At 39.0% G+C, this 72089-nt stretch overlaps 2 pseudogenes; one reads left to right on the top strand and one right to left on the bottom strand.

Moving 5' to 3' along the window:
• The first annotated feature begins 34625 nt into the window (after positions 1–34625).
• On the top strand, positions 34626–36527 carry LOC107543041 (E3 ubiquitin-protein ligase CHFR pseudogene; annotated as a pseudogene).
• A 25655-nt stretch (positions 36528–62182) lies between these two features.
• LOC107540066 (RNA polymerase II subunit A C-terminal domain phosphatase SSU72 pseudogene) lies at positions 62183–62767 on the bottom strand (annotated as a pseudogene).
• Positions 62768–72089: the final 9322 nt, after the last annotated feature.

Here is a 72089-nt window from a genome sequence, read left to right as displayed (position 1 = left end):
CTCTTTGCAATAATCCTTTTGATTAAAGCATTTCATTACTGAGTCTGCCTTTGCTGTTTATTGGACAAATTTAAGGTCAAATTGTCCCTTTTACACACATGCAACCAATTCTCTGACTTTAAATTCACCCTGTAAGCAAAGTTTGCAGGTGAGACTTTGTCTGCTTCTGTTGAGGCTTTCCAGAGTTTTGCTGTTCCAGTCATTTTGTTTCATATGAGCTTCCTTTTTGCAGTATTCGTTTTCTCTTGTCAGTTACTTCCATGTGTGAAGTATATGTCATATATTTATGCTTGTTCATTATTTTAATTAGTAATAGTTTTACTTTATTTGGAAAAATTCCTGCATTGTAAAGCTTACATGTCTCATAAACATAAAAACCAGAATGTCATATTCCAAACTTCCCTTTCAGCTAAGAACACGCATGTGACCTTGACTTTATGGTCCAGGAACGTGATGGGTGAATTGGATTCAAAACTGAGAAGTGTGAGAAAATGGGACCAGTAGGGAGCTTCCATTCTATTTGTCTTTGTTGGAAGAGGAGGCCTCTAGTTTTCAGAAGAAAGGATGATTTGCTGTCACAGAAATGGCATTGGTGCCGAAAAGTGTAGTAGTGGCTGTAAAGTCAAGTTCCCAGTCCTTACTGCTGCTGGCCATTGCTCTCAAAGCTGCAACAGCACTTTCCAAATAAAGACAATTATGTCTCTCTGTTCAGAGTACTAGCCTCTAGACTTTCTCTAAGCCTCACAAGACTCTGTGAGCTAGTGAACATTCTTTAATAACCACTTTCACTTAAGTTAGCCAAAGTGAATGTATTGTGCAGAGGTGATTATTTCTGGTACATCCTCATGATCATATCTTGTTTTGACTAAGTATAATTTAAACATTTTGTGGAGAATAATAGTGAATTATGGTAAATCTAATGACGGCTGTAAACATGCTTTCTTTGCTTGAGCAAATCAATACAGGCTTGGTGTGCACCTTGTAATCTAGCAACAATTTTTTCTTCTCTTTGTTAAAGGGGCGAGAACAGAGGAAAAACATGCTTTTTCTATAGATTAGCAATACTCCATCAATTCACTTCAGATCTAAGTCAACTCTTTTATTCACTAACAGTCCACAGGGACCTTAATTGTCTCAAAAATGTCATAAGACTTTCAATGAATACACTATATTAATAATCAATTATGATACGTCCTGGTGAAAAGAATGCAGTAGGTGTCAAAGATGAAAAGACACATAACTTGGGTTTTCAAGGTAGGGGGCTAAGAGAATATGATACGTTGCCTTATTGTCAAATATATTCACCATGTTTCTCTGTACTTTGTCTCCCTCTCTCAATGGAAAAGTACATTTCTCTGTACCATGGGTTTAAGCTTAGCCATATTATTTGTTTTGGCCGTATGATTTGTAAGTAGAAGTCAGCTGGGTGACTTTTGAGGAGAAGCATTCATGGCCAGAATATGCCTTGCTATTCTTATCTTTTTTGCCTGCCATGAGACCAGGAATATCTTAGGCAAGGCTCCTGGAACAAAGTCGCATCTGGCCCATAATAGATACATAAACTGAATGAAAAATAAGTCTTTGTTATAGGTAAGCTACTGAGATGATTCTGTTGAAAGTTATTATAACAAAATGTAGCCCAAGCTGACTTATAAAAACTATTTTATAACTTTACATTTATAATCAAGCAATTCATTTTCATATTTTAGTAGTCTGTAGGTTTTTAAAATGACATATCCATAGAAACTACAATATAGATAAAATTAATCTTTTGTTAGATTTTTGCCTTGTTTTCTAGACAAGATTATTAGAAAAAATCTGAATAAGAATTCATTTGGTCCAAACAGCTTTCTTCAGCTTAGCTTAATAGACACATTTATGATTCTCATCTTCTTCATAGTACGTTTCTGGGTCTTCTTGAGTACACAAGATCTCACATAACCAGTACAGTATAGACAGTTTCCAAAGCAAATATAAAATTACCTTATCCCAATAACTTTAAAATACAGAAAAATAATTTTCTGAGAATTTAAGCATGAAACCAGTGAATAAAAAATTATTTGAAGAGATAGAAAACAAATTTAAGGAGAGGAGAATATCTCCATGTGGGGAAGACTTTAATGTAGCTGAGTAAATGCATCTGAAAAATGGTGTCCATAAGAATGGAGTTTACTGAGCTGAGAAAGTACAGGAAAAGGGGGATTGTTTTAAGCCATTGGTAGTGCTCATCCAAGTATTTTGCATGGAGAAGATGGCTCTGATGCCAAGCATGTTCCACTTCAAGCATGAAAGTTGTTAGCAATCTAAACCTGACACTAAAATTTACTTGTGTTTTCTGATTTCATGCCAAGCGAGCAGCCAGCCTGCTGATTATAATTTTGCTTCCTGTGTACAGGAAGATGATACCCTAGTCATTTTAATTGCAAGTGTTCTAGTGCATCTGAAAAGTATTTCTGATTGTGAAATACTTTTCAGAAATTGCAATTCGGAAATTGGCATCTGGTTTACACATCAGTTTCTATAAAAATGGTGAACTAGATATTCCCTACCTGTTCCCCTAGATATATTCCATTCATTTCTTGTTGTTCCAGAAGGCTGACTTTGTGGACTGCATTACCTGGAGCCCTTGCTATTTGTCTTTTGTTTGCATATTTGACCAACTTGTGGTACCATCAGAAGATGAAAAAGCAAGAGGAGGGGTGGGAGTTCTGGAATAATGGAGCAAGGCTGAGTAAAAAGTCATTAAAACCAAAAGAACATGGCCAAAATTGTCAAGATCAACTTGTTCGGAACCTTGAAAATTAAGCTAAGTCCTATAATAACCAGGTCAATATTCAACTGGTCAATAAAAGCAGTTGAATCTAGGAAAGAACAGTGAATTTCGTGGTGATGAAACTTTCCTTATCCCCAGCCCTGTCTCTACACCTCCAAAGTGACACTGACAACCAGCAGCTTCAACAACCTTGATAGCTGCGAAAATGAGAAGACTAGCAGGCACTTGAAGTAGAAAAGGTTTGCAGCACCTCAGAAAGCTCCTTCCTCAGAGAATTGCCATTATTTTATCTCTCTGGAAGATCCCTGGGAAAGCCCCATTTATATACGTGGCTTTTTGCAATTTGTCTCACTTCAGAACTCATTCAGTGGAAAGAGTCTTATCTAATGGCATGTGTCAAAAAAATAAGAATCATCAGCAATTGTTTTAACACTGCTGCTGCCGAAAGGCAACACTATTTGGGGAAAACAAGAAACTGGCGAAAGCCTTAAAAGGGAAATCTGGGAAATGAGATATCCATAGTGGGTTTTGCAAAGCTAACATAAGAGTGGAGATCTAAGGAAAGAAATGCATGTGCAGGGCTGTGCACAGGCCCAGGGAAGATCCGAGAAGGCCCTAACCTCTCACCTTGACAACTTTATTGAGCCTGATTCAACAAGTACATTCACGGTTTTCATCTCTTTAATAGCAGATATTTGGATCTCCTTGAGCAGCCACGGTAAAGTTCTTAAGGTGGTATTATTGAAAGTTTATACCATTCCCTAACCACTATATTGTTTATGGAAAGTAAACTATTTTCCCACATTTCTTTGTGAGGACCATGCTCACCAGGCTGAGGTATGGGAAGAATAATGTGGTGGCCTGAGGGGGGAGAAAAAGTGGCCTGGGAGGAGCTGGTTTTTACAGGAGTAGCAGGGGCAAAGTGGCAAGGGAAGGAGCTTGACACCCAGAAGAAAGGAGAAGTTCAAGAAAGAGCTAAGATTTCTCTAAGTGCTCCTAAGATGAACCTGGTTTCCAACTACATGTAGCTTGGGGTCCCTAATGTTAAAAGTTTACGAGAAAAAAATGCTGCCTTGGAGAGAGGCAGAGAATGGGGAAATGGCTTTTTCACTCTCTGTAAGAAGGATGAGAAAAATAGTTTCTTCTGACAGGATAGAGCCCAGCTATGGTGGATTTTATTTACTCTTGGGGACAGTCTTTATAACAGATTCACTTTCTTCATTTTTATCATAGGAGAGCGAAAACCAGAATTCTTAAGGTTAGAAAAAAAGTAAGATAGCAGCAGGGAAAATCCTAGCCAACCTGGGGTTCTAGAAACGTGAACTGAATCTGCTGATTTCATTCAGTTTTGATCAGTATGGCTTGTTGCTCTCATGTTGAGAACCACTGTTAAGTGAGGCCTTAGAACTTCTTTCGAATGACCAAGCATCTGTGTCACTACTGGGTGCTGAGAGAAAAGAAACAGTCGAGAATCCCTCCTCCAATTACATCTAGCAGAATAAAAAAAGATAAATAGCCTGATTGTGGAAGAATTCCAGAGGTACTAACAGCAGCTCAGAGACACATTTCAGAGATGTTTGAACACAAAATGAATCTGAAAACTGGGGCAATAATAGTAACAGCAATCACTAAACATTTTTATTATTACCAGGAACTAGTCTAAGTGTTGCGTCCTGTATGTCTTAGCTCTGTAAATTCCTACCACAATCCTAAAGATATATAAAATTCCATTTTATAAATAAGCTATCTGAGGCAATGAGAACTTAAATGTCTTTTCCAAATTACTTAGCATGGGAACATGTATCCAGGATCCATATTTCCAGCTTCAGATCATAATTACACAGAAGATATTACATTTAATCTAATTCAGTTATAAATCCTTAGTTTCATCAATATCTGAGTATAAGCTCCTAGTTAAATTAAGTGATGATTAATACCAAGTAAAATATTTTTAAAAGTTATGTGACTAAATATAAAAATATTCTCCATAAGATAAGTGAGTAATATTGTTACCATCATAACCAGCTGGCTAATATTAATAATAGAAAAGGAATCCTTGCTATTTGTCAAGAAAAGAAGCAAAGGGGAGGCCAGACATTATAAGCATGGTCATCTGGGCAGCTTCACCAGGAACCTGCAGTTTCACACTCCCCACAGGGAAGCATCGGTCCGTTCCCTGAAGATCACTTGGGAAAGAGGGAAGATAGGCTCATGCTAAGTGAAGTCTGGGTCATGTAAGGAAGGTGCTTGCCTGCCAGTTTAATCTGGAAACAAATATAATTGGCTAGGAAAGCAGAGCCTCTGCAAACACACAAAATCCTGAAGGTTTATGCTTCCAGTTAAAACCCCCAGAGACAAAGGAATTCTCTCTTTCCTTTTACTTTGTCCCTGCTCACTTGCAGTCGCTTGTTCCATGACCTGCACTAGCCTCCAAATGACCCTAGAAGTTGCATGGTCCATGGATCTGCCAACCTTACATGCAGTGGCCTGCAGCTGGGAACACAAGCTAAGCCAGACAGATGCTGAACTGGCCTGTGCTTTGCTGTGGAGCAGAAACTCTGGGCATTGGCTTTAATTTTCGCCCTGTTGAAGACAAAATGGGACCTTTTCCATGACAGGACAGAGGGAGATGGGACCTTGGAGGGAAACCCCCTGAATATTACTTCATCAATAAAGCTTTGCATAATACTTCATCTTTCAGTGGGGGCCTCAGGAAATTCTTGTTCCCACAGCACCTCATGGAGCACAGTTCCACCAGCAACAGGTGGGGACACAGAGAGCACCCCACCGATAACAATAAAAATAACAATATTATTTAATTACATCACATGATATAAACAAGGTTTGGGAAAGCCATTGACAAATATGGACTGTGGGTAACTTGTACTATATAAACAAAACTGTCTGAGCATAATATCCTCCATTTGGATAAATGATATCAGAGAGAGCAACATGACCCTAAAATCCTCTAAGTGTTGAAAGTTCAGTTATAAGCAAATGATGAGTGTCTCATACACAGATATACTGATGAACATGACAAAGATTAATCAAAATCATTTTCTTGATGCAGAATAAGGCAAATAAATTGAGACACTCAACTCTAGTGTACCACAAAAAGTAAAGCTATAACATTGAATGCATTTCCTTCCTCTCTCTGTAGAGATCTGGGGTTTTACATAAATGTTGTTATACAGCATAAATACAATTTTGTATCCTGGTCTTACTTTTAACTTAGTCTTATAAACAGAAGTCTTTTTCGTGTTTAAACATTCTTTAGAAATATCATTAAATGACTTCGTAATACTTAATCAATCAAGGTATGCCATTCTCATTCACCAATACTCTTCATTTTTAAGTTTTTAGTTTTTTTCTTATTTTTCACTGTTACAAACCAGATTTCAATTAACTACGTGCATATGTAGTTTTCAATATTTAATTACATTTTATACAAAAACATTCCTAGAAATATTCAAGTTTAATAACAACTTAAGATACTTGGTATACATTGTTAAGTTGCTTTCCAAACGGATTGTGCTACATTGCATTACCATTTTCATTCTGTTAAAACTACTAAATCAACTAAAACATATAACATCTTTATTTATGAAAGCTATTGTATTTCTCTTTTTCTCTGTCTTTCTCTCATTCACTGACTGGAAAAACTGGATAATTCAATAATATTAACATATACCTGAGAATCAAATACACTTGAATTGGTGTCTTTATTTTGCCACCAAGAAGCCATGTGACTTTAGGCAAATTATTTATCTCCCAGAGCCTCAGATTTCTGATGTATAAAACAAGGATAATAATATATATCTCATAGGACTGTGGGAAGAAATATACCAAGGTTCAATAGGTTTGAGTAAGTTATAGTAATAGTAGTAGTAGAAGCACCATTTAGAGGGAAAAAAATCAAAAATTGAATCAGCCCTGTCAGGCTTGGCTCAGCTGTTGAGTGTCAACCTATGATCCAGGAGATCGAGGTTCAATTCCCTGTCAGGACCCATGCCCAGGTTGCGGCTGGATCCTCGATAGGGGCCATGCAGGAAGCAGCTGATCAATGACTCTCTCATCATTGATGTTTCTGTCTCTCTCTCTCCCTCTTCCTTCCTCTCTCTGCAGTCAATTAAAACAAATTGAATCATTTGAGTAAATATCTTTGGGTGATTAAATTCTCACAACAGAACTATTCAAAATATTTAACAACTCTTATGTCTTTAACTTTGACCAATCAGAATGAATGCCTGAACCAAAAAAAAAAAAAAAAAAAGTTAAAGAAGGGAGCATAAAAAGTATGCTAAGAAAGGAGAGAAAATAGAATAATATAAAATGTTCAATTAAAATCACTAAAGACAGAAAGAGAGTGTAAGACTAAAATAGGAACAAAGAACAGGGCAACAAATAGATACGGTAGGTATTAATCCAACTGTATCAATAATCACTTTGAATGTCAATAGTCTAAATGCACTAATTAAAAGACAGATGTCAGAAAAGATCACAAAACAAGACTCAACCATATGCTGTCTACAAGAAAGTCACTTTAAATATAAAATCACATATAACTTAAATATAAATGGCTGGAGAAAAATATATCAGGCTAAAACTAATCAAGAGAAAGCAGAAGTAGCTATGTTAATTTCAGAGTAGACTTCAAGGCAAGGAAAGTTATAAGGAAGAGCATTACATAATGATAAAAGGAGTCAATTCTCCAGGAAAACATAACCCTTAATGTGTATGTGCCTAATAACACTGTGCCAAACTATAGGAAGCAAAGACAAATACAACTGCAAAGAGAAGTAGATTAATCCAAATTTTACTTGGAGACTTCAATACCTCTCTCAGAAATAGAGAGATTCAGCAGGCAGAAAATCAGTAAGGACATAGCTGAACTCAAAAACACCATCAATCAACTGGATATAATGACATCTATAGACTACTTCATCCCAGACCAGCAGAACTCACATTCTTCTCAAGCTCACATTGATTATTCACCATTATAGCTCACATTCTGGGCAGTAAAACACAATTAAAATTTTTAAAAGAATAGAAAGAATACAATGTCTGCTCTCAGATCACAATGAAATTAAACTAGAAATTGGTAACAGAAAAATAATTTGAAAATTACCAGATAGGTGGAGATTAAATCACACTTGCCATAGCACATGGGTGAAACAAGAAATCTGAAAGAGAAATTTAAAAATATTTTGAACTAAATGAAACAAAAACACAAATTATCAAAATTTGTAGGATGCAGCAAAAATAGTGCTCAGAGGGAAATTTATAGCATTGAATGTATATATTGGATAAAAAGAAAAATTTAAATTCAATAATCTCAGTTTCTACCTTAGGTTTTTCACTGCAGTATGGATGTGAGAGAGCTTTCCTTATAGGTCTATCACTCCTGAACTCAATGCTCTTGATAGTCAGTCATATTTTATTCAGTGATTTTTAAAAAGTGAACTTCTGTAATGACATTTCATTTTAGAAAAGTTAGCTATTTTTAAAAGAAATCAAGATTCAGTTTTAAAGAATAAAAGTGACATTCTTCATGATGTCATTGTAGTTTCATGAATATTTTACAAAATTCAGTCATGACCACAGCAATTTTCTCCAGAGATTAACATACTGGAAGTTATGATATAGAATTTAAAATATATTCATGTTTGAAGGTGATCTAAAAGTTTAAATTTCCAAATTCAAACCAAGTAATTAAATATTCATCAAAATCAGATACAAGTTATGAGTATCAACTTTTCAAATGATATTGTCTCTTGTAATACTGAGAAAAACTAAGTGTAAAAGGAATAATTCTTGGCTCTTCATTTCACTTCATAATCATTGCAATTATATCATGTATGTGTTATTCTATATAGAAAGTACTATTACTTATACTTTAGACAATCCAGTTTTCAGAAGATAAAAATTAAGATGCTTTCTGCTTTAGTAATTTCCTTTTTTATTATATTAATACAATAGTTCAATGAGATAATGGTTAGAATTTTTAAAGTTAGTGAATATGCTAGCCCCATTTGATTTGAAGTAGCATATTTCATCCTGAAAATGCAAGGATGCCTCTCTATTTATTTGGTACAGTTAGCAAATGTGTAGTCTTAGAACTTTGAATAATTCATCATTTACAAGTCCAGGAACCAATTATTTCAATTAAACCAAGTATTTTTCAATTTTGTCAAGAACTTGATATCTAGAAATATAGTTCAACTCTGTGTACGTGCTATTTTCCAGTTAGAAAGAGACTAGTGGGACCAAATTTTTAAGTGAAAAAAGATACCAGCACAGTTTAAAGAGTTTTATTTGTTAATGCTAAAGGATCTTGTTAAAAGAGAACTTATTAATCCTTTTACAGAACTTTCCCACCCAAGATAGATAAACGACAACAAGGGCCAGTATCAAGGGCAAGAAATGCCAGTGTAAGAATATAAATCAAGCAAGATTTAAGAAAATATCTTTGTTAGAACCAAAGTAGTCAGTGCAGCATCTGGGAATTTTACTAGATAGAATTCCATAGCCAGTGAGCATAAGGAAAATTCCTGAATTGTTATCATTAAGAAGGATAAAAGTGTTTAAATATCAGATACTGGAAAAACTGAAATAAGGTGTAAGGAAAAAGGAAAAATCGGGTTTAATTTCTCCCATTAAACAAGCCAAATGGGAAGCCATGCACAATGGGGTTTGCCTGGGCAGTCCCAATTTTCACCCCAGTCCAGTTTAGTGTCCCTCAGGTAAGAGTGAATTATTTCTGGTGCCATAAGCAAAAGTCACTCTTTAAAATGATAGCTCTGTTAGGCAGAATTACTCAAAATTGATCATTGAGATTTGGAGGGAGAAAATAAGAACACCTGAGAGATAATTGTCTTAAAAGTGAAACTTTTCCTCAGAGTTAGAATTGTCAACTATGAGGAAACTATCTGGAGATTAGTTCTCTGCCCACAGTTTTTATGGGCAACTAAGAGTAATAAAATGATATCAAATCTGGAAATTGTGGCCTTCAGCAATCCATTTAATACCTTTGGGTCTCAATTTCCTCAGATGGAAGAACAAAGGGGGGGGGGCAAGAACACAATGATCTTTAAAATCTGTTGACGATAAAGAAGCTCTGTAATAAAACTGACAAATCTAGTGACAGAAAGTAACTTCATAGGGAAATCTGATCATAAATTCCTAACTGGACAGGTCATGGTGGGCAGCCACACCCCAGGCACACAACTTTTTAGTAAAAGGTTTATCTTTGCCTTAAGCAAGCCTGTCCATTATTTTTAAGATCTAGAGGAATCCTCTTTTTCAGACCCTTCAGAGGAGAAACCACTCTCAAGGGAGCACATTATCTTGTTAACTGTCTTGGAATCCTATTCCCACCTTGCTTTCTCCCACCTTTATGTAATCTTCTTTATGTTCCCTCCTTCATCCCAAATGTATAAAAGAAACTGCAAAACCATCATTCTTGAGAGCATTTGAGATTTTGCTACCCAGCATCTGATGTCATTTTGGCTCAAATAAAAATTGTCTATAGGTTTGGAGGTTTCTTATGTCAAAAAATCCATCAAGCATTAGTATTGAGAGCCCCTTTTCCTGTTTGGTGCTCAAACTCACCTTTTGTAGTCCCTTCACTCCATCCTGAGAAGTCTCCCTGCTGTTTCCTGCCATTTCTGCCAAGGAGACTTACCTAGAGACTGTTAGTCAGAGATATTACAGACTGTAGTTATCATCCATACCAGACAGCTGGTCTCCATCAGGGAGAGGAGGGCTGAACAAGCATGAAAGCCATAGTCATTGGACTGAAATGAATAAACATAAAATATTACCAAGGCAAAAATGCATATCACTCTAAATTATTAGTGTTTTTCTTTCCTTTACTGATTTTTTTTTCTTTATCTAAGAACATTCCAGCAATGTTTTGCCCAAACTATATAGGAATGGCAAGTCATAATGTCTTCATGATCCTCCTCACTTCCTAACGTGGGAGACACTAATTAATTCTCAACAAACTAATTAGCTGGCTACGCAGTGGGCAGTTACTTCCAAACTCCGTGCTACCAATAGTGCCTACTGCTTGTGTGTTCAAATATGTGTGTGGATGTACACACAAATACACATTTTTTAAATTTCAGTTTTAAGAAGAAGTCAAACCTTTTCTGCCTGTGCTAAAAAAATATCAAAAGGCTGATTATTTTGACATTTAATGGGATTTAAAGACAAAAATTACCTATACTACAGAGAACTAAATGTAGATAATTGTAAATTTAGAGTGGATATTGTTATTCTTCCATTAGAAAGCAAACAAACAAATAAAACAACAACAAACACTTCAGTGTGCTCTGTTATCATTACACTTAGTTTAAACACTAGCTGTTATTTGTAGAGGCATCAGGTCATTTATTTCATTTAACACCAGGTGTTCAGTGCAGATTATAGAAAGAAGGAAAAACAATGTAGCCTGTCATTTAATGAAAAGGCATTTAAATTTGTGAAGGGCAGCAAAAATAGGCACAACAATAGAAGATGGTGGTATGAATTGTTAGTTCCATGCCCTAAAACCCTGGCAGTGCATGAGGATATTGGGTAGGTTATATTGATATTTAGAAAAATAAGTTTCTAAAAGGGGCAAGAGTAAAATAAGTGGAAATTTATTAAGATAAGTTAATGTACTGAGCAACTCAGTAGAACACATATTTGAGATCTCAGTGGTGCTAGATATACTTTTATCCAATGATACTCTGTCAAACATGAGGATCCAGGGATCATTTGTCTTGTTGAAGGATTTCCAGTGAAATAAAATTTACACATGAAATAAGGGAAACTTAAGAAAAATATCACTTAAACCCAGCATATTGTCTGCAACTTGTATCTATACAAAGTAATGTATATTTTCAAATTACTGCTTTCCGAAGCCTTGCAGTGCTTTACCATTTGGAAGTTGTTTGTGACAAAAGCTAGAGCTAATTTACCCAGACTGTGCCACTATCCATATAACTGCTATTTTTATGGAGAGAAAGCAAAGAAAATGAAAATACTAGCAAAAAATACCAGTAAAAATACTGGAAAATATATGTTCATTTATTCACTGAGCAAACATTTATGAGGTATTTCCATGTTCTATGAAATATCCTAGGAACCAGACAGAAAAGACAGTACACAGCATCCCTCTTGCAAAGGAAGTTACGTTTAAGTTAAGAGGAGACGGATTTATCAATAGAGAATTCAAATGAAATGTGCTCAATGTAGCAATATCCATAGGGTTTGTAAGAGCATGACAGGGGAAAGACAGAATACCTGGTTGCCTGTCATCAGCATTTTTTCATCAGCACAATTTTTTCCTGAAGTATCACTAGTAATTCGCGATAAAACAAAAAAACCACCAAAAACAAAAAACCACCAACATTTTTTAATAATTTCCTCTTGTTATAGTTTGGAATTTATTCAGGTTTATTTTTATATCTTTACTTGGACTTGCTTGCCTTCTGATGTTTTCTTGGATGGACCAAATGAGGAGGTGGAAATGATATCGAGATGAAGTGGGGAGTCTTCTTCCCCACTGGGTGCTGCTGGGGGTAGAGTTCTTGCAATATCCCTGGAAAAGGAATTTGGAGACTCTCACAGGAGAATGAGTGATTTTTACTTGCATGGAATTAAACCCCTGTGTTTCCAAAGTCCCATTTCCCTTAGTCCAGTCACAGAAGGAGTATAGCTGGGGTTTCAGTAAAGCTAGAAGCAAAACCAGTATCCAGAGTTTCCTTTCCATGCCAAGAGTGTCAATAGGAACCAAGAGGGCAAACTTCTTTGTTCAGGGGATTAAATATCCCAAATTTCCACGTGCTTGCAGTGGCCATGCCCATTCTGGACAATGACCTCTGTTTCCAGGTGTGACTGACAGCAAGCCCCTTACCCAGCCTTCCCAACTTTACTGGGCACGTGTCTATCTTCCCTTTGTCCAGTCCCCTTCCCCCAGTGTTTTGCAAGGCACATACCTATAATGCCTGGCCTTCGCTTTGCTCCTTTCCTATTATTCATAATTGGCTAATTATAATAGTATCAGAAAAGATTGCACAGAACCTTTTTATGCTCCTTTATCTCTGTCACTGTCAGAACAAAGTACTAGCTGAGAGGAAGAAGAAAAACCCTAGTATTCCAAAGTTGAGGTTTAACTTATTTTTCTTTTCCTTTTAATTTTGCCTATGATGCATTTTTATAAAGAGAAAGGCAAGTATTAAAAAACACACACGTATCGTCCTTATCATTTCTTTAATCCTCTGAAAAATGTTTGCGTGTATATACATGTTATTAAACTTTAATTTATTCTCACCTGCTAATCCGTCTCATGTCAATTTGATTATTAGACTGACAATAAAAGAATGTCCAGCCTAAGAAAAAGTCTTATAAGAGTTTGTATGAGCCTAACTGATGATAATGGCCTGAAGCAAAATCTCAACGGATTCAGAAAATGCTCCGGAAAATGGCAGTTTTGAAACTGATTTTAAACATTAGAATCAGAGGAAGAGACATAAGGAGGGTTACATGAAATCTGCTCGTGGTAGATTAAGAAGGCAGGAGAAAGCAAAGCAGGTGGGATACAATAAGTTGCAAAACAGAGAGACACATACATTTTTTACATTTGTGGGGACAGAATAGCGTGGATGGAAAGGAGCCACATGCTAACCTGACTAGCTCAGGGCAGGCCTGCATGGTGGCCTTGCAAACTCAGAGACCTAAAGTAACCACAAAAGATGGTCCGAAATTAAAATTTTTTAACTAAAAGCAGTTTATGGTGGGTAGTCATGTCCTAGGCTGGTATCTTCCCTGACAAAGGTGAGTCTCTACCTTAACTGAGCCTGGCTACTGTCTTCATGCATCTACGATAACATATCCTTGGAATGTCAAAGTAATTTTCTTTTTTCCAGACCCCTCAAAGCACAGGCACTGCTCTGCAGAGACCACAAACCTCCTCATTTTCATTGAGTTCATTGTTGACCATTAACTACCCCATACCCGCCTATGTAAAATAAATATGTCTATCATTTCACTTTTTATCCAGTCCCAGAGATCCCCCCTCTTTGCTCTCTCCCACCTCCCTAATCTACCACCAATGGATTTCATGTAACCCACATACGTCTCCTCTTTTGATTGTCATGTATAAAATATGGTGCAAGACTGTCATTCTTCCGAGCATTATCTCAATCCATTGAGATTTTGCTTCCTGGCATTTGTCCACAGTTTGGCTCAAGTAAACTCACAAAAATTCTTCACAGGTTTCCTTGCATTGGCAACAGTTAACATTTACAATACACAGAGATAGAATGTGGGGGAAAATATCACAATGTGGTCTAATGCTCTGGTGCCTGCAGTTGTGCCTTTGAGAGGTCTAGAAAAGAAATTACTTTGACCTTTCAAAGGTATGTTATCTTAGATTCATAAAAACAATAGACAATTTAAAAGGTAAAGATTGATCTTTGTCAAGGAAGCTACAGGCTTAGGACATGACTATCCACCATTACCTGCTTTTAGTTAGGAATTTTTATGTTTAGACCATCCTATGTGGTTACATCTGGTCTCTGAGTTTGTAAGGCCCACCATGCTGGGCTCCCCTGAGTTTCTCAGGTTTAGTAGGTGGCATTTTTTTTGGTCCACAAGACCAGCCAGAAGAACTTAGAATAGTGGAAGGAAAATTACTTTTCCACCCTCACAACCTCCTGTTTACATGGGAGAGACCCAGGAAAACTGAGTAACTGGTCAAAATGACTGAAGCCATCACCTTAAATACCACCTTCTGCTAAAAACAAAAGAAGATTTTGGGGATGGAGAGTCCATTGTAGGAGGTGACCAGAAAAAAGCACAATAAACAAAGGCAAGTTTGTTACGCAGATTTAAGTCCTTGCCTTCTCCATTGATAATGGCTACTAGAGATTTAGAGCTATCCTTCTGCTAAAGTGAGGGAGACACTATGACAAATGGAGATTTCCCTTACAAATGTTTCCTTTACAAATGTAAATGTGACTTCTACATTGTTTTCAAAACTTCTCCCATTTCTGCTATTTCTTAAAAACGAACAGCTTAAAATAATCAACATCCCAAAGAGTCCTTTTGGGGTGGCAAACTTTGCTCTCCTTCAGTAGCAAATTCATTCTAGTTCAGGTTTCTACCGTTTAAGTTTGGGTTTTAAAGATCAGTACGTACTTGGGGGAGGAAAATAGTAAAGTTTAGAAAATGGTAGAGTTTGAAATACCTCTGAAATTGATGAAAAGTGGAGTATGTGGTGTGGTGGTTAATTTTATGTTAAATTGCCTGGCCCAGAGGTGCCTGAATAGCTGTTAAAACATTGTGTCTGGGTGTGTCTGTGAGAGTATTGCTAGAAGAGACTATTATTTGAATTGGTGAACTTAATTCACCAAATGGCACTTCCCAATGTGCTTGGGCATCACCCAATCCATTGTGATCCTGAACAGAACAAAAAGTTGGAGCTAAAGTAAATTTGCTCTCTCTGCTTCAGCTGAGACATCCATTCTTCTCCTGCCCTTGGACATTGTTGCTCCTGATTCTTGGGATTTCAAACTCAGGTTAGGACTTATACCAACAGCCAGGACCATACTGTCTGGGTTACTATAGCTTTGTAGTATAGTTTGAAGTCAGAAAGTATGATGCCTCTAGCTTTGTTCTTCTTTCTAAGGATTACTTTGGCTATACAAGGTATTTTGTGGCTCCATAAAACTTTAGGATAGTATTCTCTATTTCTGTGAAAAATATAATTGGGATTCTGATAGGAATTGCATTGAATCTATAGATAACTTTGGGTAGTATGGCCACTTTAACAATGTTAATTTTTCTGATCCCTGGACATGGGATATCTCTCCATTTATTTGTATCTTCTTGAATTCCTTTCATCAATGTTGAAAGGTTAAGGTTGGTGGTTGTGGGGGCAGGCTAAATAGCCATCAAGGATGATGAATAAAGAAAACATTGAATTTATTTAAGGAAAAGGGGATGGGGAATGGGGAGATCCAAAGGGAAGGGCTACACAGCACTGAGTCAAAGAGTATTGGGTCGATGATGGCAGCGAAAATATCCTTGGGACAGTGAAACAAGGAAGGTGCATAGAAGAAGCAGCAGGAGAACCCAGGCTGGGCTGCTTGGCTCACTGAGAAGTCAGAGAGAGGAGGGGGCCTTGGAGACAGGCTCAGGGGGTTAGCCTGGGACAAGCTACTGCGGCCCATTGCTGCCCTGGTTGCGAGTTTCGTGGGGTCCCCTCAGACGGAAGAAGGGGGATGGAGATGGCACTGGCTTGCTCCCCTGGTGGGGAGCCAGCAGAGAATTGGGTCCTTTGTCCTGAACATATTTATCTCTTTCTTGCAGGTGGGAATCTTAGGGGAGGGTCTCAATAGAATATTCATCAGCTTTCCAGGGGTGCTCTCTCAGGGTCCTGGTCTCCACTGATTGCTGGGTGCCAGGACAGGGGCTCATTAGTCAATGTAGCTGGTCCTGAGGCAGCCCTGGCACCACTTGTCTGGTTTCGCTGCTTTTCTGGGCCTGGAGCTGAGGCCTAGATGTTATCTTTAGGGAGGAACACTCAGGAGGTCTAAACCATATGACCAGAGCTATGCTGGGAGAGGGTAGGTTACCCTGGGGACAAGGTTCTTGTTTTCCCAGTTTTTCCCCTTGCTAGGCATCCTGGGCTTCCTGCCCTGGTGAGTCTCTATATCTGGATTTCTGTACCTGGCCCATCTAACAAATGTCTTTGCAGTTTTCAGTGTACAGATCTCTTACCACTTTGGTTAAATTTATTCCTAAGTATTTTTTCATGCTATTGTGAAAAGAATTATTTTCTTTATTTCTGAATAGACATTTTTCTAAAGAAGACATACAAATGACTAGCAGGTACATGAAAAGATGCTGTCCATCACTAATTATTAGGAATAATATCAAAGCCACAATGAGATCATCTCAAACCTGTTAGAATTGCTGTTGCCAAAAAGAGAGATACCAAGTGTTGGTGAAGATATGGAGAAACACAAATCCTTGTACACTAGTGGTGTGAATATAAATTGGTACAGCCGCTATGGAAAGCAGTATGGAGGTTCCTCAAAAAATTAAAAATAGTACTATACGATCCAGCAATCCTACTTCTGGGGGTATATCCAAAGGAAATAAAATCACTATCATGAAAAGATATATGTACCCCCATGTTCATGGAAGCATTATTTATAATGGCAAATATATGAAAACAATCTAGGTGTCTGCCAATGGATGAATGGATAAAGGAGATATTCTATATATACTCAATAGAATACTATTAAGCCATGAGAAACAGAGGATCTTGCCATTTGCAGCAACACTGATGGACCTTGAATGCATTATGCAAATTGAAATAAGTCAGAGATACACAAAGAGTTCAGGATACCACTTATATGTGGAATCTTAAAAGCTGAATTCATAGAATAGAATTGTGGTTACAAGGGGCTTGGAGGTGGGAGAAATGGAGAGATGTTGGTCAAAGTGTATAATCTCCCAGTTATAAAATGATTAAGTTCTGGGAGCTAATGTACAGCATGGTGATTATAGCTCACAATATTGTATTGTCTATGTGACAGGTGCTGAGAGAGTATATCTTAAAAGATCTCACCATGAAAATAAATTGTAATTATGTGACACTATTGAGGGTTTAGCTAATGCTAAGGTGGTAATCACTTTCAACATACATGTATTAAATCAACATGTATACAACTTAAACTTCTACAATATTATATGTGAATTATATCTCAATAAATTTGAAAAAAAAAACTTGTTTTGTACTCTACACATTTCAGTCACTTTTCTCTTCTACACGTATGCACACATACACACACACACTCATACATACAGAGGAGACCACCACAGATACCAGGTAGAAGGCCTAAAATACATAAGAGCACCCTGATTATGTATCCTTGAAAATAACAAAATGTTTTAATGAATTATTCCATAGGATTATTTAGAATTATTGAGATAAGAATTGTTCTCCTTATTAATTTGTTCAAATCACTTTCTGTGATTTTCTGAGTGAAATTAATCTCCCTTCTGATGTGGTCGTAAATTCTCCCTACTCTTTGAAATCCTTCTACATCTTTTCAAGAGATAAAGGTATTTTGTGACTCTTTTACCTTTCTGCTAAGTCCCTCCCTAATTTATGGGCCTTTCTCCAATCCAATCTTTCTCTTTCCTGTTTAGAAACATGACCTTTACTTCAGTACTCAAGAGTTTTGGGTTCTGTTCAAATTTTCAGTTGAGAAAAGTGGAACATCTCATTGTTTTGCTACCGAAACCCTTTATAATTGAGTTAAATTTTATTAATTACAGTTGCATGCGTTTCTGTTTGTGGCTTTTCCTTCAGAAGTTGGCAAAACTAGAAAAAGGAAGCAGTGGCAGAGATCAAATGTGCCTGGAATAAGCAAAGATCAGAGAAAAGTAACATAGAGATGAAACACTACTATAAATCAGAACAATGTAAGACTATGCTAAGGCAAAAAGGAGTCATTTTGTTTTTTTAATTTTCAGTTATTCCAATTTCAGTAAAAATTTAAAAAAAAAGAAAAGAATTTCTTTGAGTGCATGCATTAGGGAAACAAACTGCATTTCAGAAATGAGATGAATCAAGACTTTGTTCATAAATTGAGGAAGATCTAAAGGCTCCGGATCTCTCTGATGAAAGCTATTTTTCTATGATTACTTAGCCTCTTCTATTTTGTTATTTACCTAGGATGTGTTCTTAATGTACAACTGAGTTTTAGCTTCTGTATACACTTCTAAGAATTATAGAAAGGTAAACAGCTCCCAATTAAATTTTATACAATATTCTCTATAGCACAATTAAAATTTAAATATATTTGTGGTCAACTGTGTGGGTAATTGAAGCAGAAATTTTATTGCTTAAGAATGTTCCCACTTAAAAGAAGAAAGAATATTTTTTTAGTCCTTAATCCCATTTTCATTGTATTTTTTTCCTCAAACTCTTCTTCTCAATGATTTCTTGATTACTCCCAAACTTTCCATGTTTAAAAAAATCGCCTCTGTCATTTTCTCTTTTAATGCTCTTTTATTTTTCTGCCTTAACTTTCTTTGTCTGAGTGTTGATTTTTCATTTGTGGTAGAAATATCTGTATCACTTCCAAATTTCTAGATTTGGTGGAACATAAAGTTTATGTAACTTGGGGTGAGTGGACTCTTTAAGTAACATGATCTAAATTTATCATAACCAGGCAGAGCTTTGGAAGAAACCTGTGCAAGTGAAGTGCCATGAAGTTTGAGTTCATGGTAAGTCTTCCCATTATTATTAATCCATTCCAGACCTGCTCCTCCTTTCCATTGATTTCTCATTATATATTTACTGGAGAGAAAAATATAACAGGGCTTTGGCTACCATTGTTTAGTGCCCTATTTTCACCAATGATGAGGACAGCCAGTTGTGTAAAGAAGTGGCTGTGGACTTGGTAGAAACTCTCATAGATAAAAATTCTTATCAATGTACACCTGTCTATGAATAAAATGGAAGTTAGGTGAGACTCTGAGCTAGGCAGGCAATTGTTTAGCAATGCAGTTTTCACTTTGAAAGAGAAGCTGCCGAAGACAGAGAGGCATGGACATAGAAAGTTGACTTATAGTAAGCCAGTTTTGCATTTCTTATGGTGAAAAATAATATATAAATGTAAAAGGAATTTTGGAAGCAATAATCAATAGTGAGTTGAGATATATCAACTTATTTATTTATAAGTAGTTAATCTTTAATAGTCTTATTCATAGGGCTAGAGAAGCATTATGAAGTGATAAAAAAACAACGACACTGCAGGCTTTGAAATTAAATTGACCTCAATGCAAACCTTGAGTCTGACACTAGCTGTGAAAGTCTAACAAAGTTGAACCTGTTATATCAAATATGAAGAGGAGAATAACCAGGTTATTGATTGTAAGGACTCATTTTATCATATTTGTGTGTGTAGATAAATAATACTACAGAAATCATAGTCATCATTTTCATTACTGTTAAACATATATGTTTATATTATACATAATATATGTTAGGTATACAGTAAATACATATAATAGATACAGTTGGCATATAAATAGAAATTAGAGATTAAATGTGTACAAAGATCTATATTTAAGGCAGAGCAATAAGCATATTATTGAAATGCTTTTCACAGTAATCTTCTATGTCCAGAGTATTTGTCCAAAAGGATTTTGCATTTATTATAATTATTGTAAGTAGTTGTGGATTAACAAATATATCTTTCTTTCACTTCTTGCATGCCAAACCTTGAACCAGAGAATCATACTCCATCACTTTTCCCCCCCAAAACTTGCATATAAATAACTGTAAACTAAGCTGATATTCCTAATAAGCATTTCAATTTGTAAAAAAAAACATTACCAAAGTGATAATTTTTCCATCCCTATATACATTTTTCAGTTTAAAGTCATAAGCCAGCTTGAGCAAAAGCTTAGTTTGGCTAGATGAAGTCAAAGGAGGATGTATTAGAAATCATATTAAAAAAGTAGTCTGAACCAAAGGACAGTTAGTACCTCAGTCATAAGACACGCAGAAGTGAGAGACATCTGTGAAGAATCATTTCTCAAAAAAAGCCAAACTCATGATGTTGCTCCAAGATAGTTTCAAAACGTACTTTATCCTACTACAAATAAATATGTATTTATACATGTAATATTAACTTTTTAAATTGTGGTGTAATTTGCTTACAAAACATTCAGTATTTTAAAACTATGCAGTTCAAGGATGTTTAACAAATATATATACTCATTTAAAACACCATCCCCTGGCCCTGGCTTGTGTGGCTTGGTTGGAGCACCCTCCAGCACACCAAAAGCTGGAGGGTTCGATTCCCGGGGAGGGCACATACCCAGGTTGTGGTTCGATCCCTGGTCCGGGGGGGAGGCAACCAACAGATGTTTCTCTCTCACATCAATGCTTCTTTCTCTCTCCCTCTTTCCCTTCCTCTCTCCAAAGCAGGGGTGGGGAACCTTTTTTCTGCCAAGGGCCATTTGGATATATATAACATCATTTGTGGGCCATACAAAATTATCAATTTCAAAATTAGCTATGAAGAAAAGCCCCTCGTTTTATTGAATTTCTAGTCCCACCTGTGGTTGCCTTGGCAGGACCAGGCCAAATTATTTCGCTGGCCATAAATGGCCCTCGGACTGAACATTCCCTACCACTGCTCTAAAGGATCAAAAAAACATTTAAAATAAATATATAAACACCATGCCCTGCAGAGGTCAGGTCCTCCAAGTGGCCACCCTGACACCTAGTGTTAGAGTTCCCAGCTCATCCCTTGCTCACCCGGGTGTGCCAACGGAGGGGGAGGGGCTTCTTGGTTCCTTGGCCAAAACCTTTGGCTCCCACCTGCCCAGTTCAAGGCCAGGCCCCAAGTGAGTTATAACGTTTATAGAGTTGGGGCTACATTACAAGCCAGCTGCTTTCCTTAATCCAGCCCTGGCCCTCACAGAACCTCATTGTGGACACTAGTCTTTTGGGCTTCTCTTGGGACTCGGATCTTTAAGTGAGGTTCACCCACTTATGAGCACCAGCTGCCACTTGGGAACATTTTGAAAGCAGAAGGTACATCTCCAGTCTTCAGACCCCACAGGCCCTCTTGGGTCAGAGGCCCTCTCAGCTCACTTTGTTTCAGCAACACTCACTTCTATCACTTCCTCAAAAATTTTCAGGTCCTCTTTGCTTTTTCCTCTGTCTGAAATTTTCTTTCACCTTTTTCATCTGAAAAGTTTCTATGCTTCCTTCAAGTAACCATGAGTTACTCAGAACCTCTATAATTAATTTTTAATATGAAAAAATAACATAATAAATGTAAAATATCATGAAGAATACTAAACTGTAATGAACAAACAGGGATTCGTCTGCAGCAAGTATAGCGTACTTTTAATATTTATATTTATAAAAACATATAAATATGAATAGTTATATAAAACTGTAAGAAGCACTAAATCCCTTACTTTGAAAATGACTAAAAACAGGGAAGTAATCTAAAAGAATATGCAATGACTAATAAATAAGGAAATTATTCAATCTTGCTGTTAATCAAAGATATGTATATTAAATATCAATAAACTTCCAGTTTTCTTCTATTAAGTTAACAAATAGTTTGGAAAATGCTAATGTTAATGCTGATGAGAATACAATGAGAAAGACATTTCTGATGAGAGTACAATGAGAGCACAGTCTTCAGAAAAACAAAGGCCAAGAAGATTGGTGTGTTTCCTGTCTATACAAACTTATCATGAATTAAGGAAGCACCAAAGATTGATTTTGCTTACAACAGAGTGGGAGTAAATATTAAGAGAAAGGAAGAAAGCATAAACTTATAACTCAATAGCTTTAACCACCATTATTTCTATGATGTTTTTGTGTGAGTGAAGTATATTTTATGTATTATCAGCTTGAATAAAAATATTCTTATACAATTGAAAGAGAATGACTTCCCCCCCCTAAAGTTCTTAGATTATGCATCAAAGAAATAGCAGTAGCTCTGGAAATCTAAAATAAATGCAATATCCAATGTTTCTTAGAAGATGAAGTACTGTCAAAATTTATCTTTACCTATAAGTAAAACAAGTATAATTAATTCCTTATTTCTGGAATTCTCCTTCCCCCTTTTATCTGGTTTGCTTCCATGCTAGGGCATTAACAAAGGGGACTTTACACATTCATTTCTGTTGCACTGTCTGTGACTGGCTCACTCTGTCCACTAATAAGCAAAATGCCACCGCATCCCCAAAGGGACCCGTTAATTGTTCTGTTTCCATTGCCACAGACTCTACCATTCACCCCAATCAGCCATGTTTTAGTCAGTGTCACTGGTCACAGGAGGGCCTGGACCAGATAAGAAGATGAAACAGAACATGAGAGGAAAGTCCCTTCAGCATCATGCATTTCCCAGTAGCAAAGAGTTGGTATTATCATTCCCAGGACAGAGCTCCTTTTGTCAACTCCTAGAGTAGACCATGTCGGCCAATCCAAGATAAGTATCTCAATAGTATTTCAGAATACTTCTAGAAGTAAACATTTGCAGCTCTATTTTAAAGTTTCTTTTGCATTTATACCAAAACTAAGACTTAAAATTGACAGAAACAATTCAGATTCTGGAGGTTGAGGTTACAGTAATCTACACAGTAGGAAAACCAAGAGTTATTCTGTGAAGCTTTTGGTTCAACAGCAGCAATTTTGGAATTCCTTTCCCATCTCTCCATGAGGAGGAGAGATAAGATTCTAGGTCCTCTCCACACCCACAGATTGAGTCATGGGAAATGTCATTAGGAGTGTCCAGGAAAAGTATTCCTTGGGTTATTTTCCCTCTCTGAGTCACACACAGATTTTCCAAGTGACTAAATCCACCTGGTTGTCATTTTTAGGGAGATGCTAAAGGTAAACAACAGCCTCAGTATGAATCCACAGAGTAACTTGAGTGTTTGAGAAACATTGCAATTGAATACTATCCCAAACATTTCCTATTCAGTCTTAAGATCACCAAACATCTCCTGGGAAATACTAGCACACCTTGGGCTATTTCTTATCACTAATAACCACTGAATGCATATGGCAGTCATCCTTTCTCAATTGTATAGTCCTGAAATTAGTATTGTTAAACGTGCTCTTATTCTCCTTAAAATTAATACTCATTCAATTAGATATTTAAATGCAGTGGAATGAAAGCACTGCCAACAAGAAGACAAAGAAATCCAGCAAAAAACAGAAAACAGCCAAAACAAAAAACACAGAAAACCTATGTTTAACACTAGTAGCAGCTTTTGTGTCTTTTCCTCTTGACCCAATGGCTCCTGTGTTAACCATTTCCAAGATACTTCACCACTTGGCTGTACACCTTTTCAGTGCCCCTACATTTGCAGGATTCATTAGTGTCACCTGAAATTTCCCCTGTGGTAGCCAGTGACACATTGGGCAGGTGGCATACAGTGTTGCTCTAATCATTGGGAGAAATACATGAAATCAATCCTGTGCTAAGATGGATCTTCCAGAAAAGATTTTGCTATTTAAGTTAATGGTAAAAAGAGGAAACTAAACACCTCTTTGGTTAGGTTATGAAAGCTGCAGTTAATTTTAATATGAACACAAGAAACACCCCTCACAGACAAATCGGTATTACAGTATAATCAATCATTTATGTCACTTAATCCAGCATGGAGAGTGGTAGGAAATTAGACCCTAAGGCGGTTTTAGTTTACTGGTGATGGTCAGATGGTTAGAGTAAATTATCTTGCAAATCTCAAAAAATATATACTAATGACCAGGTTATACACCTGCTACAACACAAAGACATGATGCTTTTCAGTGGAATGAGATGGGATCCAAGAAACAATTATAGCCTCCCTCACATACACACTCATACTTGCGTTTAAAAATCCCCATCTGGGTGGTATCTTCAGTTCTAACAAGTAATTAAGGAATAATGAAGCTTTAAACCCAGAGTATACGAAGAGCATCCGTAGGGATTCAGCCGGGCCAGGCACGGCCCTGGAGCTGTGTTATTAAGTGTCTGGCTCTGCGTGAGCAGAGTAGATGCATGCAGCTGTTTTCATAAAATGACAGCAGAAATTAGGGATTCGGGTTTATGGCAAAGAAAAATGCATCTCTAAAAACTACATGCTTATTATGATTTCTTTTGGAATTTGTTAACTTTTACTTATCACAGAAAGTGAAATCGTCTGTAGTTTGTCCCTTTAAAAATTGTCATTTCCTCTTTGCATCTCCATGAGGACTGCGATTGTTAAGAATCCCTCCTGGAAAAAAAGTTCAAGTTCCTTCAATATTACAGCCCCTACTAAAAAGCAAAAAGTGCCATCCAAAATGAGGCAATTGTTCATGCCACTTCTTCCCAACGAAATTCAATACACTTGGAAGGGACCGAATATAAAAAAGCATGTGTTGAACTTTGTCAATTTCAATTAGCCTTTAAAATTTGAAGGTTTAAAACCAAATAAATACACTTTTATGTATTTCTCTCCTCAAATAAAATATATAAAAAGAAATCAAACTTATAATCTTCCCTTTCAAACAAGCTTTTCCATCTCTATTTCTATAAGTCACAGAGCTACAATTTTCTCAATTATATAAGCTCAAAAGCTCAAAGTCTCTTTCTTTTTTCAGACTGGATATGCACTGAGCTCGAATCTGAGAATATGAAGTAAAGGTTTCCTTCTCTCAAAGAAAATCACACTTTGGTAGCTGGCCACCAAGAAGTCCTCTCAGATTCTCTCCTCCTGGTATCCATACCTTTACATACCCTTCCAACTTTGACTTAGGGCTGACCTATGTGACCAATAGGATATTATAAAAGTGACAGTGTGAAAATTCTGAAACTAGGTTATGAAACGCATTACAGCTTCTGCCTTATACATTTTAGTTACTTACTTTGGGGGAAGCCAGCCACCACAATGTGGAGCCATAGAAGCAGACTACAGAGAAACATGTGAAGAGCAACTGAAGCCTCCCGCCAACACCCAGCACTACCTTGCCAGCCATCTGAACGAGCCACCTTAGGGCTGGACAGACCAGCCCCAGTCAAACCTTCAGATACTTGTAGCTTCGGCCGACATCTGCCCATAACCTCATGAGATAACCCAATCCAGAACCCTACATACCCCCAGTCAAATCACTCCTACATTCCTGACCCTCAGAATTCAGAAATAATAAATATTTGTTGTTTTATGAACTAAATTTTGGGAGTTATTTGTCACATACTCTTACAACCCTCTAATCGGCTGCCGAATACAGGTATTAGAAATTCTAACTCCATACCTCACAGGATCCTTTCTCTTTCATTCCCTTCATTAGAACCCTGCTCCAGAACATAGTAATCTCTCACTTATACTATCACGCTTGCTCCCCAAGTGGTAATGATAACCCTAACTTTTCATTTCTTCACAATCCTGTTGAGTTAATGTGCTGAAATTACAGCTCTGATTCTTTCATTCCCCTAATCAAAAGCTCTAAATAGTTGCCCACTTATTTCTAAAATTGATTCCCAGTTCTTTATTCCTGTCTTTAAAGGCTTTATTGTATATAATCTTTTTTGTTGCTTAGTTTCCATGGTATCATGTATTTGCCCAATGCCAGAGCCAAACTGTAAGTCTTGCCTGTGTGTCTCTTATGTTCTTTGCTCCACAGGGAGGCCTTCCTTATCTACTGTTGGTTACCAAAGCATGGATCAAATTCTTCTTTCATGGAGCCATCCCACATGTCCCTAGTATCTCCAAAGGTTACCTTAATAGGGACAGTGTGGGGAGAGCTACATTTTCCTTTGTCTCTTTTGTTCATATTTCTTATTTCTGCACCATTTAATTTTTTAATTTTGTATGCTTTTAAGTTTTAATTTTTATTGAATTTACTGGGGTGACATTGGTTAATAAAATTATATAGTTTTCAGGTGTACAATTCCATAATACATCATCTGTATATCATATTGTGTGGTCACCACCCCAAGTCAAGACTCCTTCCATCACCATTTATCCCCCCCATCCCCTCTTCTACATTCCCTCAACCCCCCTTTCCCTCTGGTAATCACCATACTATTATCTATCTATGAGATTGTTTGTTTTACTTAATCCCATCACCTTTTTTACCCTATTCCCCAACCCCCTTTTCCTCTGACAGCTGTCAGTCTGTTTTCTGTATCTATGAGTCTGTTTCTACTTTGTTATTTTATTTTGTTCTAGATTCCACATATGAGAGAAATCATATGGTATTTGTCTTTCTCTGACTAGCTCATCTCACTTAGCATAATACACTCCAGGTCCCTCCATGCTGTGGCAAAGGGTAAGAGATCCTTCTTTTTCTACAGCTGCATAGTATTCCATGGTGTGACTGTCCCACAGCTTTTTTATCCACTCATCTACTCATGGGCACTTGGGCTGCTTCCAAATCTTGGCTATTGTAAGTAATGCTGTAATGAACATAGAAGTTCATAGATTTTTTTGAATTAGTGTTTCAGGTTTCTTCAAATATACTCCCAGAAGTGGAATCACTGAGTCATAAGACAGTTCCATTTCTAATTTTTGAGGTGACTCCATAATGCTTTCCACAGTGGCTGCATCAGTCCATTCCCAACAACAGTGCACCAAGGTTCCCTCACCAACTCTCCTGCACCACTTTCAATTGCTTTTTCTGACACCTGCTCTCTATGTGCCATTATTTCCCAGGCTGGACCTCATCTGTTTCTGTTCATTCCCCAGAATATATAATAAAAAAACAGCTGTTTACAGTGTACTTTTACTAAAAGTTTGGGTAATGAGGGAGGATTAAAGAAAAGTAAGTATCATAGTGAATATTGGATAGTGCTTTTCTAAAATCATTATCAAAACTCCAAGAAACATTTGTTTTCCTTTCCATCAGCATAAGTTCATATTTTCTTATTAAAACTGTGTTCAACATCTTCTTTTACTCTCTTAGATCTTTTTATATTTTCGTTATATCCCACCTCCTCTCTTCCTGGCTACTTGCAATGTATTTCTTTCAGTTAATAACTATGAATAATAATAATTCAACTTTCTCTTGACTTACCTTAATGAAGTTGGATGCTTACCTCACACCATATATAAAACTTAGCTCAAAAACAATCATATACCTAAATAAAAATATAAGAGTTAACAATATACAAAAACATAGGTGTGAATTCTCATGATCTTTGATCCGGAGATCATTTCTAATACATGATACCAAAACAAAAACAAGCAACAGAAAAATAAATAATTGTACTTCATAAAAAACTTTTTAAAAATTGTACATCAAAAAACACTATCAAGAAAGCGAAAAGAGGCCCAGGCCAGGTAGCTCAGTTGGTTGAAGTGTACTCCCAATACACCAAGGTTTTGGGTTCTATTCCAATCAGAGCACACACAAGAAGCAAGAAATGAATACATAAATAAGTGGAAACCAAATCGATGCGTTTTTTTCTCTCTCTCCAAAATCAATTTTTAAAAAATTTTTAAAAAGTGAAAAGACAATCCAGAGAATGGAAGAAAATATGTGCAAATCATGCATCTAATATAAGTCTAGCAGAGAAGGGACAAAGAACTTCTATAGCTCAACAACAAAAAGACAAATAACTCAATTATAAGATGGACAAAGAATTGAAAAATATTCTCCAAAGAAGATATGCAAATGGCCAACAAACACACAGAAAGATACTCAACATTATTAGTCACTAGGGAAATATAAATTAAAACCGTAATGAGATACTATTTCCAACCAGTAGGATGGTTATAATTTTTTAAAAAAGAAAGAAAATAACAAGTGTTGGTGAGTACAAATTTGAATCCTCATGCATTGCTTGTGTGTATAAAAGGGTTTAGCTTCTGTATAAAACAGCTGGGTGGTTCTTCAGTAAGTTAAACATAGAATTATTGTATGGTTCAACAATCCTAGGTATATACCCCCCAAATGGAAAACAAGTGTTCAAAGAAAAACTTCTCCAGGAATGTTCATAGCAGCACTCTTCACAATAGCCGAAGTATATAAACAACACAAATGGCCATCAACTGATGAATAGATAAACACATTGTGGCTCATCCATACAATGGAGTATTGTTCAGCCCATGGACACAGACAGTAATGTGGTGAAGGCCTAGGGGCGGGGTTGGGACAGGAGCAGAATGGAAGGAGGTAAAGGGGAGCAGTGAACGGAAGACATCTGTAATAGAATCAACAATAAATTAAAAAAATCAACTACCCCCCAGCCCCAGTGGCTCAGTTAGTTGAGTGTCATCCCATGAACTGAAGGTTGGTCTTCCATTCCTTCAGGGCACATACCTGGGTTGCGGTTTCGATCCCCAGTGGGGACATATACTGAGGGTGGCTGATCAATGTTTCTCTCTCACATTGATGTTTCTCTCTCTCTTTCCCTTCCTCTCTCTAGGCATGTTTTCAGGTGAGGATTTAAAAAAAAATGTTTTTAATCAAGTGCTGAAACAGGTTATAATATGATGCAACCTTGAAAACATTTTGTAAAGCTCATGAATCCAGACACAAAAGACCACGTATTTTGTGATTACACTTATATAAAATATTCATAATAAGAAAATCAATAAAGACAGAAAGGAGACTGGTAGTTTTCAGGGGTTGAGGGGAGATGATAATGGGAGTGACTGCTGCTTAGTGGGTGCACGATTTCCTTTTGTAAGGATAAATATTTTCTGGGGCAATATAGTGGTAATGGTGGCACACATTGTGAATGTACCAAATGTTACTGAATTTACACTTTCAAATGGTTAAAGTGGTAAATGCATAAAATTTTATTACATTAAAAAAGAAACATATCCTTATGTGACTATATAGAAAGTGGCTTATATTATTTTGTCTTTATAAGCAAGTTGCAAAAATGAGTGTGTAACATCTTGGGGCACAGATGCTTGCATGTGTGTAAATTTAGAATATTTCTATACTTTTAGTTAAGATAATGCTAGCTGTTGTAACAGATAAGTCTCCAAATCTTAATAGCTTAAAGCAATTGAAGTTCATTTGTTTTGCTCATGCAGAATTCAAAATGTATTTTTCTATTCTGAGCAAATGTCAATCTCCCAAGCAGTGATTCAGGGTCCTTCAAAATGTGGCTCTGCCATCTTCACCATGGTGATTTTAAATAAACTGCAAGGGGAAGAACAGGGAAGCAACCAAATCGGAGTTTTTATGGGTCTGGCCTAAAAGTGTAGCATTTTATTGGTCAAAATGCAGTCACATGGCCTCATTTAATTGTAAAGGAGACTGGGAAATCCAGGCTAGGTTTTTGCCCAGAAAAAAGAAAGATTTAATGAGCAATTATTTAATCTCTTACACAAATACAGGATGTCCCCCAAACATGCATACACACTTTAACAGCTGATAGCTCAATTGATCTTTCTTTCTTTTCAGCCAGACTAAGCTTTGAACAAAGGAAATTCATCCTAAAATGCTAATGGAAGTTTTAAGATGCAGTTGAAGTACAAACACTGCCTTTGTGATTATTCATTACAGGATACAGGGTGTCCCCCCAAAATGTATACACACTTTCGCAGCAGATAACACTTAATTTTCATTCCTTTTCAGGTTTAACTGGTTTGAAATAATGGATGAAGCCAGACTAAGTTTTGAACAAAGAAAATTTATCCACTAGACTTTTTTATGGGGATTCATAAAAGATAAAGTTTATGGCACAAAACCGGCAACAGTTGAGAAATGGAGGGCACACAAATACCGAATGAAATGATTCTTGATGTTTGTGATTCCATTGCTTTGATTTATCAGCTGGGCCTGAACCAGAACGGTCATCAGTTTGAAACAGACATTGACAAAAAAATTACTCACTTCTGTGGATTCTTTTAAATTTTGAAAATGAACTCTCAGTATGTTAATAAACATTGACTTTAGAATCATTCAAAGTGTGTATATTTGGGGGGGGGGGTCACTCTAAGGATTTATTTACTGCTTTTAGCACTGGGAAGTCAGGGAAGATTAGAGGGAGATTTTTACATTTTACCCTATAACGTTCTGTTTGGAATAATTTTCAATGAGCTTGACTGTTATGGGAGGAACTGCCTTCAAAATGCACATGTTGAAGCCCTAACCTCTCAGTCCCACAGAATGTGACCGTATTTGGAATGAGGTTCTTAAAAGAAGTGATTAAGGTAAAATGAGGCCATTAGAGAGGGTCTTAATCCAACCTGATTGGTGTCCTTACAAGAAGAGAAAATTTGGACATACAGAGAAACACTAGGGGTGCTTATACACAGAGGAAAGGCCATGGGAAGGCAGAAAGACAAGGCACCCATCTGTAAGCCAAGGAGAAGGGCCTCAGAAGAAATCAAACCTGCCAATTCCAAGGGCTTTTAGCCTCCAGAAGTGAGAAAAATTAATTTTTGTTGTTTAAGCAATGCAGTCTATAAGTACTTTGTTATGGCAGCTCTAGCAAACTAATACAATGACATATTCTTACAATAAAATAAAAAGTAAACTTTGATATCACTACCAAAGTTCCATTTTCAAAAGGAAGAAAAACAGCTTCCCCATGCCCTAATATCAAACTCTCTTCCTTTTCTGGTAAGTGCCTAATATACTCTTTAAAGGTTTTATATTAAAAGGTTTATGAGGTGCAATTTAAAAACACCCAGAAAACTACATCAGTTTCTAGGAACAACTAAGTTTGAAATTAACTCGAAAATTAATTGGCTCACTTGAATTCTGACAATGCCGAAGATGTGCTACACTGAATTATCGAGTTCAAATTTTGCAGATGAAGAGCTGAATCCTTTCATACTTTCATTTTTTTTTAAATAGCTGAGTTTCTGCGTTTGACCACTTTTTAATTTTTCTAATTTTATTGCAAATACTGAATATTACGGTCAGAAGTTGAAGTTTTTGTGTCCTCTGCATGCTATTTGGCATTGGCTATGCTCAAGCAAAAATGGGACAGTCAAAACATATTTATTGAGCAGTCACCATCACAAACAAGCAAGTCAAGGAAGAATCTATATATTGTTGACACATAATTAATGCAGGAATATGTAGATGTAGATGCAACAAATTGCAAATGAATGAAAGCAAGTCTAACCTCATTGTGGCAGGAGTGGCAACTGCTCGGCACTTTTACCTGGGATATGGAGTGGGCTAAAGGATTGTCTCCAGGATTTCTATTTTACATTGCCCTGATTCTGGATTGCCTTGTCTGACAGTTGTCAAATTCTACAGCCAACACAGGTCCACACAAGTGTGTTCTCTTACAGCTATCAGAAACAACATACTGATTATAGAACTCTCAATTCATATAATCCACAAAATTCAGACAAGAAAATTCAGCAACTGTATTTACTTCTTTATTTCGACATCAGTTTCAGTTGTTATTGTGGGCCATACACAACCCACTATGCAGCAGCACCCCCCCAATTACAACAAATGTCTCTTCTGTGGGTCTTGTTTGCACCTATCGCTACTGTTTGCACATATCTCCATAGTTTTAGAAAGAAAAGTATTATCTCTTGCAGTGATATGCTCAGTCTTTCAAATGCCCTTTCATTTGTGGCAATATTATTTCTCTCTATCTAAAAGAAAGGAAGAGCCCGAAACAAGAGAAGGGAAGAGTGTTCCGAGGTTCAATGAATTCTTTTCAGGTTTTAGAGGTGATACAAGGTCTATCACATTCTAATTGAAGACATGGGTTCCTATTCATACCAGTCATACTCCTGTGATTCTATAAATGTGATCCTGTGATCTTCACTTTCTTTGAATTTAGCCCTGCACTTTTCAAATCTATTTTTAAGAATATTTTACTTTTCCTGTGATCATTAGTATCATCCTTCTGTGAACCCATCATTAGAGAAAAATGAGTATTCCAGGAGCTGATGTGGGCCATGAGGAAGCCCAGTGGTGCCTTTTTTTTTTTAAAGAGCTAAATGCAATTGGATTGAGTAGAGTAGATGCAAAGTTTATCTACATAGATAGTCAGTTTGCTCTTTGGGATTTATTTTGTTTATAGGTACATGTGTTTATGTGTGTGTGTTTCCTTAGAAAATGTGTGAAATTAAATTTGCCGATACAAATTAAATGTCTTTTGAGGTATAAAGAATGGAAAAGTTTGTTTACTTTTCTGTAAATGAAATCAAGGCTGCTCTCACCACATGCAGCAGCAATCCAATGCTATGATTCACAGGGTGAAATTACCATCTGACCCTTGAAGATTTTAAGTGCATCAGCAAACAGCAGAATCTCCTTCTTTGTTGTATGCCCAGAGAGCCTCTCCCTCATCCCAACCCCCTCACCCCTGAACACAAACACACTGAAGAAGCAAGAACTCCCAGGGTTCACCCACCCTGGCATTGTTACAAAATCAGGATAATAGAAAACGCAAGGCCCTTTCTCGAAATAAAATAATTCCCTTTGCATGGAGAGGGAATTATTAAAAAAAAAAAAAAAAAAAAATCAGTAAGTACAAGAACAGATTGAAGCACTCTATATAGTTTTATTCCTATTTTCTTTATTTGACATGAAATCAGTCAGACCATGAGTGTTTACTGAAAATATAAAGAAATAGATGAAAAACCTTAGCTCTGCAATTTTTTCTGAGAAGTCAGTATATCTCTCAATTTACTAGAACTAATATAATCTCTTGCTCTAATTTATACAACCTAAGGCCTCAGTTATGTATTATTTTGCCCATGTTTCTTATAAGACCTAAAGTTCCCTTTTTCCTATTTTAACTTCCAAGAACTTATAAGAAATGCACACCATCACCATATGTTGAGGCTGAAAATACTACTAGTAATCATAGCATTCATCACCATGAAACTACCAACTAAATTATGTTGTAGTAATAGCTTAACAATTAACTTTGGTTTCTTTATATAAATATCATAAGAATTTGATTAAATTCCCAGAGAATGAGGAAGCAGACATAGTAACTACTATTGTTTTACAATCACATGCTACTATTCTGCTGCCAGTAACTATGGGATGCATTTTCAATGCGGTTAGTAGGATTCAGATGGTTTATTACATAATAGTGATTATAGCTAGTAGAATATTTGAATGTCAAATTCTTATTTAAAAGCATAAGACTTCTAGTTTGACTGTATTAGCATAAATCGAGGTGAAATATCTTCCATTACAGTATTCTCAGAACTAGAATGTAGACAACCACCTACTTGGGGTGCTCTAATCTTCACCTGCTCTGTGGACACACAGATGGGCAGAACCCAAATCAACTAAATAAATAGAATTAAATAGTCAATAAAAGCAACTTTTCATTTTTATGAAATTGTTCTTATCAATTACTTTTGTTTTAAATAATAAAAGGTATGGTTCAGAAAGTGAATTATGGGAAAGGTATTAAAGATCTAAAGTGCATATAGATTCTGTTTTAGGCCCTAATATAACAAATAAAAGCTAATACAGTGGCACCTCGGTTTTCAAATGTCTCCCTTGACGAACATTTCGATTTACAAATGCTGTAAACCCAGGAGGAAATGCTTCTGTTTTTGAACATGCCCTGTGGCTCCTGCTGAGGGCAAGACCCTGAGGCCCAGCTGTGGGCTGCGGATCCCTCGGTTTTCGAACATTTCAGAACTCGAACGGGCTCCCAGAACGGATCACATTCGAAAACTGAGGTCCCACCGTATTTATTGAAGACTTATTTCATATGTTATGCATATTTTAAGCATTGTATTTAATTATACCATTAAAGCAGGTGTAAAATTGCATCTCCCTTTTCAGTTAGGTTAAGTGACTTGCCCAAGATTACACAATAAGTCTCATATTAATTATCTAAACGAATATCCTCAATTCCTTAAAATACCAAGACAGGTTCTAAGTAACTCTAAGACAAGTGAATGAGTCAATCAACTCAATGAAATGTTTTTTCTACTTGTCATTAAGTAGAGCTTCTGATTTTTTAATAGACTTAATTTTTTAGAGTAGCTTTCGATTCACAGCGTAATTGAGAAGAAAGTACAGAGCATTTCTGTATATCCCCTGTTCACACACATGTACAACCTTCCCAACTATCAATATCCTGCAGCACAGTGGTACATTTGTTACAATTCATAAACTTACATTGACACATTATTATCACCCAAAGTCCTTACTTTACATCGGGGTTCACTTTTGGTGTTGTGCATTCTATATGTTTGGACAAATGTACAATGACACGCATCTACCATTGTGGTACCATTTAGAATAGATGTGGGCAAGTGGCAGGTGGGGGCTGTGCTATTGGGGCGCTAAGACCAGAAGGTCACAGGGAGGAGCAGCAGGCACAGTCTGTCTCAACATTTCTGGGTCTAGACAAATGTGAATCCAATGGGGCAGCCCAGGGAAGGCAGGCAGCCTTGGGGAAGGCTCCTCCACTTGGGCCCCTGAGAAGGGTGCCACATGTCCTCCTCAGGAAAGGGGAATAATGGACTATCTGCCAGAGGAGAGGTTGTGACCTTCCGTCCCCTGGCAATAAACTGGTCTCTGGAGATCACTGTAAAATTATAGTGGATGAAAAATCTGCTCAGGTGTCGCTGGAAGACATCAGCGTTGATGGAATAGTAATTAACAAGTTGAATGCTGTTAAGAAGCAGACTTGTCCTTCACAGATGGGAATGTCATCTACTTGGTGCACAGGAGGAATGAGCCAGAACACACAACGTGCCATACCTGGACGAATCTTTAAATGAAAAACAAGGCATGACACAAGACTCCTTTGAAGCTAATAAAGAAAATGCGTTCCACGTGATCAAAGATACCTCGGGTGCAGGGTGAGATGACTATCCCCAGGCTCTGCCATCGTTGCCCACCGCTCTGGCATGCTTTGAGGAACCACAGCCATCGACATCAACATCTGACCTCTTCCCCTCAGCTTCTACATCTTCCATGGAGGCCACTATAGGGCAAGGGCCACCCTCTAGCTCCTCAGGCAGCGGTGCGGGCTTCTCCCCAAAAGGGTTTGGTCCACCCTTGAGAAGTGGTTAAACTTCCAGCTGTCCCAGACAAAGAGGGAGCTTTCTTTCCTCAGTTGGAGCTGCAGGCTAGGGAGGGTCTGAAGCCCATCAAGAAGAAAGTGAGAGGACACAGGGACCTTGACCTGAACCTGCATTTGCCGGTCACAGACCAGTTTAAGGACACCCACAGTACCCTCGAGGATGTCAGAGCACCAGCCAGGAAGCCAGCCAAGACGGAGGAAGACTCTCGCGGGCATCATCTGCCAGGATCTGGGGCACAACTGTATGAGCCTGCAGCCCCGCATGCACCCCTGCAAGGCCCGCTACCCGGCGGGATGGGGCGCTACACGGGCCGCTGTCTGGTGGAGCAGAGCTGCAAAAACCACATTCTCCACAAGCTTTTGGAGGCGCACCTTCTCCAGCGCTCAGACAAGAAATGTGGAGCAGGCCACCAGGAACAAGGTCATTCAGGACACGCTGCAGCCCAAAGTCAGGGGGCCTTTCTTGGAGGAAGAGGGCAGCTCGGAGGACCTGCTGGAGCTGTCAGATGTGGACAGCAAACCTTTGGATGGCAGCCAGCGGTACATTGTCTGCACACAACCCCCCAGGACTGAAGGCAGGAGGGGCAGGCCCTGCTCAGGGTCAGGCAGCAAGCAAAGGGCACCAAAGGCCTCTGGGGACACATCCTCAACGTCTGCCAGTGTCACAACAGCCCGGGATTCCTTGCGCATCCTGCAAGGAAGCCATTGCACATGCACCTGCTGCTTCCAGCCCATGCCTGGCCGGAAGGCTCAGAGGGAGCATGAACAGGACCCCTGCCCTCTGCCACCCAGAGTGCCCTCTGCCTGCTGCCCTCCTGTCACCTGTACTGGGACTGCCCCTGAACCGGCTGCCCGGCCCGCTCCGGCGCTCAGTCTACGTGACAGGCGTCTGGACAGAGTGTTGAGCAGCTACAGCCGGGAGTCAGACATCCTGATGAATTGCCCGGAGGCCAGGGCCCTGCGGTGCAGGCTGAGCCTGGTGACTCTGCAGAGGGCAGCGCTCCCACTGGCTGATCACGGCCTCATGGGGAGCACCCTGATGTGTTCCTGGGGGGCCTGCAGAGCTTCCTGGAGCTGACTTACCAGAATGGACAGAACATCCCTGCCTCCGAGTCGCCAGCGGCTAGAACATTCCCTTCCGACTGCTATTGGGCCTTGAATGCCGCACTCAGGTGAAGGCCCACCACGCAATGAGAGTCAATCATATCTGCGAAGCCATGAGGTTCAAGAACTAAGTGTCCAAGGAGGCCCGAAGATGGCCTGGGGGCATGGGGGTCAATGACAGCGTGTTTCAGGAAATGCCAAAAGGAACAGCTTAAGGCATTTTACAGACCCCATCAGGGCACACTGGGGGGCTCTGCCTCCGGCACTCTGCTGTGACTTTTGCTTCTGTGGAGGGGACCCTCTCAGGGAGGCCCCAGCAGCAGCCTAGGAGGCCCCAGGCCCATGCCACCAGGCCCCTCGGGCCACCCGAAGTGCTTCAGCCAGAAAAACAGCCGTAAGCTTTCCACTCCTGAGACGGCGCCAAACAGGTTTGTTCTCTGTACATGGCCCACACTATGGTTAAAAAAAACCTGATGTCTCTCTTCAAAGAAAGTTTCAGGCGAGAAAAAGGAAAGTGTGTCAGAAACATTCTGTTATTTAAAGAAAGGGGGCAAAATGCACGCCTATGGGCTGTGTAGTGTGTGTGTGTGCGTGTGTGTGTGTGTCCCGTGGGGAAAGCCATAGCTCTTAGGTGTTTTTTGCTTTTAATAGGGTTAGTGCTTCTCTTCTAACTTAAACACTACAAACTATAGCACAAATAATATAAATTATAATTTACAAATTGACTAAAATTGAAGATAGTATGGTATTTGAAAGAATAAGCGTATGTTTCTGTTTATTTATTTATTTTTAAAACCATCAGATATCTAAAACTGCTAATTTTGGACATGGGACATTAAGTGTGTGGCCCCATCCCAGGCATGGGTAAGTTAGGTCAACACCACCCCTAGCCTGCTGGGGAGCACAGTGTTGGTCCTTGCTGCTCCTGTGCCACCATAGCTGCAGGCCCCATCCAGCTGTCCTCATGTTTTTCATTCCTTCCTGCAGGGCAGGGGTCATGGGTGGCCAAGGTGCCAGGCACAGGTCAGCCCTGGTGACACCCTGACCCTCCTGGAGCAGCCCTTTCCTGCCATGAGCAGGAGCGGCCTGTGAGTCACCAGTCCCTGCCCTTTCCTCCCGTGTTTGTTTTGCCCTGTCATTTGGAATAATACTTGAAATTTTGTTCTTTGTAAAAGAAAAAAAAATGTTTTTTATCTTTTGTTAAAATCGCCTGTTGTGTTTGTTTGCAAAATTGTAATTTTTTTTGCTGTTTCTCAAGAATATAATTTTCAACTGTCGTCCTGCTCTTGATCCAGACCCTGGAAAGCAGCACCCTGTTTGTGGAAGGAGGTCTCCTTCCTGCATGCTAATAAACAATCTCTGTCTGTTTCTCTTTCCTGGAAAAAAAAACACGAGAAAAAAAACAGGAACAAGGTAATATGCTGGTTTGTCATTGTTATGATAACCTGCAGAGGCAGATAAAAGGCTCACGGAAATTTTAATTCAGATGCCTGAGAATGGGGACACCACATACACATACCAAGATGGTATAAAAGGGTTTACTACTTAAGTAATTTAGGGTTCAGGGGCGAGCAGGGCAAGCCTCTCAAGCAGTTCAAAAATGGCTTGAGATCAAGGAAAGGAGAGTTACCTGAGGGTTTATTTTGCGAGGGTGTGGGGCCGGGATAACAGTTCTCATAGAGGAGGGGTTTGTATGGTTTCAGTCTCTTGCCTTTGCCAAAAAGGAAGAGCCCATGTTTTCTTGTCAGCTTTCCCAGATGTAGGGCACAGTTAGGGGAAGGAGAGGTGAGTCATAAAAGCTGTCAGTAGTCAAACATCAAAAAAACGGGGTCATTGGCGTTGATTTTAGTGTTATGCTTTTAACAATAATGCTGCTATGAATATTCTTGTATGCCTTTTTTAAAAACACATGTATATGTTTCTGCTAAGGATATACTTAGAAGTGAAATAGCCGGGTCATAGGGTATATGCTTATGTTCCATTTTATTAGATTCTGCCAAGAAATTGTCCAAAGAGCTTGTACAAATTTACAGTCACATCCACAGTCAAATTGAGTCCTGAATGTTTTACATATTCACCAGCGCTCGGTATTTTCTTTCTTTATAAGTTATTCATTCTATTATTGTTTATGGAATTAAGGAAGATAATGAATGTTAATATCTACTAAGGTGGTTATCATATATTTATAGCCCCCAAACATTTATTATTATTATTACTGTTATTGTTCTTATCGACACCAGCATTATATTAAAGGCATGTTTTGAAAGAGATCTCACTGTTTTACAAATATCAAGGCATTAGGACCGATTATAAATAGAAAATGAACTCCAGTTACTGATTTCTGCGCTGCTTAGAGTTTTCTTGTTAAATTTCTTAAATATGCACACTCATGATTTCGTTCTAATGGGTAGACCACTTTGAATTGTTTATCCTTGGGGCTATTTAAATGCAAATGTCATTACCTCTGAGTTGAGCTACTCTGGAAGCTCTGAAGTCAGACTGAGCTCATCTGGCCATTCAAAGGCAGCCCAAGCACATCGCCTGCCAAAGGGCAGGATCGCATATGGGCTCTTAGGCTTCCAGTGTCTTTAGCTTGTGCCAGGTGCCTTCAAGACACAGGCCTGCAGTGTGCAACTTCTCGCACTTGAGCTTCTGTTTGGTTGCTTCAAGTTAAGCAAATCTATTCACTTTTTAACTAACATTTCATCCATTCTTCCATGAGCCTATTGATCTGCTCTTGACAAAAAAGATATACTGCAAATGACAAAATCTAAATGGAGCGAAACCAATTGAGCTCTAAAATTCTGCAACCGGACTTGTTCAATAGGAGCAGTTTCAGAAATGTAACATTTAGCCACTGTTCATCGGAAGCAGGAACTTCCTTGACACCAGAGCAAAAATAAACCCTTCTGGGTAAAAGTCCAATAATCATGTTTCAAGATGCTAAACATGTGGTTGGTGGCACAGAAACCCAGCCTTAGTCTTTGGGTCACCTTCTTTATGATCTCTCTTCTCTTGCCTACATGGGCACCTGGACTGTCTGAAGATCCATTACCATGTGGCTGATGAAAGGCCTAAGTGCTCAGCCTTTTCACTGGAGTACTTTACAAGTTCCTCTAAGAATAAAGCCTAGAAGAATAAAGCTGGGCATTTTGGAGTATTTCCTAAGGTTGTCAAACATTGTAAATGCTGTTAAGTCTTAAGTGTGTTATATACATGAATAGCAGTTCTTCAATATTTTGTCTTCATTATATAACACTTGCTAAACTCTTGGAAGGCTCCTTTTTAAGTATAAAATATCACAATGCCTTTATGTAAATGTTGGCTGCAGCTAAAAACATGTTCCAATTTTAGCAAGACAAAAAGCAAGTGTTGGGGCTCTTTTCAAGAAAAAAATTAGAAAATAAGGCCAGTGGTTCTGAAGGAAAGAAGTGATACTAACACCTGGCAAAGACTGACTGCCTTAACATTCCCTTCAGCTTTACTTAAACTTTTGACAGGTTTCTTCCTGATTTTAGGCCCCTGACCTCCCTTTCTTAGAGTATTTTCCTCAGAAAACTAGAAATTATGAATTCTTCCCTTGCTCCTTTGAAATGTATATAAATCTCCCAGCCTCACCCAGTTTTACAATCCCGAAAATATCTCACTCAAGGACTCCAGAAGCATCTTCTTGAAATGTAAATACCAAAAATGATAGGATGACAGCACCCCTACCTCCCAGTCTCTGTGGAAAGGGAGGAGCTTAACTTGGATGGTGGTCAATTAGCAAACAAAGATGCCTGATGGTGGTAAAGAACATTTGCAGACTCAGGATAACTCGTGTCCCACACATCCCCTTGTTTAACCCTGAGGGCTTCCAGTACTTTTCTACTAGCTTTTCCCAGCGTTTAAAAACACTCCCATCTTTCATTTCAGCAGGTTTGAGTTCAGTCTCTCTCCCTTATTGCAATAGCCTACATAAAGATTTCCTTGCCTATTTAACTTTGGTGCAGTTTTGGCTTCAACACTACATAATGGTGGAGATGATAGCTTAATTCTAAAATTGTCATCTCATCTCACCTTTTACTGAAAAGGTGCAGAAAGACATAACCTTTCCTTGACACATATAATTTGCTAGACAATGTGTTACCCACATGATTTCATTTACTCATCCAAATTAGAGTAACCAGTTATCCCCATTTGCTCAGGACTAAAGGATTTCTCAGGACATAGGACTCTCAGTTCTAAAACCAGGAAAGTCCCAGGCAAACTGATAAAGTTGGTTACATTACTCCCAGTGTGGCACTGCATTATGCATTAACGCCTGATTTGGGGAATTTAGGAATATTAAGTAGTCTGGTGATACAAGCTGGTTTCATAATCTTAATTTTATGCTCCCAAGGTCCAGTCCAAGCTCTGAGCATTTAATATGTTTGAAGCATTGTTGATAATGACCTGGGAGTTATAAAGACATGAATAACACCTCTTGCCATCAAGGAGTTGACATTATGAAATGGCAAGTGTACAAGCTCCCATATAATACAGGCTGAAATGAGAATGCAATCACTTCCCTATGAAATACAGGAGCTACTTCAGAAAAAACATGGTATTTAAACCCAATCTGAATAAATGGTGTAACAAGGAATCTTTCAGAAAACTCCAAATGAATCCTAAAACCTGTTGGCAATAGTATGTTGTGGAAATAAGTGAAGACCACCCCAGTGAGAATAAACAGAGGTTATTTATTCAGAGCCCGTATAGTAAGGAGGTCAGCCACCACCACTTGCATGTGGCAGAGACTCAAAAACAGGTAGGAGAGTTGAAAAGCTTTGCAGTTTACATAAAGAAAGGATTTGAGTGTGTTCTGATGAGAAGTTGTTGGCATGGGGAAGCTGGAGGCAGACCAACAGGTAGCAAGACATCTTATGTTCTTGTTTGAGGAGCATATTTAACTTTCTCTGGTTGGTGCTGAGTTGGAAGCAGGTGAAAAATAAAACTTCCAGCTACTGAAAAAGTTCTGACCATTCTGGACTAATTGCCACAGAGGTTATGGCTTGGCTTCCCACATAGGTTACTCCAAGGATTGTGGGTCACAGTTCTTTTGGTATAGATGGACTGACCAATGTCCTTTTGTCTTCTCTTGGGACAGGGACAGCTTGAGTCAGGACAAAGTTGTACAGAGCAGAAAGGATAAATCCCTCACCTTGAGGCTGAAATAGTCATGAAAAAATTGAATCCACAGATAACAGAATATGGGCAGGAATACTAAAGGTACAAAACAGCATAAAAAAATAGCATAAAAATTTCAAATACTAAAAAAAAAATAGAGTTCTTATTCCAGAATAGATTAAGGCAGTTATATGCTTGTGTGAATAGAGGAGCTCTTTCAAACAACTGACTCAGATTGTAAGGTATTTAATGGCATGGACAGTGACTCATCAATATTTGCTTGTCTCATGTGTCCAGTACAGTGTCTTAGATATAATAAATATTCAATATGTTGTTGTTGAAATGGCATTCATATGAAAATAAACTTGTTCAGCCCCAAAAGACATAACACTCAAAATACTACAAGACATAACTTATGCTAAAAAATGTGAATCAGTACATTGATCTTTATTGTCTCCTTTATAGCAATATGAAAGTAAATTAAGCCATTCTATAGCATGCATTTTCATAAAATATCTCATTTACTTTCATAATAATTTTATAAAATAAGCACTATTTTTGTAAAAAGTTAAAAATGTATGGAACTGAGGGCAATAAATATTCATTAATTTACTGGGAAGCCAGTATTTATATATTCAAAACCACTCATCAAGACTTTCACTTTTTAAAAAAATACAGTATGTCTTTATTGATTTCAGAGAGATGAAGACAGAAAGGGAGAGAGAAACATCAATGATGAGAGTCATTGATCGGCTGCCTTCTGCACACTCCCAACTGGGGATCGAACCTGCAACCCAAGCATGTGCCCTGACCAGGAATCCAAATGAAATCTCCTGGATCATAGGTCAATGTTCAACCACTGAGCCACTCCAGCCGGGCAGGACTTTAATTTCTTAACCAAAATTTTACACCAATTTAGGACACACTTCCATACTATTGAAATAGCTATCCCAGATAAATTTTAATAAAGTTCAGCAATTTACTCAAATTTCACGGCCAGTAGTGGCAGAAATAAACTAGATTTTGATATAACGTGGCATATTACAACTAAAAAAGACCTTGTAAAAGTATTAACAACTAGAGGAATGACTTTCCTACTATAAACTACTAAGAAACTGAACAAATACATTAAACAATTGTTTCAGAGATTGCTCTACAGGCAGTGCAAGATTAAAATGGTGTGATGACGTGACTCCCTATGGTCTTTAAAGCTTTTTGACACCTTAAAGTCTATAAAAACATGCAAAGATTTTTCACCCTTTCTGACATTCTTTGACATCTTGATTCAGGGAAGTTTCTAAAAGAAGCATCTGCACCCTAAAAATATGTTTGTCTAATAAATATATTTATTTTTATTTGGCAAAAGTCTTAAGGTGATTTGTGCCCTCTCACCTTAAATAAACCCAGTTTTGTCGTTGAGGTAGATTTAAAAAACTATATTAATTTTATTAAAATCTATTGTTTTGACAGTTTGTCAGAAGCACATTCTTCTTGTACAGCTTTGCTTTCGTTTCTGGTAAATCATGTAAAATTGTCTTTTAAGAGTAATGAAAAGCCTCCCAATTTGTTTAACGCAGTGCAATTTATTAAACTTACAAGTTTCCCTTGATGTGTACCATTAAGGCATCAAACTCAGGAGCTTGTATCTGATCAGAAGTTTTACCCTGGATACCTCATCTCCCCCTTCATTTAATGCTATTCTTGATAATGTAGTGATTGCACAACAAACTGGAGACTCTAGGTATCAGGTAGTAGAGTTTTGGCAGATATCTGCCAGAATTATTAACTTTTCCTATTAAATAAGTCTACCTTAAAGTGATTTATAGTGTAACAAATTAAGATCTAATAGTGAAATGCCTCAGCATCCAAGAGTTATAGCGATCAGTTTCTGTATAGAATTGCAATGGAAGGTCTGCTCTATTTGAAAATTCTATCAAAGGATCTTTCACTTCCTACAGGAAGAAAGGGACCTGCTTCAAGAGTTCAGCCAACTTAGGTTCATGCATACGTTTTCCTGCCATAATAAAACACAACCCCTCCTTTCAAATCTCTTGGAAAGATACATCAAGATTAATCTCAATTAACAAAATTTTCCGACATATTTTTGAATTCTCCCTATGAAAACTTCGGATGATTGATTGCATGTTTAATAAACAATATACATTACAGCTGTCAGCTTCTTGCTAAAACTCGATTTCCCCTCTGGTAATTGTGTGAAGGAAGAGAAACGTTATTGCATTTCTTGTCAGCATTTCCTTGAAAGTTGTTTCATGCAAAGACAGCCAAGCTCATGAGCCTAATTCATTCGTGGGCCTGCAGCCAATATAAGTGCTTGGTGTACTGCTGTGTGCCTTTGCACACTTCCCTCGCCCAAGATGAAAACTCCACTTGGTTGCTCGCCCTCAAGACTCCAGGAGGCTGCCTGAAATCAGGCTTTTTGAAAACTGAGCTTCTGTGTTTTATATTCTTTGAGTTGGTCTCACTTTCCCTGTGCTCGAAGGACAGATTTTTCACCTTGGGCCAATGCTCCTTTAATACTGGAATTCTACAGAAGAGTAGAGACTTTCCTTCCTTCTAGGAGATCGATTCCCGCTCAGGGCACAGGCCCGGGTTTCGGGATTGATCCCCAGCAGGGGGCGTGCAGGAGGCAGCTGATCAATGACTCTCATCATTGATGTTTCTCTCTCTCTCCCTCAATAAAATGTCCCAACCATACAAGGACTGAAGGTGGTTTAGAGAAAATAAACTTCAGAGCTCCATTCTGGTGATGGTTGATATGCAACACCTTTGTCTATTAAAATACCGATGAAATATACCTAGAGCCCCAAATTGGCAACAGCATCTTAAGGCAAAGATCAGAGAAACATTGAAGTAAGGTCAAAGAGTAATTTCATTAACTGCATCTCCAAGGGGGATGAATTGAGAAACAAAACTTTTTTGTTTTTTAAATAGAAGAAGAAAGATGACCTTAAGATGGTATTAACCTAATTCCAGGATTCCAGGCTACAGCGACCAGAATAATCTGTCCCTGTTTCCCTGCCACAGGGAAACCAAATCTGAACCAATCATGGTCCTTTTCTCTCCCTCCTTCTTTCATCTGTCACCTATTCTGAGTTTAATCAAAATGTTTCAATTTAAAAAATCAATTAAGGTGACGTCAGCAAGATGGAGGCCCAGGAGGTACTAATGCTTGTCTTCCCCTTCCCCCCCACAAAAAATAAACAACTGCAAAATGATGAAAATAGCTCTGGAAAAGCTCTGTACTATAATGTAGAAGCAGCAGAAACACTACAAAGCTAAAAAACCAAGGGTGGCCACATAGTAAAGCACAGAAAGCATTTTACCTGCATTACCCCATCCCCAGTCCAGAGCAGCTCAGCACCAAGAGGGATCCTTCAGAGTGATTTCACTCCACAGGGAAATGAAGAGCAGTAAAACCCTAGGAAGCCTCAGCACTATAGATATTGGCAGCCTTTACTACTATTGCCACAGTCTTCACCAGTGTTTAACCTGGCTGACTGAGCTGCCCAGAATCCCTGCTGCTACATTTCCTCCCCAAGGAAGGAGTGGTCACAGTAGTGATCCGGCTTCCAGGGGCCTTATTGCTGCTGTGACCTTGCTCTCTGAGATCAGAATTTTACAACACCTCACTATTTAAGGGACCAGAGCTGCCACTGCTCTGTGCACCACTTCCAGGTCCCAAGTTGTGGATTTGACCTGTGATTACCAGGGCTGGGCTGCTGCTGGCCTACGCCCCAGCTCTGAGTCTTAAACCATGACTTTGACTTGTATCTCTGGGGCAGCGCTACGGCTGTTCCACATCCTGCCCCTCAGGTTCCAAGTCATGGCTTTGTCCTAACATCACTGGAACTGAACTGTTGATATTCTGTCAATGTACACTGAGGCCAGAGGCAAGACTTAGACCCGCCATCCCCAGGATGTGCTGCTACTGCAGTCTGTCAGAGGGGCCCAAGCTATTGCTGCACCTTGCTATCCCGGGGCTGGTGCCAATGTTGTGTCCCCCACTCCCGCTCTAGGGTCTGAGTCACTGTGGAGACATCTACAGGAGATTTGCACAGGCTGGCACCTCAGACACAAGGCTGGCACAGCAAATGCACCTGAGTTCCAGAACCCAGGTGCTGTGATAGTTTTGCATGTGCCTAAACCCGGACTCAAGCTCCACTACCGCTCTGACTGCCGGCATAGCACCATCAACTGGAGGACCTCCACAGTCTTTGATGACATTGACCTCAGCTGATGGAGATGCATGGAGACTACACCATTGTGCTTTCCCAGAAACCAAAGATGTTGCACCCCACCAAGCTAGTGCCCTTGCAGCCACTTTCAGGGGTGTTTCCCAACTGAAGCGAGTCTGAGAAGGCTTAAAGAGGTGACTGCTCCTCAAATGCACAGACATTAACACAAAACCATTAGAGACATGAAAAAGCAAGGAAACATGACACCACCCAAAGAACACAATAATTTTCCAGAAACAGACCTCCAAAAATGGAGATATGTCAATTATCTGAAAAAACAACAAGAAAAAACAATTCAAATAATTATTTTAAGGAAATTCAGCATGACTCAAGAGAACACAAAAAAACTCAATGAACTCAGTCAAACAATGCATGACTAAAACAGGAGTTCAACAAAACAATGGAAATCATAAAAAAAGAACCAAATAGAAATTCTGGAGCTAAAGAATAAAATAAATAAAATGAAAAATGAAATAGGACAGTTCAACAGCAGCATCAATCAAGCGAGAAAAAAAATCTCTGTGAAATTAAAGACAGATCTCTTGATATTATCCAGTTGGAGGAAAACAAAGATATAAGAATGAAAAAGAATGAAGAAAGCTATGTGAATTATCAGACACCAAAGAGCAAAAACAATATTTGCATTAGTGAAGTTCCAGAAGGACAAAGGAGAGAGAAAGGAACCGAAAACTTAGTTGCAAAAATAATGGCTGAAAACATCCCAAATCTAGGGAGAGGTATGGCTATCCATGACTCAACCCAAAGCAGTCTTCCCTGAGACACATTATAATTAAACTCTCAAAAATCAAAGAGAAAAAGAGAATTTGGAAAGCAGCAAGAGGGAAAAGATTCATCACATACAAGGGAACACCTATTAGGCCATCAGCAGGTGTTTCAGCAGAAGCCTTACAGATCAAGAGAGAGTGGAAAGATATATTTAAACTGCCAACCAAGAATAATTTACCAAGCAAAGTTGTCCTTCAGAAATGAAGGAGAAATAAAGACTTTGCCAGGCAAAAAAAAAATCTGAGAAAATTTGTCACCATTAGACATGCCTTATAAGAAATTCTAAAGGTAGCTGTTCAAGCTAAAATAAAAGGATGCTAATTAGTAACATAAAAGCATATTAAGGTATACAATTCACTGGTAAAGGTAAACACATAGTCAAATTTAAAATACTGTAATACTGCTGGTGTTTAAATCACACTGAACTGTAGCCTATAAGTTAGAAGAAAAAAGTATTAAAAATAACTGTAGCTATAACATTTTGTTAATGATTACACAATATAAAAAGATGTAAATTGTGGCAACAACATAAAATGTGCCTGGGGGAGGTAAATGTGTAGAACTGTTTCATGCAAATGAAGTTGTTATCAGCTTAAAATAGACTATTATAACTATAAAATGTATTATGGAAGCTTCACGGTAATCACAAAGCAAAAACCTATAATAGATACATAAATGATGAAGAGAAAAGTATCAAAGGAGACCACTACATAAAATCATTAATTTACGAAGAAAGAGCAAGAGAGGAAGAAAAAAAACGAAGGAACTACAAAACAATCAAAAAGCAATTACCGCCCGGCCGGGCGTGGCTCAGCGGTTGAGCGTCGACCTGGGATCCAGGCCATCGGGGTTCGATTCCCGGTCAGGGCACATGCCCGGGTTGTGGGCTCGATCAATGACTCTCTCATCATTGATGCTTCTATCTCTCTCTCTCCCTCTCCTTTCCTCTCTCTGAAATCAATAAAGATATATTTAAAAAAAAAAAAAAAAGCAATTTCCAAAATGGCAATAGTAATGCCTTACCTATCGATAATTCATCTAAATGTAAATAGTTTAAAAATTCTCCCTTTAAAAGACAGACAGTGACCGTCTGGATTTTTTTAGAAAAAAGAATGCAGCTATATGCTGCCTCTAAGAGATTCACTTAGACTCTAAAGACACTCACAGGCTGAAATGGAAGGTACAGAAAAAGCTATTGCATGCCAATGGAAACCAAAGGAGAGCAAGGGCAGCTATACTTATGTCGGGCAAACCAGACTTTAAATGAAAAGCTGTAACCAGAGATAAAGAAGATCATTAAATACAGTTATATGCCGCATAATGACATTTTGGTCAGTGATGGGCCACATATACAGCAGTGGTCCCATAAGATTGTCATAGATTATAAGCAAAAGTTTGTGATGGCGAAAGGAATGGTTAGACCCAACGAAGTTGTTGAATTGACTGCTATCTTTGGGTGATTTAAATAAACTGGGAGACTCAGCATGCTGTCCAACTGCCCTGTGCCCACTCCTGCCTGGGCCCTCGAGGTGGTGAGGGAGTGAAAGAAGCAGGCTATGGAGGAGGGAGCCCAGGAGTCCACTGCCCCATCTGCCCACACCCGCACGAACACACACTTGTGTATACACTCACTTCCCCTCTGTTTTTCTTTCTTCCTTTCTCCTTTCTTCTTCCTTCCTTCCTTCCTCTCCTTCCCTCCTTCCTTCCCTTCCTTCCTTCCTTCCTTCCTTCCTTCCTTCCTTCCTTCCTTCCTTCCTTCCTTCCTTCCTTCCTTCCCTCCTTCCCTCCTTCCCTCCTTCCCTCCCTCCCTCCCTCCCTCCCTCCCTCCCTCCCTCCCTCCCTCCCTCCTTCCTTCCTTCCTTCCTTCCTTCCTTCCTTCCTTCCTTCCTTCCTTCCTTCCTTCCTTCCTTCCTTCCCTCCCTCCCTCCCTCCCTCCCCTCCTTCCTCCTCCCTTCCTTCCTTCCTTCCTTCCTTCCTTCCTTCCTTCCTTCCTTCCTTCCTTCCTTCCTTCCTTCCTTCCTTCCTTCCTTCCCTCCCTCCCTCCCTCCCTCCCTCCCTCCCTCCCTCCCTCCCTCCCTCCCTCCCTCCTTTCTTTCTTTCTTTCTTTCTTTCTTTCTTTCTTTCTTTCTTTCTTTCTTTCTTCTTCTTCTTTCTTTCTTTCTTTCCCAATCCTTTCCCCCCCCCCCTCTTTTTTTCTCCTTCCCTCTCTCCTCTCCCATTGTCCCTTTTATTGTTCTTCCTCTGAAGCTTTATCTCTCTGGGCCTCTTTCCATCTCTGCTCTCCCTTTCTCTCCCCTTCTTCTTTTCCTTCCCTCTCTCCCATTCTCTCTCCCTCTTCCTGAAGTCTACTGTCCCTCCAATGGCACCTCTCTCCTCAGCTCTCCCCTTGTCCCTCCAATGTGCACAAACACACTCATGTGCACACATACACACACTTTATATTTTATACTGTATTTTAATGCATCTTTTCTATGTTTAGGTGTGTTTAGATAGACAAATAGTTACCATTGTGTTATTAATGCCTACAGTATTCGGTATAGTAATATGCTATAGGGATTTGTAGCCTAGTCTGTAACATACAGACTGGGTGTACAGTAGGCTATACCATTTAGGTTTGTGTAAGTGCACTCTTCGATGTCTGCACAACAACAAAATCATGTAACAATGCATTTCTTAGAGTGTATCTCCATCATTAACACATGACTGAAATGGAAAAGGGATCAGTTCATCACCCAGATAGAACAAATGTAAATATATAGACACAGTGTCAGAGCATCTAAATAATTATTAACAGATTTCAAGGCAGAAATAGAAAGCAATGCAATAATAGTAGGTGACTTCATTTATTGATTTTAAAGAGAGAGGAAGGGAGAGAGAGACAGAGAGGGAGAGAAAGAGAGAGAATGACTTGTTGTTCCACTTATTTATGCATTCATTGGTTGATTCCTGCATGCGCCCTGACATTGGGACAATGCTCCAACCAACTGAGCTGCCCAGCCAGGGCAATAGTAGGTGACTTCATACCCTACTTCCCACAAAAGAGAGATCATCCAGACAGAAAATCAGTGAGGTAATAAAGGACTTGAACTACACTTTAGACAAAATGCACCTAACAGGCATATACAGAACAGTTCATTTCCATAAGCAGAATATACATTTTTCTTAAGTACACACAGAACATTCCGTAGAATATATCATATGTTAAGTTAGGTCATAAAACAAGGCTTAACAAATTTAAGAAGATTGAAGTAATATTATCTATTCCTACCACAATGGTATAATACTAGGTCATAAGAAGAGGAAAACTGAAACATTCAGAAATATGTGGAAATTAAAGAACACATTCTGAACAACCAACAAGTCAGAGGAGAAATCAAAAGGGAAATAAAAATGATCTTGGGACAGTGAATTTAAGATGAAAACTGTTATAAGAGTCAAATAAGTGCATTTCATATATTGATACGAGATTCAATATTTAAATATAATAATTTAAAATATATACACACCTAACAACAGAGCCCCAAGATATATGAAGTAAAACTTGACCAAATTAAAAGAAGAAATAGTTCTGCAATAATAATTGGAGACTTCAATAGCACACTTTCAGTAATCTATAGACAGAAGACTGATAAGGAAATAGAGGATGTGAACAATGCTATACAACAATTGAAGCTAGCTGACTTAGTAGAATACTCCACCTAACAACTGTAGAGTATACTTTCTTCTCAGATGCAAACATGGAATACTCTATAAGTAGACCACGTGCTAGGCCCCGAAACAAGTCTCAATACAAATTGAAATTATAGAAAGTATCTTTTCTGGCCACAGTGGGATGAAACTAGTGATCAGTAACAAAATTAAAACTGGAAAATTCACAAATGTGGTAAAATTAAACAATACCCTTAAACAATTAATGGATCAAAAAATTATAAGTGAAACTAGAAAATACTTTGAGATAAATAAAAATAAAAATATGGCATACTAAAACATATGGGATGCAGTGAAAGCAACTGTCAGGGAAATTCATAGCTCTAAACACCTACATTAGTGTGGTAAAGGCTTAGTGGGTGTGAGTATGGGGTGTAGGGGATCAATGGGGGAAAAAGTGGAACATGTGTAAATACTTTCAACAATAAAGATGAATTTTTTTAAAAAAAGAAGAAAGATCTAAAATCAACAACCTAAAGTCACTTTGTAAGGACCTATTTTTAAATCTTTTCTATTTTAATTTTTATTTATTGATTTTTTTAGAGAGAGAGAAACATCAATTTGTTGTTCGACTTATTTTTGCATTCATTGGTTAATGCTTGTATGTGCCCTGACTGGAAATCGAACCCACAACCTTGTTGTATCTGGATGACACTCTGACCAACTGAGCAACCGGGCCAGGAGGACCGATTCTTGATTTATTCAGAAATTACAGATCATAATATGCAATTAGAAACAAAACATAAAGTAACTAGAAGTGATCATTTGCATCCAACTATGTTTGGCTGCCTAAGAAACATCATTGTAATAAAAGAAGCACATAGGGAAAGTTTTGGGAGTGTAATATATTATGGAGTATAATATTTCAAATATTTCACTTTTCAAAAAAGAATTGCTAATTACATCTGAATCATTTGCGGATGTGCAGAGCCTGCAACTCAAAAGAGAAGATCCACCTTCTCTCAAACATAATATCACTAAGTGATCTCTCTTGCCAAATACCCCACTTCTGGACATTTCCTCACTGACCCAGGTGGCAGGCATCTCAAATTGATCATCAGGTTTAAGTCTCAGAAACTGAAATTGCTCAACTATGGAATCAGTGAGACAAAGCTTTTCATCTCAGTTGAGAAAATCAGGGAATGAATGGTTCTCTACTGATTCAAGGTTAAGAAAACAAAACAAAATAAAATAAAAACAAATATAAAACCAACACGATAAATCCAACACAAAAGATACTGCAGCTTAAGGAAAAAGAAACAATATGTAGAAATTTTGGAAAATAGTATACTTTGGAAGATGTTCTTCTGTAAGAAACAAAAATAATTAAGAATTTTCACTCTTTGTCCTAAAATATATGCGGGAAGATGTATCTTCTATGAAATAGAATGGGTAGGTGGCTTAATGAAGAACAAAGTAATGTAAAAAACAGAGCTAAAATGTTATATAATGTGTTTTTTCATTTACATGACATGCTGGAAAAGAAACGTTATGAGGATTGAAACAGATAAGTAGTTGCCAGTTTTGTGAGGTGGGGAAAGTGTTTGAATACAAATGAGCATATTAAGTGAAATTTTGAGGTGATAGAACTGTTCTTTATTGTGAATCCACAATTCTAATAATTTGTCCAAACTCACAAAACTATATAGTATGTAGGGTGAATTTTCATACAGAAATTAAAAATAACTACAGTATTACTAAAACGGAGTGCAGAGTATGACAAATGAATCTCTCTGTACTGAAAATGAGTGACATGACCGCAACAAATGAGATGGTGTAGCATGTAACTTTGGAAAACATTGCTTTAACTGGATACTATAAGACTAAAAATCAACAAAATTGGTATACAAACACTGTACTCTAGTTTTAAATTTAAGTATGTAGGTAGCAATTCTGAAATGATTCTACATGTATACTGGATTTGAGCCAATAAGTAAATATGTTACAGACAATTGGAGTCAATTTCTCAGTCAGAAAAAAAGGGCGATAATGATGGAATGAACTAAATGTTGCTGGATTAGAGGTAAAGATATCATTTTGAACTTGTGTAGATAGATGATAGATGATAGATAGATGATAGGTAGATGATAAATAGATAATAGATAGGTGATAGATGATAGATAGGTGATAAATTAGATAGATGATAGATAGATAGATGATAGATAGATAGATAGATGATAGATAGATAGATAGATAGATAGATAGATAGATAGATAGATAGATAGATAGATAATAGATAGATGATAGATTAGATAGATGATAGATAGATGGATAGATAGACAGATGATAGATAGATGATAGATAGGTAGGTAGAAGATAGATGATGATAGATAGATAGATAGATAGATAGATAGATAGATAGATAGATAGATAGATAGATGATGATAGATAGATAGATAGATAGATAGATAGATGATGATAGATAGATAGATAGATAGATAGATAGATAGATAGATAGATAGATAGATAGATAGATAGATGATAGATAGATAGATGATAGATAGATGATAGATGATAGATAGATAGATGATAGGTAGATAGAGATGATGATAGATAGATGATACATGATAGATGATAGATAGATGATAGATAGATGATGATGATACATAGATGATAGATGATAAATAATAGATGATAGATGATAGATAGATGATAGATGATAGATAGATGATAGATGATAGATAGATGATAGATATAGATAGATAGATAGATAGATAGATAGATAGATAGATAGATAGATAGATGATAGATAAAGATATGGAAATGAATACAGATATGTGTGTATATATGGGTTTCTATGCAAACACAATCACCCAGCTTTATCCACTGAGAAAGCATAGAAGCAGTGACAATTTAGTAACAATGAGCACACTGAGCTCCCAGGTTTTTGTTTCAAAATTGTTATTCTATAATAAGAATGCGGGTTCCTTGAAGAAATGCCTGGTCTGCAGCTGGGGAAAGGAAAACACAAGTCAAGTATAAAGCTTCTTGGGGTATCAGAGAGATGGAAAGTGCTATAAAAATAAATTGGGGACATGTCAAAAGGACAGAGGAATCAATCAGAAAGAGCTCCCAGGAACAATCTGGCACAAAACGAGTAACTAGTGTTATACACTAATTCTGTGGTGGTTATTTTTATGTGTGTCAATGACCTAAAAGACAAGGAAAGACGGAGGAACTATCACAGATTGGAAAGGGCTTGGGAAACCTGATAACTAAAGGTAGTCAGTGTAGGATCCTACATCGGGTCCTGAAACAGAACGAAGGACATTACTGGAAAGAGTGGTGAATTATGAACAAGGTGCGTAGTTTATTTAGTTATATTATACCAATGTTAATTTCTTACTTTTGACTATCATATTATGGTTGCACGGGGTGTTATAATTGGGAGAAACTGGGTGAAGGGTGTACGAGAGTTCTCTGTACTATTTTGTAATTGCCTAAAATTATTTCAAAATAAAAAATTTAAAAAGTAACATACAATTTATCAGATTTCAAAATATCCATTGAAGACCCTATTCAAGCCAATTCTGTTTTCAGCCTCTCCACAGTAAATCATCCTAATTTCTTTGAACTTTTTTCACTTTAGACATATTGTTCATCTATTTTTTCTGGTCTGTATTCTTTCCAGATGCTTTTTATCTCTTAAGCTTTGGGGAGGTAGTATTCTGATTGACACAGGCCAAAGCCGGCAATACTGGCATCAATATTCACTTCACTCTGACCCAGGCTGCCGCTCTGGGAGCCTGTCTTGAAATACTAATGAGACGGATGTTGAAGGAAGAAACCTCAGAGTGCTCAAGTTCATATAAATGTAGACTACACCAGAAAGGTTATAAGAAAAATAAAAGTTAAGCCTGGAAAGAGTAAACCAAAGTGTTAAAAGTATGAATTCTAAAATTGTAGTTTATAAATTTGTTTTCATTTATTTATTACAATTTGTTTTTCCACAATTTAATAGCATATTTTAAAATTTAAAGTATAAAATAAGCTTTCTAAAACACCTAAATTTCACATTTAATCCTCAACTACTTGAAAACTATATCAATAAAGATACTACTCATTTTAAATAAAGTAAATTTAGCCCTAGCCAGTTTGGCTCAGTGGTTAGTACATTGGCCCTTGGACTGAAGGGTCCTGCGTTCAATTCTGCCCAAGGGTACTTACCCTGGTTGCAGGCTCGATCGCAGGCCCTGGTCAGGGAGCGTGCAGGAGGCAACCAATTGATGTTTCTCTCTCACATCGATGTTTCTCCCTCTTTCTCTCTCTCCCTTCCACTCTCTCTAAAAAGCAATGGAAAAAATATCGTCAAGTGAGGATTAAAAAATTAATAAAAAAATAAAAATAAATAAAGTAAATTTATATAATCAATACTGAAGGAGTCACTTTATCGTAAGTCACCCAAAAACTGAAGCTGTAAGAAAATTTCATACTAGAATGTATCATAAGTAGAAAGAGTTCTAGCTTCCAGTCAGTGCCATCTGTCCCCGCAGAACTCCAGCAAGAGCTCTTTACATATTCACTTCATAATCTATTGAATAGCACCCTTGGATCTGTACAAAAGAGTGGCCCTTCCTGTAGTGCAATTATTTGTCCTATTAGATGCATATATCAAGTTCCTGGTAGCCTCAAAATAAATGGAAAAATGAGAAGGTGGTAGCCTGTAATTTAGAATTTGTTTGAAAAGGAGGAAAATGTCTAGACAAGACTCAGTTCTGAATAGGTGGGATAATTTAATTCCCTGCATGCAATGAATCTGCTGATTTTCTTGATATTTTTCTAATGGCTAGTTATTTTTTAATTAGGGTAGAATGTATATATAGAAAAATGTGAAATGTACAGCTTGACATAGTGTTTTTGAGATTTACCCTTATTGTAACATATAGCAACACTTTTATGTTGCTTAATAGAATTTCATTTTAAAAAGATGCCATATTTTATTTATTCATCCCACTTATGATTAGCTTTTAACTCAATCTTTTAAAGAAGCAGTTGTAAGTGAGCTAAGGCAATTTGGGTATACTCAAATATTAGGTTGTCTTGGTAGACAGAAAAGGGTCTCCACGTGTCTGCTCCCAGGACCTCACCACCAAAGTTATGTTATAATTCATAGATATTGCTCTGAATTAACAGACATTTTGTCTTGTCCAAAGCAGCCACTGAGACATTTGGTCCATGCTGAAAGGTCCTTAGTATTTGGTCCTGTCCAAAATGTCCATGGAGATACTTGGTCCATAATTCTTTAAATAATACAAACATTTAACTTTATTAAAAAAATTTTTTATGTTATTTTTATTGTAATTCTTGATGAATTTTTGACAGGAGCAAATATCAAGGACCTTTTGATCTGGACTAAATGACTCAGTGGATATTTTGGACAGGACCAAATGTCCTACAAGCGTAGTCTTCTACACACACCATATTTATGACAAAGTAGTTACAACACTGTTCTTTCAGGCATTTCAGTAAACATTTTGTTTCACATTTCTATGTAAGACTGACATGACACTATTCAGAATCCTCCAAAAGTAGCTACATATAAGAACCAGAGCTAATCGTAGATCTGGAGCACCAGCCTAAAAGGTACAAGACCCTGGCTTCTATACATTTCTTATTCTAATTCATGCAAAAGCAAAAATATAGACAATATTTCTAGCCAATACAAATATGTTGAATCCACTCAATTCAGCAATTAAATCATTTTTTACATTATACTAATGAACAAACCATCTGGTGCTGATCAAAGATAAAGGTAGTGGAAGGGCACCAGCAGAGCTGAGTTTCTGAATACAGACTCTGAAATGCTAAATAAACTAGACCTAGTAGTGTATACTCTTGATTAAGGACTTCAAATGTTCACTAATGAGCTCCAGGGTAGAGACTCAAATCTAAAACACACACATATATAACACAAACCATATTTTAAATATTTTAAAGTGAATTGCAGACAATAATAGACATTTTCTTATGGTGATTACAAACACCCAAGTCTAACTTGTTAAAACAGATCTAATCTCTACATAAAGGAATTCGCCCAAGAAGGCTACTCTTCTTGACAAACTGGGGAATGTCTCTGGCTGTTTAATTGGTTGATTGTCCTAGTTTCTCAGTCCTGGGCCATCTCTAAACAATTAAAGGGTGGGAACTAGTGAGTAAATCGTTATCTGTTGTTATATAGCACAGTGTTGAATTAGAGCCCCTGGCAATTATCTCTGAAAACAATAGGAACATATGCTATATTCATTAGCTATGGCACAATGCTCAGAGGCTTTAACAGAAATTTTTATTTCACTGGATCTGCAATCGGATGGGGTGCATCAAACAACTAAGGGACAAAAATCTAGGCCGGGCTGACTCTATAAGTCTCACTGGGAGCCCAGGTTAAAGGTGTAGGACCTAGTCAAAGTTCTTCTCATGCTAATGCTTGAAGCGCAAGAGCGCAAGAAGAAATGCGTGAGGCCTTGTAGGGTCTAGATTTGTGACTGACTCTCAGTCACTTCCACCCTCATGCCATAGGACAGAGCAAGTCGGCAGGTGAAGCTGAAAGTCAAGGGGCAGGGAGGGTGCCCTCTGCCCATGATGAGGTCACAGTGAGGCAGCAGATGCAGGCAGGGCTGCAGCACTTGAGCCTGTCATTCAGCTGTTACCCTTCCCTGAACTAAATATTTCTCTTTTCATTACACCTATTAAAATATTATTGACCAAGAAGGAAAGAGATTTTTTTTTATTTTTGACAGATTTTTTTTTTCATTTTGTGTGCAAGCCTCCTAAAAATATCAAGACCTAATGCAGATGTTTTATAAAATTGTATTCATTCGTTTTACAATCAAATATTGAGCACCTACTATAACAGATCAAGTGAGGCAATGCGAGTAATACAAAGATGGATCAGATGTAGATTATTTCTCAGTGATCTTGGGGGTTTGGGAGTTCAGGATGGAACCGTGGGGTTTGAGAAGCAGAAATAGAGCACTGTGGTTAAAACCGTAAGTTTGGGGCTTAGGCATTCCTACATTGGGGTCTAAGCCCCATCATTTCAGGCAAGCTATTTATTCTCTCTCTGCCTCAGTTTTAACCGTTGACAAATAGACAAAACAAGATCGCATACCTTTGAGATGGAGAATGAAAAATATGTAACTTATGCTTGACACTTACAGTGTTCAATTAGTAGCTGGTGTAAGACTCCAAGTTACTTTGGCCAGACTGGACACAACCTCCTCCCCTTCACTCCCTCCTCCGCTCTGTTGTGTCAACAGTCCTGTGTTGATTGCTGTCCAACAGCTGGCTTTGGTGACAACCTTCACAATAACAAGCTGTAAAAAACAAACTACAGGGAGTTAAATCGTTTTCAGGGATCTGTTCGGTCATGACATTCATATAAACAACTCTCAATCACTTTCCCTACAGAAACGACAACCTGGAACAGAATCAGAAAACCTGGGTAGAGCAGTTATGTCATGTGCTGACCCCATGCCATGTGCTTCCCAGCACAGTCCAGCTGGTTGTAGGACCACAGAACAAGGGGGCCCACTGTTGGGTGCAAAAGCTGATCTTCTGACATGCAGTTGATTTTCTAGAATCTCACTGACTGAGGAAACACATCCTTAATATCAATCGACCAGGGGCCATGACAGCTCCAGGACAAAAAAATGTAAATAAGCAAAGGCCTCATGTAATTTCAGGCTGCATTTATGTAAAACAAGCATCCCTCCCTCTTTACACCGCAGCTGGCCCCTAGTGGTCCCTGGGGGTCTGTTATGTCAGTCACTGCCTGCCTGCCCTGCAAGGGCAGTGGGAAGCTAGAGCACTGGAGGCTGGAGGTACTACTTATCAGGACGTTTACATCATCAGGGAGAATGGAGGAGCTGGGATGGAAAATGGACAGAGGATCCAGGTGGAAAAGGCTCAGTGACTGGACAGAATGAGGAGGAGGGTGGATGACGGGGGTACTAGAAAATGTCATAGATGCCTGGTATGAGGTTCAAAAGAGCAGAGGTTTTATTGTTGTTCCTCAATTAAATCTAAGATTTTTTTTCTCCCAGGATCTATATACAAACAATTTAAAAAATATGTGATTGAGAAATAGTTTGAAATAGTTTGACTACTTGTCTTGTTCTAGAGATCTAATGTACAGCAATGGTGGTGACAGTTAACAATACTGTTTCGTATACTTGTAATTTCCTAAGAGGATAGCTCTTAAATCTTCCTAGCATATACCAATGGGAACTGTGGAGAGGTAATGGGTAAGTTAACAGGTTTGATTGTGGTGGTCATTTCATAATGTGTATGTATATCAAAACATCAAGAGCACACCTTAAATATACACAACTTTTATGTCAATGATATCTCAATAAAACTGTTAAAAATGAGTATGGCCTGTAGAAAAATGACTTTCAGAGAAACATCGAACAATGAATCTGAAAACATGGGCTGGACACTGGTTTTGTGCAAAGTGCATGGTCACAAATACATATATATGGGTTTTGTGCAAAGTGCATGGTCACAAATACATATATATGGGTTTTGTGCAAAGTGCATGGTCACAAATACATATATATGGGTTTTGTGCAAAGTGCAGGGTCACAAATACATATATATGGGTTTTGTGCAAAGTGCAGGGTCACAAATACATATATATGGGTTTTGTGCAAAGTGCAGGGTCACAAATACATATATATGGGTTTTGTGCAAAGTGCAGGGTCACAAATACATATATATGGCCAAGATTAAGGGGGGCACATGAAATGACAATATCATGAGTTAGGCTTCCCTGCTCTAGAAAGGACTGAAGCCTAAAATTCAAGAATAGGGCTACTTCCTATCATCTGACAAGTTCCATGGAAGTTGCTCACCTGCACTGGCCCAAATGTGGACAAAAGTGAACAATAGGAAAGGAACTTTCACTACTATGTAGGAACACAGCATTTTCCTCTTGATTTTTTTAAATGGACAAAAAAAAGCATCCTTGCGATTTCTCCCTAGTAAACTTTTTGGTTGTTACTGTTAAATTGTGCGGCAAATACTCATGAAACAAACCAAGGACTGGAAAACATTCATGAAGAGGGTCCACTCGGTGCAAGTTGGGCTTTCTGAGGAGCAATCAACTTTTGTCATTACTTTGTGCTCTGTGACTAGTTCTCCCAAACCCACAGAGTTCCCCTGAGGGCTACATTTGTAGGCTCCTTAGGAGCTGGCCCAGGCACATTCTATCGGGCGAACACATATTACTTTTGCACTACCCAGCTCCTTTCCAGACTTAAAGCAGGAATGGCCTGTTCCTCGATTTCTACTGAGAGTTGCTTACAATGTTTCCTTTTATTTTTAAACTTAGTAGATGGTATCAATTGATTCGCTGAACCAATGGGCTGGAATTATCCATTTAAAATGACAATAGCATTTCAGGAAAAGTAACTGATTGTGGATAGAACTAGTCTTAGACACAATTGGAAAGTGTACATTTATAAAGTATAAATTCAGCCGTTTCTTCATTTGCTTTCTGTGTTTTCTCTTCTCAACTCTGAAGTCCCAAGACCTGAGGCTCCCAAGAGCCTTTCAGAATAACTCTGTGCTCTCAACTAATAATTTTTTCCCTCACCCTCCTCACCCTTCCAAACTCCACTGCATTTGTGCTTGTTTCTCACTCACCATTATAGAGAAAACCTTCCTGACGAAGGAAATGCTTATTATGTATCAGAAAAGGTTTCAAACTAAGGTTCAATTGTGGGGTAAGGGAGTGGGAGAGGAACTTTGTGAGATTGTACCTTCTAATCAGTGTTTCTCAAACAGCAGCAGGCTTCAGGATCACCTGCATCACTGGTTCACAGCACAGATTTCTGTTCTCCTCCAGTAGCTCTGGGTTGGGGCCTGAGAGTCTGTGTTTCTAATAAGCTCCCCGGTGATGCTGATGCAGCTGCTGGTCCAGGGACCACACCCTGAGAACCACTGCTTTAAGGCAAAAATGTGAGTGACTGCCTAATTTGTCTTGGCATCCAAATGGCAGCGTGAGCAGGACTGGCACATTCTATGGAAACCTCTTGCTCCAAATTTCGGATTTTATTCTTCACTTGTTGTGAGAGTCACAAGCTGCTACTGGGAAAAAGACATATGATTTAGAGTAAGATTTGTATTTGTTGTCTGCTTTCCCACTCGCTGGAAATTTCTTTAAGTCTATGAGTTCAAAGAACTTATATGTATATATGTATAACCTATGGACACAGAGAATAGTGTGGAGGCCTGGGGGGTGGGGGTGGGGGCGGATGCAGGGTAAAGGGGATCAATGGCAGGGGAAAAGGGGACATCTGTAATACTTTCAACAATAAAGATAAAAGAATAAAAAAAGCCTGAGCCTCAGTTTTGTATTATAAGTAGAACAATAACTCCTTTGTGGGGCTCAAAACACGTGTGAGGATGCCCTGTAAACAATCAAGTGCTCTACAAATGGCATAATTGTCCTCCAGGAAGTGGTTTCTCCAAGGTAGCTATTAAAAATGAAGAGATGGAAGACCAAATCCTGTTTTCAGAAAAGCAGAGCTACCTGTGTTCCCTGGGTCACCAACAAAGCTAGTTTCCTCAAACCTCTTCTGTCGTAGGTTAAAAAAGGAAATACTATACTAAGCTTCCACGTAAGGCTTTTGTATGCCCTGGAGAGCCACGCACACACAGTGCAGCTCTGCAGAGAACAAAGGGAAACTTTCTGGCATCCTACATATTCCAAGAGCAATCCTAGTCCCTGTTGTGGAAAATCCATAAAAACAGCACCTGTGCAATTTTTCTTAGCAGCAATACATTCAGAAAGCATCAGAATAGAGCTACATGGACATGATTCATTGATTGTACCCTATTCCATTTTTTACCCCTCATCTTTCCCGTGGAACTTAATAATTAGAGAAAAACATATCTCCTGTGATCGCAACACACACTGCTATGCATTTCACTTGTTAGACTCAAATCTCATCGTTAAAAGCTCAATACCTGGAGCCCTGGAAAATGTGCAGCTCTCAGAAGATACCATCCCAGATCCCGAAACAGCTGGGAGGAGCCACTGTAGTGTCCCCCTAACATTCTCACATCCATAGCTAAGGCAGGAACAGACTTGTCTCTGCAGGGGACGGTTCTTACCCCTTGGAGTCTTCCTTGCTGGCAGCAGCCCTTGCAGAAGGCGTAAGAGCTGCACCCCACAGGCTGGCCTTTTCCCAGTTCGAGATGTCAGGCGCACTCAGGGTTTCTGCTTCCCTGACACAAGAGCAAGTGAACACTCAGGTGCAGGCCGTCAGGAACTGAGGAGGGGTAGTCACCCGACGCATTGGATGTCATGGCCCCGCCCGCCTGTTGACACCAAATGAGACTATACAACTCAACAGGCATAAAGCTCGGAAAATAAGGGAGGGAGGGAAGGGGAGCGCTGCAGGCATCCTTCCTACACTTCACTCCACGCATGCGTCCCATCGCACCACACCTTGCCCTCTGGGTCCCCACTCGGCCCTCACAGTGTCCTCTCCTCGGAGGGGGCAGCCCAAAGCCTGCAGTCACCCGAGACAGTCCTGTGGGTCGGCAGCGTCGCAAGGGTCTGGGCCCCACCCGCTCTGACTTTTCCCTAAACTAGCAGCACGCTTACAGGACAACTGCGGAATGAAAGGCAGATATACTGGGAGGAAATGTACTATAAACCATTTATTTCTTTTTGGTTAAAGAAAAGAACTTCATAAACCCTATCCCACTTGTAAGTGAAAGTGGGATAAAAAACTGATCGCTGTGAACCGGCATTCGTGCGTCAGGTTTCTTCGGGCGCCGCTGCGCAGCGGGGAAGCCGCCGGAGTCCGGCGAGGCTTCGGGACGGAAAGCGCCTCAACGGGAGGCGGCGCCGGGCGCTGCGCGAGGCCCGGCCGCGGTCAGTAGAAGCAGACGGTGTGCAGGAAGGTCTGGCCGCTCTGCTCCTCGAACTCCAGCAGCAGCTCCCCCAGCTCGCTGTCCACGTCGTCCATGAGCTGCACGCACTGGCAGAGCTCGGAGAAGAGGATGGCGCCCAGCCGGGCCTCCTCGTAGGTGTCCTTGATGTCCACGTTGACCACGTGCACCAGCCGGCAGCTCTCCTGCTCCCGCGCGGTCAGCTCCCGCACCACGTCGTCGTACACCTTCTCGTCGCACGTGAGGATCAGGTCGAACTCGTCCGTGCAGCTGCGGAAGTGCTCGGGGCCCGGCTTGATCCGCCTGTTGCTCCTCAGCATGTGCAGCACGCCGTTCCTCGTGTACAGGTCGCGGTCTTTGCTCACGAGGTCGCTGTACATCTCGTCGTACGTGGTGCCGAAGTCGTACACGTTGGGCTTGTCCAGCGCGGGCCCCGGCAGCTTCACGCGCTCCGCCGTCCCGAAGGAGCTCACGGTGAAGCCCTTCCTGCTGAGCAGCCGGTGGGCCTCCATGCTGCGGTTCTGGTTGCTGGAGCAGACCACCGCCACCCGCAGGCGCGCCGACGCCATGGCGCCCGGCGATCAGCCGCCCCCTCCCGGCTTCCCGGCCCCGCCGGCAGAGGCGCTGCCGCAGCGGCAAGATGGCAGCCGCGGCCCCCGCGGGCCTGACGCAAGCGGCGCGCCGGGCGGCGGCGGGCGCGGGCCGTGTGCAGAGCGTCCGTCGGGGCCTCGCGCGCTGGCCCAGAGCCGCGCCCAGGACCCGGAGCCCGGCGGGCGGCAGGCCCGCGCATGCGCCCTGGCGCCGGCGGCCAGGCCCAGGCCCGCGTGCTTCCCGGGGGCTGTGCGCGCTCCCGGCTCTTCTTCGCGGGCTCCGCTGGCTCCCTGCGAAGCGCGCGTCGTTTTACACTTTGCCTCTGTGCTCGGGTCCCTGGCACCCTGCTCTGGCTGTGCAAACGCATCTGAGAATTGCCGCTGGTCAGGACGCGCCTCCGCGGGACCAGGGCGCAGGGCAAGAGCAAGGGGCGCGAGGCCTTCGCACCCGAGCTCACGCCTGAAGTCGGTCTCGGAAAACATAAAACGGGAGGAGCAGGAACGGAGGCCCGCAAAGCAGAGCTGGGAGGACACTGAGGACGTGGGGCCCGTGCACGGCGCGCCTCAGACCTCGAGCTAACGGGAATGTTCAGCTGAACTGCGCTTACACTCGGCTCCAGGCCCGCAGCACACATCCTGGGTCAGCGGTGGCCGCGCGGATACGCATGCACTTGACGCCCTCCTCGTCCTGGAGGCCTGACCCCTGCATCCCAACCTTGAAAGGAGCCGATCGGTTTCAGGATGCAGCGTCCTCCACTTCCAGGATGGGCCAGCCAGTCCCTGGTGACCTAGCCCGAGCCCTGCAGCCACATGCAGGACCGAAATGGGAACAGCCCCTTCGCTGGCCCTTATAACCCTGTCCTTCTCTGTGCCCCGGATGCAATCTCTCCTTGCTCAAATAACACTTTTTATTCTGTATTGCAGCCTAAACCTCAGTACTATTATTATTATAACTATTACTATTTAGCTTAAAACGTTCAACAAATTGTTTGTGTGCATCTACTATGTAAAAGCCACTCCTAGGTGCTGGGCATCCGTCACTGCACAAAAGAGGGAAAAAACACAACACCCCCTCCCCCGTAAAAAATCTGTCCTCTCAGAATTTATAGTCAAATGTATTTATAATCTGGAATTAAACCCAATTTTCAAATCCTTCTTTTACTCCAAAGTGTAAGAGTGAAATGTGTTTATTTTCAAGAAGAATAAATTCTAATGGAACCAATATTTCTGCAAGTGCCTTCCAAGGATCACCTTCAACAGAACGCCCTTAACATGCTAGTCAAAACAAACATTAGTGGGCTCCACAGCAGGCCCACTCAATTCAACTCAGTGAGGGTGGGTGCAGGAACCTTAACATTCTTAGAATGAATATTTCCCAACCTTTGAGAAGATCTGTGGAACCAAAGGGATTAAGCTCAAATAGTGGAAAATAGGGTTCTTTTGTGCAAACAAAAGTTTGAGGTGTGCTGCTCAACCAAAGAGATAAACTCAAATGGTGGAGTTTCAGACACTAGCTGTAACTGTGTTTCCTAAACTTCCCAATAAAATCACCCAGGAGCACTTGCTAATGTTGGAGCTTCTTAGGTCCATTTCACACAGATTCTGATCCAGAGTGTCTGGGATGGGGCCACAGGTCATTCATGGGTTACCAGCAACGTTTAGGAAATAAAGAGTTTTAGGGTAAAATGGCAAATCAGGGACATCAGACTGAATCCACACTCGGAAAACTACCCAGGAGTCAGTTTATTTTCCCCCAAAATAGCGAATTTTTTTCTAACGTGGATTTGTTTTTTTGCTGTTCCATTTTCTTTCTCTGAGGGACTAGGGTTTAAAGCTCAGCTGTGTGAGCCCTGGGCATGAAGGAACAAGCTTTCATCACAAGACTCTTTAATGTTTCTACCTATTACCCTGGCTAGTTCCCACTAGATCATTAGATCTTCAAGGGTAGGGACTAATCTTGTTAACCCAGCACCCACCTAGGGCCTTCCCCAGCAGTTACACAATAAATATTTACTCAGCACCAGCCTGTTTAATAGCATTCTGAAGGATTAGAGTGTGTTCGGATCTAATTTAAACCACATCTTGCAATCCTCCTCTATTCCTGCAGTCATTTTTTCTTTCTTCAGTCAATGAGGCAGTAAGTGGAAGTTTCTTTGCAGAACACCCTGTAACAACTATTGATTCTCCTGAATGTCTCTGTTTCCTCCACTCCAAGGACAATAGCAGAATACAGCAATGTGGGCTGATGAATGGAGATCAGAAGCTTCACTTGAAAGAGATTACACTGATTTTTTGTTGTTGTTGGCTTCAAGCTGGGTAACTTCACCATTGCTGTAGCATTTTAGCATTAAATAAAAGTGCACTATTTATGGCAAATGTTTGTAATTTGAAATTGTTGACATTTGAATAAAACCTAATAACCATCTTATTTTTATCAGTTGGAACACTGAGATTTAAAATTTAAAAACAGATAATTTGTGGAAAAGATATATGATTAAAATGGATTAAAATGTGTTATTTTTTTAAGGGAAACACAAAAGAAATGTGGTTTGAAGATATCCTTTTTGAAAACCTCTGTATGTCTTTTCTGAGCAGAAAACTCTGGCTGAGCATAGTGAGCCAAGAGGCAGCTCAGATAATAAAATAGGAGCAAAGTCAGTTTGGAAGATGGAGAAAGTAGAGAGAGAACAAGCTTTTAGAGACCACTAACCCTAGGAGAGAATCCAGTTTCACACAGAATGACTATGTGATTTTGGACAATTCATCAACCTCTTGAAAAACAGAAAAATATCCCTAAAGGGTTTTTCTAAAAGGATTCATTAAGATAAATATGCATAAGACTTGGCACTTTAACTTTCTTCTCCCTTAACTGATGTCAGATACATTTTTAGAAAAGGAATAGTATAGGAGAGATATCATGAGTTGTAAACTTGTCAATTGGCACAGAAAACATAGCTAATATGGGCCGTTAGCACTGATTTTAGCTAAACAAAGGAAACAAATTCTTATTTCAGTTGAAACGAATTCATCTATCAAAGTTACGTGTTAAAACAAAAAACAGAAGAAATGAAACAGGCAAAATCACTTTCACAAGAGAGATTTTTAAAATATGTTCTTTGCCATTTCATTTTGAAACTTTAATTGCATTTATCATACTATTATGTCATTTGAGAAGTAGAGTGACATTGAGTAGTTATAAGAGTAGTTACAAAGCAGGATTGCTTACATAGACTTTGAGGAGTCCATTAATCACTACTCTGTGCCTTTGGAGTATAGCCTTCCCTACCTTTTTCAAACAAAAATTCATCAATATTCCCAACTACACAGTGTATTTATAGCTAGGATTGGCAACAAAATATTGCTAAATCCCAACCTTATGCCCCAAATCAAATTTGATAGCTTGGTTTATGCTGGTAGATGGGGGCAATAAACACTGGAGGAGTTGTTCAGAATCAGATAGGAAATCTGTTTCAGTCTAACAATCTATTCCTGAGCTTGTTATTTGGAAAAAAAAATCTGACAACATAATTCTACCCAGTTTTCTCCATTTCTGTGTTATTACACAGTGATAACATGAAGCATGAACAGAGGTACTCACTTATTGGCACAGATGAATACTTTCTGGTGATATGGGATGCAGGCTTCTAAGAATTTATATAAATCCAAGGTGCTCATAACTTGAAGTTCAATTAATGTTCAGCTCTAGTCTTTCTTTGGTAACTGAGATATATATTCCATCTTCATGTGTAGAACAGATTTTAAGCAAGATTAACTGAATGATTATGAAGATCATTCTTCTCCTGAAAAGAGATCTTGTCCTTCTGAAAGCAACATGGACAAATATGAAGTCAAGGCACGCATCGGTCGAGAAAAAAAAAATCTTAAAACACTTTACTTGTCATTTAAAAGCAAAATCTTCCAGAAATTGGCCACATTAGAAATGACCTATTGGCCACATTAGAAATTACCCAGCTTGGATCTAAAACATAAGAGCTAATTTAAATGAAAGACTGACACGAACAGATGCAAAAGTATCTCTTTATTCTGAATGTGATTTCTTTTTATTGAGTTTTTTGGGGTGACGCTGATTAATAAATTTCTATAGGTTTCAGGGGTACAATTCTATAATGCGTCATCTGTGTTCACCACCCCAAGTCATGCCTCTTTCCATCACCATTTATCTCCCCTTTGCCCTCTCCTGCTTTCCCCAACCCCCAGTTCCCATTTCCCTCCGGTAAGGACCATTACAAATAACAAAACCTCATAGACAGACAACCAGTTGTGATTTCTGACTTGGTAATGAATCCGTTTGCCTATCTGCCCTTTAAGCTGCAAGGAAAAGGTTAGGCATGTCCTCAGTGAGGACAGTGACAAACTTTCAGCTTCATCCTTGCTTTAAGTTATACTTTGCTAAAGGTAAAAATAAAATATTTTCCTGTTTGTTAAGACTTTATAATGATGAGCACAGAGTTTTTAGGAATTAAAAATACTTTCAGGGGCCAAGTGGCCTTTTCTGCCACTTTTTGGGGTGTGAATCCTCTCCTCTGTAATTAAGCAGGAAAGTGAAAGGGCCTTAAACATACTAATTGCTTCCACGGCAGAGGCAAATAATTAAAAATTCTCACCCTTGAACCAGAAATCAGAAAATAGGTAGGAGGCTTTTAATAAACTACAGTTTCAAGGAGGGAATACTTATTTCCAACTCTGAATGCCCTCCAACTCCAATTTTGTTGTCTTTTATAACAAGGCAGGGCTGGTGCTGATGGTGGTAGTGGGGGCTGATTCCCTGGCTATTTGGGGAAGGCTCTTTCCTCATTACCCTGCTGCCTCAAGCACCTCCCTACACAGAAAATAAACCAGGAAAAATGTCCTAACTGAGAAAACCCAAGGTGCAATCCAGTAAAAAGTGCCAGTCACCCCAGATCCCTCGCACATTAAAGCAGCTTAATCTCCCTCCCGCCTCCAGAAAGTTACCAGATATGTGGCTCCCTGTGCCCCACGCCAGCTCCACCTTTGAAGTCAGAAAAAAATGCTGCAAAAAAGTCCACACAACCACAGGACCATAGAATGATTATCCAGTCAAATTCTTTCTTTTCTCCTCCTTTTTTTGGTCTTATCGGTGCAGAATGAATAATTTGTAAAAATGAAGGGTATGGGCCTTTAAAGTTCAGGGAGGGATTTTGGTGAGGGCTTGTGAAGTAACGTGTAAGATTTAAGGTTTATCATTTCCAGACAAGGGCCCTGGAAGCAAGCGCCAGCTGTCACATCCCATTCTCTGGCCCAGCAAAGTTGAAAAGGTGTCTAATTAGGGAAAATTCATCTGGAGCAATCCAGGCTCATTGGTGAATGACTGTTGGCACAGCCACCTGTTGTGAAATAATCTTCCATGGAGCTCGCACATTTCTGCATGTCGTTTGAATAGAGGCACCGAGAGATTTGCCCTGGACCCCCAGTTCAAGGATGTTTGTATAAGCAAACAGCCCTGGATAAGAGACATAGTGTCTCATCCCTTGGTCAGTGGCCAGATTGGTTAGTTTTCTATGGCTGGAAAGATAATGTCTCTCTTGGGGCAAAGCCTAGGCAGGCTGGTTGGCAGTCTTCTGTGCAGGATTTTTAGCTGTGGCACAGGCTTACTGTGCGTGCACCATCCACCGTGGCCATTCCACATGGATCCGAGGGGACTTGGGGAAGAAAGAGAACCAATGTGATCATGAGGAGCACGTTGCCTACTGTGCTGTCATGAGTCCCTTGTCCTAGTTTATCTCCTGCCAGCATTTGTGACAAAGTGGCAAAACCAACTTGTCAGCTCGCAAGAAGGGTGTAATCTCATACCCTTCACTGTTACTGACACCACTATGCCCAACTATTTTCCCTGTGGGTTGCTTTCCCCCTACTCTGCAATCTGTCTTTTCTGGAAACAATTTCAAGGCTATCCAGTATTGGTGAAGGCACCAGGGGGAACATTTCTCATTCCTGCTGCTCAGTTGGTCTTTAGGGTAATGGGATGTGTTGTTCCGCCTGCCAGCATATTTTCCACACTGTCCATGAAATGATCATGAGATTTTGGTCAGGATTTCTGATAAAGTTAAAATATACTATGTTTATACATTCACCCTGACCTGTCAGTCTTCAACACTAACCATACAGTTTGGGGAATGATTATATCTTATAATCTAATGCATCTCCTATTAGCACTGTCTTCTTCTACAGCTATATGTATACTCAGTGTACTCATGAACATGCACACACACACAAAAGGATAATTATAACTGTATTATTTTAAATAGATGGTCCCAATTATATAGACACGTCTTTGTTTTCCTTGTTCCTTTGTTTCCGATTTGTGGATATGTGTGTGAGTGCACGTGCATGTGTGTAAAGGAACTCGAAACATTTTAAATAGGACACTAATACACCATATACGTTAAAGTATCAGATAAAAAGTGGATTCTCTTACTAACTTTGGCAGAGTACATTAGATAACCTTGGTTAAGTCACTTAATCTCTGAGGGCCTCTAAATTATTTTGAAAGCAGCTCTAAAAGTATATGAAACTATAGTATTTACCTTTTTTTGCTAAATATAATCAGTGATATATTGAGAATTCTTCAGAACAAGGATTCTAGATCAATATCTCGTAGTTAAAATCTTCCTATATGCAATGAATAGACAATGAAGGTGATAACCAAAAGCAAAAGATTCTAAGACTTTGCCTTAGACTCATATATGTTACAGAATTTCCCTAGATTCATCACGGATATTAGATTCTGATCTCTAAGTACTTCCTGAATTATCTGATTGCCTCTAATAGATGATGCAAGATAATTTTTTTAGCAATGAAGTATTTCCTTAGAGAATGGAACATTATATTCTTCAATATCATTGATTAAAATAAATGATAACATAAAGGTTGCACCAGAAGCTAAGTATTTTTGTAGATAAGTTGCATTCAGCTTCTTTTATGATATATAAAAATAACATTATACACAGAGGAAGCCTAGGCAAGTTTTTGCAAATTTTTCTCTAATGCTCTCTTGCGGTACCAAGCTTCTGTGATGCTCCCCAAATCCCCTCTCATTTGGGCTGTGCTATAACCCCAGCACTGTATCAGGTGATCACCTATCTTTTTCCCTAGAGATCAAAATAGACTATCTTTTCAAGAGTTTTAATTGCTCAATATTCACTGACGACTAAAGTGGCTGTTTATGGGGTAAGTAAAGTTGAAGACAGAATTAAGATTGCCAACCCACTGACTGTAAAATAGGGAGATTATCCTGGTGAGCCCAATGGAATCACAAGAGTCCTTAAAAGTGGAAGAAGGGGGCAGAAGAGAAGGTCAGAGTTATGTGATATAAAAAAAAACTTGGCTAGCCTTTGCTGCTTTTGAAGCTGAAGGAAAGAGACCATGAGCCAAGGAATGTGGACAGTGTCTAGAAACTGGAAAAGGCAAGCAAATATATTTTCCCCTAAATCTCCAGAAGGGAATGCACCATGCCAACACCTTTATTTCAATCCAGTGATACACTTGTTGGACTTTCAACTGTAGAACTGTAAGATAATATCTGTTTATTTTGAGCCACTAAGTTTGTAATAATTTATTATAGTAGCAATATATAATTATAACAGCATCTATTTTCACTTCCTCTGATTAAAGCTTGTCTATTTTAATGTAAAGTATCTTAGACTCCCTTACAGCCCCCATTGCATGCAATCATGATGACTTGACTTCCTCTGGCCAAGTGAGACCACATGGCCTAAGGCAGGTCAATCAGAACTTTCTCCCTAAAATTTGAAACTTGACCAGAGGAACCGAAAGATAGAAAGTAACAGGGTTGTATTTATGTTTAAAGATATTTTTCCTGTTCCCTAGCTCCCCACAGCTGCCCAGTTTTGTTCTTCTGAATTCAAGTTTGGCTCAATTGCTTCAGTGTTTTTGCTTATATCATGTTCTTCCAATAAACATTTTGCACTAAAGTTAGCCATTGTTATCTTCTTTTGGTTGAATCTGTAACACTTGAATTTGCAAATACTCCCAGATAATTTATTTGCATTTTTGCTCATTCATTTACTCATTCATTTTCATTCAACTTATATGCTAGGCTGTCTCCTTGACACAACACAACTCAAAAAAGAAGTAATTTGCATGGTGGAAGTTTCAAATTCTAGATTCTGTATTAAAGGAGGGGAAGTTTACAACATGTAGGTGATTATATTTATGGTGCTTGTATAGGACCTGACTTATGGTAAAAAATTAGGAGTAAGGCGTGAACCCATAGAACAGCACCTGAAGTACAGTGAACACATAACTATTTGTTCAATGAATGGATCAAGATGTGGGATTAAAACAGGATGTCATGACGGCATAGTTAAGACAAGGTAACAGACAACTCAAAACCAATGAAAAATGAATAAAACTGTTCAGATAATGTAAAATGTATCAACTCTTTCTCTTTGACTTGAGAGGAGGTTTGAGGAAGAAGAAGGAGGAGTGAAAGAAGTGCTAATGTAAGAGATGGGATATATTCAAAATACTACTGAATAAAGGAGAGGAAGTACTCAGTGATTAGAGATTTCCCTGAAATGTGGCCCAAGAAGCCCACGGAACTCTCAGCCTTCTTGAAGAAAATAACAAAATACTAATTTTTTAAAACTGGAAAGTTTTTACCTAGACTACAGAATCCATATATACAAAATAACAGCAAGAATTTTAAAAAATCCCCCAGCTTTTTATTTTGATAAATGTTAAACACATGAAAAATTTGCAAAAATAAGTACCCATATATCTTTTACCTAAATTGTTACTATCTTGCCTAATTTCTGCCTTTCTCTGTCTCTGTCTGTATATATACAAATACACACATATGTATGTGTAAACACATACACACAGTATATCAATAGATTTTGACCCATAAATAGGTTTCAGAAAACAGTGAAAATATGTGACACATTGTCATTTTATGTATATCTGATATATCTTTATTTTTGGCTGAAACATTTGAGAGGAATCATAAAACCTCATGCATAAATATTTTAAGATATATCTCCTAAATCCAAAGCCATTCCCTTATATAACCACACACAAGAAATAACTCACAATGAAATTTTAGCACTGACAAAACACTGTTATCTAATACTGAGAGAGTTACCAGACCATGATGTCACCAAGACAGTGAAATAGGAGGTTCCCCACTAGTATCTCCCATAGCAACAATAATTTGGCAGCCACCCACAGACAAAAGTACAATTGTGAGAGCTTTGTGATCCAGGTAGGACTTTGCAAAACCCCAGTGGAGCCCAAGTCC

This window comes from Miniopterus natalensis, chromosome X, assembly GCF_054644295.1.
Source record: "Miniopterus natalensis isolate mMinNat1 chromosome X, mMinNat1.hap1, whole genome shotgun sequence".
Lineage (NCBI taxonomy): Eukaryota > Metazoa > Chordata > Mammalia > Chiroptera > Miniopteridae > Miniopterus > Miniopterus natalensis.
Note: the sequence above shows the minus strand (reverse complement) of the source record. Positions and strands in the feature narration are given on the sequence as shown.